The 57,294-nt window shown below is 45.9% G+C and overlaps 4 protein-coding genes, 2 long non-coding RNA genes and 2 pseudogenes across 7 annotated transcripts; 5 read left to right on the top strand and 3 right to left on the bottom strand.

Moving 5' to 3' along the window:
* Nucleotides 1-6,470: 6,470 nt before the first annotated feature.
* On the top strand, nt 6,471-13,516 carry LOC120698696. 2 transcript variants are annotated; one of them, XR_005684989.1, is made up of 4 exons: nt 6,471-6,484; nt 8,085-8,196; nt 12,165-12,314; nt 12,928-13,516. It is a non-coding gene; the product is annotated as an uncharacterized LOC120698696 (long non-coding RNA). The 2 variants fall into 2 exon arrangements; XR_005684988.1 differs by lacking the exon at nt 6,471-6,484 and adding an exon at nt 7,021-7,971.
* On the bottom strand, nt 8,415-8,817 carry LOC120698697. Its single transcript, XR_005684990.1, has 2 exons — nt 8,627-8,817; nt 8,415-8,548 (listed from the first exon to the last, which is right to left on the bottom strand). It is a non-coding gene; the product is annotated as an uncharacterized LOC120698697 (long non-coding RNA).
* Nucleotides 13,517-16,250: 2,734 nt separating the features above from the next.
* Nucleotides 16,251-17,099, top strand: LOC120700770. The gene has a single exon (XM_039984999.1). It carries the CDS (start codon nt 16,251-16,253, stop codon nt 17,097-17,099), a length of 849 nt encoding a protein of 282 aa, XP_039840933.1.
* A 9,479-nt stretch (nt 17,100-26,578) lies between these two features.
* On the top strand, nt 26,579-27,073 carry LOC120700771. Its single transcript, XM_039985000.1, has one exon. It carries the CDS (start codon nt 26,579-26,581, stop codon nt 27,071-27,073), a length of 495 nt encoding a protein of 164 aa, XP_039840934.1.
* Nucleotides 27,074-35,621: 8,548 nt separating this feature from the next.
* Nucleotides 35,622-41,382, top strand: LOC120698698 (protein NRT1/ PTR FAMILY 3.1-like). The gene is made up of 3 exons (XM_039982411.1): nt 35,622-35,892; nt 39,341-40,127; nt 40,221-41,382. Exons 1-3 carry the CDS (start codon nt 35,790-35,792, stop codon nt 41,125-41,127), a joined length of 1,797 nt encoding a protein of 598 aa, XP_039838345.1. The 5' UTR covers nt 35,622-35,789; the 3' UTR covers nt 41,128-41,382.
* Nucleotides 41,383-45,200: 3,818 nt separating this feature from the next.
* LOC120698699 lies at nt 45,201-47,036 on the top strand (annotated as a pseudogene).
* A 6,418-nt stretch (nt 47,037-53,454) lies between these two features.
* LOC120700772 lies at nt 53,455-53,931 on the bottom strand. Its single transcript, XM_039985001.1, has one exon. The coding sequence runs from the start codon at nt 53,929-53,931 to the stop codon at nt 53,455-53,457; it is 477 nt and encodes a 158-aa protein (XP_039840935.1).
* LOC120701358 lies at nt 53,806-56,279 on the bottom strand (annotated as a pseudogene).
* Between the last annotated feature and the right edge of the window lie 1,015 nt (nt 56,280-57,294).

Consider the following 57,294-nt stretch of genomic DNA (forward strand, 5'->3'; position numbering starts at 1 on the left):
CGAACCGAGGGTTCGGTTCTAACCGAATGCCCAGGGCGACTCCTGACCACCTTTGGGTCAACGGTTCCGCAATCAGTGCATGTTAGAGCAGGTACAGCAACGGGCGAAACGCCCGCCACATCAGCTGCACGTCTGAGGTGGAAGAGAGAGAACCATGTGCTTGGCGCTCCTGCCGTCGCCGAGCTGATCACGGAACCCAAGATATTTTTGCATGCGCTGAACCTTGCCCCCCTCTATCTCTCTCTTATTTGAGCGTTCTCTCTCTTCACTTGAATACATTAAAAAATACTTGTTGAAATATGGGCAGAGATTAGTTATTGTACACATCGGGCTATAAGCTGGTCTCGAGGTGAGTTGGCTTGGCCTATAGCCAAGGATTATTGCCCTTGCTCTTATATCTCAGACAGGGTCACAACCATGCGTCCATATCATTGCCGTTATATTTGTACCACTCCTCGTCCTATCTCAGTGGCTAGATATTTTCCACATCGTGATCCCCTTTCTTCCCCAACCCATCTTGTACTTTTCTCCCTTTTTTTTCCCCTGTACTTCTGATGTCATGAGTATGATTATATATTTGGTAGGCAAGGGTTTTGCTCTATTGAAGTAGTTTTTTTTTAAGAAAGAGGTAGGGTTAGTAACCTTTTTTTAGAGGAAGATAACTTAGTATGTTATTGGGCATTTGGGCTTCTTTAAAATACTTCACTCCACTCATTTAACTGAGACCTATGACCAAAGTAACCGGACTAATAAATTCACTTATTTACAATTGGAGACCGAAATATCTTAATATTACTAATTGGAGGCTCTTTTTGAAGCTTCCAGATGAAGTCACATAGAATCCTAAGTGGACAGTCTAAAAAATAGAGAAATTCTACAAATTCTCACAAAAACAGAAACATCCTGCCATCAATTCGACAACTCTAATCATAATAACCATTGGATCTGTTATTTTTTTCTAATAAATTACCCACCTTTGCCATTATGAAAACAGACTAAAATAACCCCCTAAACATGTATATAAATAACCCATCACTGCCATTATAAAAAATAATCTAAAGTAACCCCCTAATCTACATGTAAATTACCCACTTATGCCATTATAAAATAATATCAAATAACCCCCTAAATTTTTATTATATTATCCAATGATAACATAATAAAAAGTTAAAATAAACCGAAAATCTGAATCAAAATTATATTATTATAATAAAATCTTAATGCACATCAAAATAAAATTCAAAATTACTATTTCTATCATTACTAATATATTATTTATGTTATTATTTATATAAAAATATTAATCATAATGTGTGTGTCACTGTATATTCATGTATAAGTGAAGAGATAAGAATACCAATTTTTATTTGATCAAATAGCTCAAACAAAGTATTTAATTAAATACATATCAAACATATATGGGTGTGTGATGCAAAGTGAGCAAAAATTGTTAGTAACTAAATCTATCACATTTATTACAATTACATAATGATAAATATATTTTTTACAGTTCTGAATTAGAATATTTAATTAGTTAAAGAGACCGTGAGATAGATAATTATTATATATTTCTAACTAGCCCGTGCTCCCGCACGGGTTGATAGACTAGTTTGGTTTAATTAGCTAAGATTCGGTCTCGGCTAGCTCAGTTAAGTTTTTCAGTTTATTTCTAAGTAATTATGAGCACCCGTGTAGCCTACCATGGTGGATGACAAGTCTAGCTGTGCTACTTGTGAGGACTATGGATATATCTCCAAACAAGTTTGTTTGTAAACACATGGCCGGATTCGTTTGGAACACAAAGGATATATAACAAGATCGCGTTCCAATCAAGGTTAAATTGACCTAAAATGCTGGAAAAACCTACATTAACCTCAAATAACCTGAAACTAAAAAGGGGGGAAAATCTCCCAGGATGGGCCGGTTTGCGAAGAGTGTTTTGGGACCCAAATTTCTAAGTACAAGATTGAATTAGATCCTAAAATTTCCAGAATAAACCCTTTGATCCAAACTGCCGTAGTAGTGGCGTAGTAGTACTGTATAATCTCCTACTACCTAAAAAGCACGAAGTTCTGTCGACTCTCGCGTGCGTCCGCTCCTCCGCGAGCCTGCCCGCCGCTCACGCGAAAAAACCGTCGCGCACGGCAGTTCCCAGCTCGGGCAAAAAAGGGCGAGGCGCATCGGCAGGTTCCCCGTCTCGCGATCCTCCTCCCCGTCGCCCTTTGCCTCGCGCCGCCCTTCGCGTGCATCCACCTCCGCCGCCGCTCCCGCATCGCCCTCCGCCTCCCAGATCGACGGGGCCAAGCCGCTAGCTGCCGCGACGCCCTTCGCCCCCCAGATCGCGTGGCCCCCCTCCTCGGATGCCGACTCGCGCGGCGTCATCGCCATCCCTGCCGACTCGCACTCCTCCTCGCGGCGTCCCGCGTCGCCCTCCCCGAGACACCCTGCGACTCCCGACGCCGTCCTGCTTCCATCGTCCTGCTCTTCCTCGCGCTCGTCGTCGCACCGCCGACATCCTCGAGCCGGAAGTCCCCCGCCTCAACGTCCCGGACAACATCCTTCTCCAACCAGGGGGGAGCACCTCGCCGTTCCCAATTCGCTCTCCGACGCTGCCCCGCGTCGCCCTCCTCCTTGCGGAGTTGTCGCCATCCCTGGGGTCCTGCGCAGTCTCGTGGGCGAAGGACCCGCTTGTGGCAGAACTGCCAAAATTAATCCGAGTAAAGTGTGTTAAACCTACCGATAATATAAGAAACAGCTCATACGCACTTCAAACGGAATAATCTGACAGTCTGTCAGGTAAAATCCCGATAACACCACTGTATTTCGGATCGAAACATACCTCACACAAAGGTGAGCCCAGAGATTACAATAACCATAAATTTTATACCTCACACAAAGTTTGAGAATTTAAATAGGGTACATCAGAATTTGAAAGTAGATAAGTTCTTCAGAGTTTATAAACAACAGAAAAAGAAAGCGATAACTAGCGTCGATATATGACATCATGATGAAGCCCATACATGACATCAATCTCACAAAGCATTCCAAGAATTATTTGAAAACAAAGTCAAAAGCAAGACTGAGTATACTAATATTCAGCAAGGCTGACCCGACTAAGGGTATATAACATCCTTTTAACTAGACATGGAAGGCTTATGAAGGCTCTGGAGTTTATTTTGCTGAAAAGCAACAAAGAGTAGGTCCTTAATTTCAAGTTTTTAGCTTTCAGGTTCTAGTTTCATTGACCATTCTAGGTTTGCACTTATCTAAACAAACATGTAGAGAATTAATTGCATTCAACCATGTTGAGTATCATCTTGTTTCACTTCTTACTCTATGTGGCAAAGAGATTAAGCAGTCTCAATATTCGTGAGAGGCGGAACAGTTCGAACCGAATTTCAATTCTTGCAAGGTAAAACCTAACACACACGCTTGGAGCACTGCTGAGTCACTCCTAAACAACCGTTTGCTTCTCATTCCGGTTCATGGACAGGGCCACTCTCCCCGACTACAGCGAGCCCGACCCTCTCTGTAGCCGTGGTTGTTGCAACATATAAAATATAACTTCCTATCTCTACAAGAGAGTGGGGGTGTATGTGCATATGCCGGACGGATCAGTTACTAGGCTTGCCGCTTACCCATAACTCACGGCATGTGGTTAGTACTTTCAAACGCTTAATCAACACTAACACACTGCGGCCTTATCAAATTTTATCAACACAGACGGATTACCACCATGAAACTTGTAACCCGATCCGCCCATGGTCCTTATAGTGATTGCAGAAAGTAAACAATCAACTCCTATGAAGCTCGCGAGTGATAGGCAATCACTTGACTTTTACCGGTCCTATTAGCATAGCAGCTATTTCGGACTCAAATTTAGTGTTCAATCAATAGGTACCTAAGATTATGCATCTAAGGTTTGCAATCAACTCTAATAACTTAAATGCGCAAGTAAATAGATTGCATAATTTAAAATAATGGGATTATGTACCGGGGCTTGCCTTTAGTAGAGTCTATAAAGTTAGTAAGCTTCAGCTCTTCCGAATCGAAGTTCGAAACTTCAGTTAATTCCACGATGTTTGTTGGACTTCATACAGTTCACTCTTGAACTCCGGGTTCACGTTGAGGTCTTCGTTATCTTTCGTAATGTTGACTTGGGCTTCGGAAAAATTCCCGTCTAGTTCTTGGATGAATTTGTACGTTTCGTCGACTAACCATATTATTTCTATATGCAATGCAGTAGTCGAAATTAGTGAAGTGTTTGAGTATAGCTTTCCTTCACTAAAAGTTGTAATCCAATAAAGTAAACATTTAAGGCCAAGTTTAAAAGTGTTACTTTACTGGGCAATTATTTATAGAGTAAAAGTAAACACAAGGAACTTCATAAAATAACATGGTTGGCTACTTCAAGCAACATAGAAAGGTTTCATTCAAAACGAGAGTTTGAATTCAAAAGAAGTCAAACAAACAACGTAGATCTTAATGCAAACATGGCATGATCCTGCATTCAATCATTTTAACTTAAACTTGGCAAACATTGGTAGAGTAATATTTCACAAAAATTAATCAACTAAAGCAACATGATTATAGCCACATGGTAACCAAGATAGGGTTTATGTTTATCTAAAACATGGTTTAAGAACAATTAACAAACCTAAATTAGGAACATGGGGTGGGTTGAATTCAAATTTAAAATTTGAATTCAAAAGAATTCAACAACTAGAGCTCTAAAACAAATAAGGCATGAATAGGAACTAGCATTTATGCATTAACCCTAGAACTCAAGAATAAATTAAAAACTCAAGCTAGACAGTGTAAAAATTATTCCAAAAATTATCATAAGCTACTTATAATTAGTAGAACTCATGGTAAAAATATGATCCTAATAAATTAATAAAAACATGCTTTAACAAAATAAACAAGTGCATTAGCTACAATAAATAAACACATGAAATAATAAGCAAAAGTCAAACATTTGGGCTACAAATTTCACACAATACTATACATGGCAAAAGGATGCTAGGTTCCAAAAATCAAGTTTAACAAAGCTATGGTTAAAAAGGTATAAATAAATTACTCATTTGCAAATAATTAAACTAGAGCACACAATATAAAGTTTCATGCAAACTTTAGGAACCAAAGTTATAGATCTAATATAAAGGAACCCAACAAAATTAATTTGGCATTTTTCTGATTTTTCTACATTTTTTTAGGAATTTTTAAAGTTCGCAAGTTTAAAAGAAAAAGGCTCTGGACTTTTTGCAAAAAGGACCTTAGAAAGAAATTAAACACTGCAATTGGTTCCTCAGCCCAAGGAAGAAGACAGGGAGGAAGGGGCGGCCGATTTCCGGCGAGGGGGATCACCGACGGCGAATGCCAAGGGGCCAGGGAGCTTGAGAAGCTCGAGGCGCACCTGTGGGTGCCCGGGATTGGGATCGGGGCAGCCGGGAGGTGGGTTGTCGGCGAGGAGGTGCAGACATCGGCGGTACTGCTCGTGTTCCAACGAACTCCGGCGAGGTACGGCGGAGGGGGTCGGGCCGAGGAGAATCAGGGCAGCAAGGGGAAGTTGCTGGTCGGGTTGGTTTGGGTTGAGGTGTGGCGGAGGGGCGGCTCCACGTGCGGGCAGGGGCGGCGGTAATGGAGCTCGCCGTGACCGCTCGGTGTGCATGCAGTGAGCTCGAGCTCGGCTATTTATAGGCACAAGGAGAGGGAAGATAAGCAAGAGAGGGAGGGGATGAGCTCGCCGGAGACTGTGGGTAGGATCCGGCGATGGAAGTGTTGTCCAGCGGCGGACCGGCGGTTATGGCGTGCAGAAGAGCTTCGGGACGGCGTGGCGCGCGCGGGAGCCAGCAAAGGCGGTTCGGTGGCGGCGGGGACTTGAGCTCGACGCGTGGAGGCGGCCAAGACGATGCCCCGAGGCGGCGCAGTGACCAGTGGGCGGGAACCCACGGCGGCGACAGCGGCGCATCTGTTTCAGCAGGGGAGGAAGAAGGAAGGGTGAGGCAGGGGGTGGTTTGGTAATTTTCCAAAATTTCGGAGGCTTAACTGAAAAGTAAAATTTCCCGTTGATCTAGGGCTCAAATGAAAAAATGTTCAACATGAAAGTTGTATAGTTTTTCAAGATCTACAACTTTCATGTTGTGCAAAATTTCACTAGATCAAAGGATTTGAAATTATTTTGAAATCCGCCAAATCTTTTAAAATACAAAAGAACACACTTAAGTTTTGAAATTGCAAGGGTAGCCCTAAGCATAAATACATCTTTTTATGAGGGTGAAAGTGAAAAATAAAATGTGCGTTTTAACCCCTCATAAATTTTGAAATTTTGCCTTTTGCAAAACTATTTTGTAAAAAAGACTTTCCATTTTTCCAAAATAACAAAAATACCATTGCTCTGGAAATCATGGTTTAAAATTTAAAACAACACAAAAATTTTATTTTTAATCCCTAAAACCTGGATTGTCACACCGCTGCCCGATCGGTGAGTGCCCCCACTCGTCGCTCTCGAGTTCGAGTGGGATATGGGCTCGACTTCCGGGGTACAGAATCGAGGGTTTGGATGCTGCACTGCTTCGTGGTTTCGAACTATTGCTTGTTTCATATCATTTCTACCTAGATTTAATACATTGAGATGAAATTTGGGGGAGAACGTCGGCCCTCTGGAAGTTCCAGACGGACTAGCCCCTTTAATCCTCCATCTATCTCTAGATCTTAGTCTCATTTCTGGAGAAAACTGTCTAATCCCCTTCTTGTTCATTAGAATTACCATTTATTCATGATAACTTAATTTAGGCATCCAAGGGAACGCTATGCCCTGGGCATAAGCAAGTGATACTATGCCTGCACATAGGCAAGGGCTGGACTCCCTTTCTAGCCTCTGAATTTTGTTGCTGGAGTGTTGCCATGATGGACTAGGTCGATGCCTGGGTTCTTCCTTTCTTGACTAGAGGAAAGGGAAGATAGAGGAAATGGTGCCCGTGATTGCACTGTTACCTTTGTCAGTTAGCTCTGAACACATGAATCATCGATGGCATTGTTTGTATGGATAAACAGGTGTAGGACCAAACCACTTCCGCACCGTGTGTATTACCAAAACAGTATGATATGATTGCTTTATGGCCTGAATTTAGCTTTTGTGGTTGCATTTGTCATGGTGGTTTGATCGAAGCAATGTAAACTGAGCCCAGAAAGCTTTGAGCACCAACACTATGTTTTTTTAAAAAAATTCTGGATCTTGATTACTTGGAAAAGATGATACTATAAGTTATAAATTTTTGCGGGGGAATTTTTTCCTGTTTTGATGTTGTAAAAACAAGTAATAAACTTTGGTGGGGGGATTTTCCTGTTATGGTGTGGTGTCTTTGACAGCTTTACAATTGAAGAATATTGGCATTGAATTCAGGAACCATATGTGGTAAACAGATTTGAAGTCTTATTGAATTTTCTTTTGAGGGACTGTAATGCATACTTTGTATTGCATTAACTACAGTTATCAGTTGGCTAATAACAGACTTGCAATTAAGGAACAATAACTTATTGGTGATAATGTCCGATTCATTTGTGTGGTAAGATGTTAATAGGATCATTCAATACTAGGTATTTCCCTTCTGTTGCACTTTGATCATTTACAGCCTTTTCTTGCATAGTTGAATAGGTGTAATTATGATGGATAGCGTTAAATGTTTCCGGCGTTTGTTTCCAAGATGTTGCTGCATGGCTTGCCGCTCAGGTCATTATGTTGCAGTCCGTGTTGGAGAGTTCGATCGATCGATTGACATTTTGAATGTTTTTTTTCATGCGGTGAAATCGAGCTCACTCCACCCCCTTCTTCAGTTTCTAATCCTGTCTCATCTGCGCCGATTCCTTCCTGTCATGCTACAAAGCACATGGCGTTTGCAAACCTTTGGTGTTGGGTGATCACCATTATTGAGGGTAATGCAGTGGCTGAGGCTAGGCAGCGGTAGTCGGGTACATCAAGTAGTATGATGGTTTGCTAGGAGTACAAATAAACATTAAATATCTTGTAATTTCTGCCCAAAAAAATTCTGTTTCTGAATCAGATATGCTCTTCTTCTACTCAGACGAAGTTATACTAAGAACCTTGTGTTTCCACCAAAGTCTGATAAAAGGATTCCATGGAAACAAACTGTTCTCGTACTCCATTGGGCGATTTGACGAACCACAATGATGGAGGTAACTAATGAATAAACATACAACACGATAATATGAGGGATTACTTGCCTCTAATAGAGGGACTGACTATATATGTTGCTATTACCCTGCAGCAGTGGCGGAGCTAGCCAAAAATTTTAGGTGGGGCGGACTAGCACGAGAAACATGACTCATACTATCCAAGATCGCACTTTATCTCACACTTTCATAGGAAAATCACACGTATACGTTACGAAAGGTTAATAAATGGTACATTTTAAGATCAAAGATGGTACCTTCCAAATAAAATGTCGTAGAATATTGAACACCACAATATAATTCCTTAATTCAATATACACCAACATGGCAAGATCTAGGAACTAAGATAACCAACCTGCCAATTTGAAAAAGAGCAAGTATGTGATATGACATATAAGCAATAATATATGTAAAAAGTAGTGAGAACACATACCACTAGCAGTCTAGCATCTTAAGAAACCACTAATCATGTCTAGGTCTTCTCGGTGGTCTAGGCAAGTCAATTCTCCGATTTTTTGTGGCTTGAAATGTATTCTTGATTTCTTTTGCATCAATGCTTCTAAAGATTTCCTTCTCAATGTAGCACAATAACAAATCATTAAGCCATTCATCAGCCATCCTATTGCGTAGATGGCTCTTTCAACAGATGCTGTTGCCACTGGTAGAAGCAATGCTAGCTCAATAAGCCGATAGACCAATGGAAAAGCAATATGTCTTTCATGTTCAACCATCTTCATAGCCAAACTTGAAAAATCTTGACAGTCCTTGAAAAGGTCTACTCTTCGCATATGCAATATGAATGTCTCAAGTTGATCCCTTATATTAGAACGGTCAATAGTAGAAAAATCTTGATCATATATTTCTATTAATCTAGCAATCTTCTCAACATCGAACTTAGAAAAAGAGTCTTTTGGATCAAGACAAGAGAAGCAAACAAGTATCTCCGATGATACCTCATTGAAGCGATGATCCATCTCTGTAATAATAGCATCTAGAGTAGCCAAAAAAGTATCAACACCGTAATGATGCTCTTGAGTGATTAAGTTTCCATCTAGCCTTGATCGACCCCATCTAGGTATTGACTCATCCATATTTGGCACATGAATCTTCTTTGCAATGCAAAATGATTTGACTTCATCAAGTAATGGTTGCCAACCTTCATTTCTCAAAGTGATCAAACGGGTCTTCACATCAACAAGTAATGACATGGCCTGCACAATATTTTGATCTTTTTTTGCAATAGCTGGGATAACTCATTAGTAATGCGAAGCACTTTCAACATCAACTTCATATTCAAAACGAAGGAGAAGCTCTCCATCTTGCGGACCAAACCACCAGCTCGACTAGTGTTATGTTCATCCTCATGAATCATGGACAATACCTTGACCACAGAATTCCACATTGACTCGATACGAGCTAATGTGGTTAAATGAGAACCCCATCTTGTTTCTCCAGCTCTAACTAAATTTGTACTTTGATGCTTTCCCTTGCCAGAAAAAATCTCACCACTATCTAACCTTTCTAAAATATCTTCACGATACTTTGCAAGTAGCTTATCCTTCCTTTTACAGGATGAACTAGCACTAGTCACAATCAAACTGACATAGTTGAAGAAATCATCAAAGGACGAACAGCTAGATGTCACATAAACGATGACTAATTGCAATTGATGTGCAAAACAGTGAACATAAAAAGCATGAGGGTTCTCATCACGAATCTGTTTTTGCAGCCCATTAAATTCACCTCTCAGATTTGAGGCTCCATCATATCCTTGTCCTCGTAATTTACCAACAAATAACCCATACTTTGCAAGCATTTGTAGCAAAGATTTCTTTAGAGAATTTGATGTTGTGTCCTCCACAAGCTTGAGACCCAAAAACCTTTCCACAACCATTCTTTTTTTATTTACAAACCTACATAAGACATGATACAATTAAATGAGGAATACAATAAATGAGAAATAACGGCACATGAAAGAATCGAGATATGAGAACTAACCTCACAATGACAGCCATTTGTTCTACAATTGATATATCTCGAGATTCATCAATAAGAATAGAGAACAGATTACCCCCAATCTCCTCCTTTATCACTTTGCTGATCTCTAGTGCACAACTTTGTTTAAGGTCCTTTTGAATTTCGGGAGAAGTCATGCGGGCATTTTTTGGACACAATTCATCAAATGCAACCCTCACCTCATTATTCTTTTTCTTGTACCAATCAAGCATCTCTAAGAAATTTCCTTTGTTTAAGGAAGAAGAATATTCATCGTGTCCACAGAAGGCATGACCTTGGGCAATGAGAAATCTAGCAATATCTAATGCAGCGTTCACACGAATCTCATATCGCTGCTCAGAAGTTATAGAATTAACCTCAAACTTCCGTGAGTTACTTTTCCTTTGATTACTGAAGTCAACAGCACATTGCCTTGCTTTATTGTGGCAACCATTAACAGCACGGCAATGATCTGGGAATCCTCTACTTGCTGCTTGCTTCCAATTTGTATACCCTATCTTAGTAAAAACATCATGACCAAAATTTCCATGATCAGCCTCTTTCCTAAAAAGAAAGCAATAAAAGCAATAGGCTGCTTTTTTTGTCACACTATATTCTAACCAATCATAATCAGCAAACCATGCTGCTCGAAAGGCCCTATATTTTTCACGAACAAATGTATGATCTTTGGGATGGGTCGGACCCTTCAACAAATAAGCCCTCTTGACTTCATCAATAATATTTGGATGAAATTGCTCAAATGGTATTCGAAGTGCCAGATCACTAATAACATGAACATTTGGGTCAAATTCACGTATGCCCTTTACCAACCGGCTGCTGCTCAACTTCAGGTTGTTGTTCTACCGCTGCCCCACCATCAATTTCAGCAACCACAGACTGTATTTGAGGTGATTCTTCATCTTGAACCACTTCTTGAGATTCCACAACAGCTGCATTTTGACTTTCGCGGGTACTAGGGCGGGAGGTGGAGCTCGAGCCGACACTCATACTTGAAAAAAAAGGTCTTCAAATCTACATAATCCACGATACAAGCAAAATCTTAATGTCAATTGAACAAATGTAGTAGAATCATTGCATATCTGCAGGTAGTTTCTTGTTTTTACCTCTTGTTACCATTTTCTTCTTGCCAACTATAAGTGTTTCAGTAGAATTTGGGGGATAACCAGCACCTCCACCTCGCCCTCGCCCGATCCCAACCGGTTGCTGCTCAACCTCAGCTACTGAACCCTGTCCCCATCCGCGTCCCCATCCACGGCCGCGCCCAGTACCGGTGCATCCCTGCTCCTGCTCTCCATTCCCCTCCTGGGCTTGGTCCTCTCCCTCCATCTGAAATTCTCAATTGGATCGACTATGAGGTGCGCCCGCAGGCTGGTGCCTGGCGCCTGGCCGGTTGGGGCAGGTCGGCAGAGGGCCGCCGGCGGGGCGCGGCAGGCGGGTGCGGTGCGGCCTTGCCACCTACGGGGTGCCGGTGGGCGGGGGCAGGCAGGGTGAGGCACTGCGGCGGCGCGGCGGTCTGTGCCGGCGGGCGGAGGCCGGCCGGCGGAGTCCGGCAGGGAGCTGCGGTGCGCGGTGGTGGGTGCCGGCGGGCGGGTGCCGGCAGGGGGCGGCGGCAAGCGGCGATGGCGCCTGGGCGCCGGGCGGGGTCTGCTCTGGCCTGGCGGCTGGGCGAGCGAGCGGCGCCCAGGCCTCTGCCCTGTGACCTAGCACAGCCGTGAATGGGCTGATCGGTACAATACAAGCCCAAGCAAGCCCAATAACGGTTCGTGTTCTTCTTCCTCCCGTCTCGACGCCTCGCCGCAAAAACAGAGCAGCAGCACTGCCGGTCCGCCGCCGGGGATTGGGGGCCGGGCCACGGACTCACCGGAGGTGGAGGGGGTGGGGGTCAGAGTTCCCGGCAGCTAGCTGGGGCATATTCCCCACCCTGCGTGATGGGTGCCTCCGCCTCTGCCCTGCAGGGGCTGAGAGCGAGAACAATTCACAGTCAACAACCAATGACAATAAGGAACGTAAGAGGGAAAGGGAGAGAGCAAGGTATGCAACAATGTCTCATTCTGAGAAAAATGCGAGAAATTTGAGGCAGCGTGAAGCGCATCAAAAAACAAAAGGTGCTGGTGAACTGCATATTTGTTGCCTACCTTGGGTGGATCAACATTCCATATGTTGCTATCATTTAGTTGCATCTTTTAATACTCCTATCTGCTTCGTGCTACGGCTCATGTATTTCTACTTTTGTTTACTAGATATGCTATAGAATGCGGCTAACTTTAGATTTTGATGTTGGGTGTTTCAGGATGTCAAAATCCTATGGAACTGCTTTGATGTTCTATTGTTGTGGTCGTCTCAGTAATAAAATGGCTTCTTTGGCTTCTGATGTATTAAGTTTTGGTTGCATGCTAAATCGTGGAAATCTTAGGATGCCGATCAAAAGCCCCTTGCATCGTTATCACTGGAGTTTTTAGAATGTTTAGGGCTATAGGCCTTTGTGTTAGTTTCGATGTTACTCATTCATTTCAGTGTAATCTTTGTTTTCCCACATCCTTGCATTGTCGGCTTCATTTATTGCTTGACCATCTTGGTATTTTATAGCTCTTGACCAATGACCAGACTCCAGATCAATTAGTTGTACCTTTTAATACTGCAAACTCCATCATCATACAACTCACAATGGATCATTGAATATGCGGCAAACTCTGATTTTTTATTATGCGTGGTTTACAGAACATCATAATCTCATGGAAATAGTTGATTCTCGTGCTCCATTTGGCAACTTGACAAACCAGAGTAATGGAGGTAATTATTAATAGAAGAGATTACTTGAGTTAAAAAGATAGACACACTGACTATATATGTTATGCTATTTACACTGCAGGGGCTGGGAGCGCACCTAATCCAAAGCCAGCAACCAATGATAATAAGCATCGAAAGCGGGAAAGGGATAGAGCAAGGTATGCAGCAATGTCTCGAGCAGAGAAGAATGCGAGAAATCTGAGACAGCGTGAAGCACGACAAAAAAAGAAAGGTGCTAAATATTTTTTATTTGTGGTGTTACAAATGGATTATATGTAATCAAGAACTTCTGCATATGGTTCCCACGATTCTGAGCACCGAAAGAATATGTATTACTAGCCTAACATGTACCATGTGAAGGCCATCTTGATGCTTTTTCTGAAATGGTATATAGTCCTCCATATGGTAGGCTTAATTGCAGTACATTTGTACTGTACCTTTGTGATGGTTGGAACCAAATCTGTTATACTAAGATTAACTTTTGGGTTGCTTGTGAAGATCAATGAGCCAGAAAATATCATGTGAGTTGTGTATTCGTATGAAACATATTCTTGCTACCCGTAGCAACGCACGAGCATAACATCAGAAAAATAATGTGATGCCAATTACAGTGAAATTTTTAGTTAGACTTTTATTAACTTTTGTTCTTATTCTTGTACAAACTATTTGTAGAGGAGGCTGGTGCATTGAACAATGAAAATGTGGACACTGGTAAAAGTAATGATCGCCTCCGTAACAAAGAAAATGCTGACGATCATGAGCGATCCTTCCAATCACCAGAGCTAGGTGACAAGCTTGCTCATGAACTATCTCCTGAAGTCTCTGAAAAGACGGTAGACAACCTTGATTCTCTATCACATATTAGCACAAAAAAGTCAAGGAACACGTACAAAAGGGAGTGGTACAAAAAACTGACGCCAGAGCAAAGAAAAGCCAGAAATGAGCACGAGAAGATGGCATGGTCGGAGGGGAAGAGAGCGTGCAAAAGAAGACGAAGTACGAATAGACAGCAGCCTCACTCCATTGCCATGGAGAATCCACATTATATCCCTGAAATTTTGGATCCAGCTAAGGATGGTGCAAAAATAGGTGCTGAAGTAAGTGCAGCCGATGTGACTATACCCCAGTTCGAATGGACACCATCCGATTGGACGCCAATCTACATACCACCATCACGTGAAGAACAGTCACCTGATCCTGAGGCCCCAGAAATGCTTGCTGACCACTTAAACCATAGGCATCATGTTACACACGGAGAAAGACATTCATTGTTAACACGTCGGAATCGACATTTTGCGTCAAACATGGCAAGAAAATCTTGTCGGACAGTACATGAAGATCAAGGCATTTATGAAGATAATGAGGAAGAAGTTAGTTTACTGCAACCCCCGACTCAATCGACTGATACTATGGAAGGTAGTTACAATTACTACATTTTCATGCTGATACATGTATTATAACTTAAAACCTATCTTAACAAAAAACCGTGTTACATGTTTTATAGATAGTCTTGACCAAAGCAAACCAAAATATACGGGGGATCGAGCATGTACAAATAGTATAGATGATGGTAATTTCTTTATTTTCTTAGATTAATATTATTATTTCTTTCGCACATGACATCATCCATTTCATTAACCTGTGTGCCTAACTCACAGCCGAGGATGATTGCGCCGAGGATGATTGTGATGAGGACGTGATATTCGAGGAGGACAACGAGGAGTTTAAAGGATACCTCTTTGCAGGCCAAGGTACATATATTTTCGTATGAAGACAAATTCCAAGATGCTTTAATAGCATCGCTAAATATGTCTAACACATTACTGCTTAAATACTCCACTTTAGATGACGACACTGAAGAGGAAGTCCCACTCAATGATGCGGATGATGACTCTGGTTCAATCCCAGATGTATTAGATCCGTACGACGCAGTGTATGCCAATATGCCTAAGGATACCCATATGTTGGAGCCTGTTGAGAACTGCCCGAAATGCAATGCGAAGAAGTTTGAGTTCGAGCCCCCCGGATTCTGTTGCCGCAGCGGGAAGATTGAGCTATCCACACCTGATACACCACCTGAGCTCATGAGGCTGTGGTCAAGTTCAGATGCTGATGCTAGGCACTTTCGTGCGAACAACAGATATTTCAATGGGCGTTTCTCATTCACTTCACTATATTGTCAGCTTGATCGTATCACCAACAATATGAGGACTGCTGGGGTATACACATTTTGTGCGCATGGCCAAATTTACCATAACGTTAGGTCGTTTGGTAAAGAAGATGGTAAGGAACCTAGACACCTGGAACTTTACTTCTATGATGACGACCCGAGCCTTAAGTATCGTTTCCAGAAGTGCCGGCAGAAGTGCGTAGAAATGGACAAGGAGGTGATTCGAAAGTTGGTCGACATCATGAGTGGCAATCCGTACTCTGAACATCTCAGGAGTTTCGGGCAGAATGAAAATCTTGATGACTATCACGTGGAATTGAACCTTGATCTGCAGTTAGACCAGAGAACATATAACACACCGCTCACATCCGAAGTGGCTGCTATATGGGTAGAAGGGAGCGAGCGTCGAGGTCAATTCGAGCATAGTGTTCTCCTGCAAGGGAAGGATAGGTCTATACATGGCATCCGGTCATATCATGGGTGCTATGACGCACTCTCGTATCCTCTGTTTTTTTTAAGAGGTGAACTGGGGTGGCACAGCATGATTTCAAAGGCAGGTGTTACTATGGAAGAAGTGAATGACGCTCGTGAGATACGCAGACAACGTGGGCAGGGTAATGGTGATGATGATCTAGGTAATTTATTTTGACATAACTCATGCAGTGTATCGCGTAGGACGTGCAATCATGGTCACTAATATAATATTTTTGTATGTGCAGATTCTGCTAGAAATTTATGTGTGCCTGTACATGATTACTACTGCTACAAGTTTCAGATGCGGCCAGGAATATTTAACCCAATATTGCATGGCAAGCGTCTTTTTCAGTAGTTTGTTGTGGACACATACGTCAAGATCGAGAGCTCTCGTTTAGATTACATCCGTAATAACCAGGATCAGATAAGGGCTGATCTATACCAAGGTCTTGTTGACAGTCTTCATGCCGGCGAGGGTCGAGCAGATGCAGTTGGCAAGCGTACTGTGCTGGGTACGTCATTCATCGAAGGGCCTCAGGATATGAGGCGGCGGTATATGGATGCTATGGCATTGGTGCAAAAATATGGTAGACCTAATATATTTCTCACGATGACCTGCAATCCTAATTGGGATGAGATCAGGAGTTCACTTTACCCGGGCCAGACACCACATGATCGTCCAGATCTCGTCGCCCGGGTCTTCAGGGCAAAACTTGAGGAGTTGAAGAAAAGTTTGCTCGAAGATCACATCCTTGGAGAGGTCCAAGCCTATGTATATGTCGTTGAGTTCCAGAAGAGGGGACTGCCGCATGCCCATTGGTTGCTTATAATGCGCAACAAGTTCAAACTCACGTGTCCCGAGCAGTATGACCTTCTTATATCAGCTGACCTACCGAATAAGAAGAAGTACCCGGAGCTGTACAAGATGGTCACCAAGCATATGATGCATGGGCCGTGCGGTTTGCTAAATATGAATTGCCCGTGCACGAAGGGTCGTGATTCATGCAAGATCTACTACCCGCGCCCTTTCTGTGAGGTCACCTCGCAGGGCAAGAATTCCTATCCCGTTTATAGGCGACGTGATGACGGGTGTAAGGAAAAAATCCGGGGCCATGAGCTGGACAATCAATGGGTCGTCCCTTACAACCCTTACCTACTGCGGTTGTTCAACTGCCACATCAATGTTGAGGCATGTGGGAGCATTAAGTCTGTGAAATATTTGTTCAAATACATATACAAGGGGCATGACCGAGCGTCTGTGGCTGTGAGAGAATCTGACAAGGAGGACGAAAAGGGAAACATCGACGAGATCAAGCAATACAGAGACGCCAGGTGGGTTACACCTCTAGAGGCGCTGTGGAGGATATATGGATTTGACTTGAGTAAGGTCCATCCGCCCATGAAGCAGCTGCAGCTTCATCTTCCTGACATGCGCATGGTCTCATTCCATCAACTCTAGAAGATCAAAGATGTGGTTAACCGTCTAGGGGTCGAACAGTCAATGCTGACAGCATACTTCGAGGCTAATAGGTTACATGAGAAACCTCGTGGAATCCTCTACCATGAGTTCCCAGAGCATTTTACTGGACAATCTAATGGAAAATTCTGGAAGTGGAGAAAATATAAAAACCGTGGCCAAGTTGGTAGAATTGTCTCGGCTCATCCGGCTGAAGGTGAACGCTACTATCTTCGTGTTCTCTTAAACCACGTCACCGGTGCTACCTCATATCAGCATTTGAGGATGGTGGATGGTGTGTTGCAGCCGACATTTCGAGTGGCCGCAGAAAAAAGGGGTTTGATCGAAGAAGACACCACACTTGATGATTGCCTTACAGAAGCCACAATGTACCAGATGCCGTCCTCACTGCGAAGGCTATTTGCAACGATTTTGGTATTCTGCGAGCCAAGTGATGTGTTCGGGCTATGGCAGAAACATCTAGATGCAATGTCAGAGGACTACCGACGCAACTGTCCTTCCCCCACGGCCGTGGAACAAATGGTGCTGATTGACCTTAGAAATATGTTGCAATCGATGGGGATGGACATAAAGTCATTGCCACTACCCGATATCGACGACACCTATGACACAGAAGCGGTATCCCACGTGAGATCTTTGAGGAGGCAAGCATAGCTCCCAGTGTGGATGATGTGGCGTTGTCCGAGTCCTTGAACAGTAAGCAGAGGGCTGCATATGATGAGATCATGGCAGCGATTGACACGGATGAAGGCGGTTTGTTCTTTGTGGATGGACCTATGTTGACGGCTGTTAAGTCCTAAAATCAGCCGTCAACTCCTGCAGCTTTTCATGTTCAATAATCACCAAACTTAGTTATAGGGCTTATGACTAATCAAATTCCACGAGTTTTGGTGAATTATCATTTGCAGGCACCCACAACTTTAAAACGAGGAAAACACAAGTGAACAGAGAAGAAATGCACAGAATATTTTGCACCTGTGTTTCACTTACAAGAAGGGCCCACAAACTAGATGAAATGGGCACGACAAGGATGTAACGAACATGGCACCATTGATGCCATTTCGAGTGATTTTGGTGATCGAATGACAACACAACACTTGGACTAATATGATTGTTAAAGATGACCATTCAGGCTTTTAGGTTCAAGTGATGACAAAGAGAAGATAGGCGTAGCTAGGCCCAAAGGGCCGCCCCCTACGGGCTCTTCGATTCAGGAGCACCGGAAGAACCGACGCCAGGGCATCGGAGCATCCGGTGGTAGTCGGAAGAACCGACGCCATAATACCTTGGTGCAGAAAGGAATCGAAGCCAAGTCAGCCTATAGGCACCGGTTGAACCGACGGTCCAAAATAGTGCATCGGTGCATTGGGCGTCCTATGTACCAGAGACGATGTCAAGCGCCCAGGAGTTTCTTCAGCACCGGTTCAACCGACGGTGCATCGGAGCATACCGTCGGTGCATTGGCCGTCCTTTGTACCAGAGACGATGTCAAGTGCCCAGGAGAAGTTTCTTCAGCACCGGTTCAACCGACGGTGCATCGGTGCATACCACCGGTGTAATGACGTCAGCGTCCAGGAGAAGATTCTTTCAGCACCGGTTGAACCGGTGAGGCATCGGTGCATTGCATCGGTTCAACCGGTGGTCTCTGCGTCAGCTGTCAGGACTTCAACGGCTACTTCATGTTGTGAGTGACCGGATGAACCGACGCTACCCCACCAAGAGGCATCGGTTCTTCCGGTGATACGCAGATTTTCAGCTAACCGTTGGAGCAACGGCTACAAGACTTGGTGGCCTATATATATGCCTCACCCCGTCCATTTGAAGTGTGCTGGAGTTGCTGAACATCCCAAACACACCCAAGAACATCTCCAACCACCATAGAGCTTCATTGTACATCATATAGGCTTAAGCACACTTGTGAGAGTGCTTAGTGCTTGTTTAGGGATTAGTTCTTGCGAGAGCTCCCTTGAGAGAAGTCTTGCTGCGGCAAGCAACTTGTGATCTGTCGTGTGACCCTCCGTCTTGGTGTGGAGTGGCAACGACACTTTGTGCGGGGGAAGAGGAGGCCCCCTCCTTGGTGGAGAAGCTCCGTAGTGGATTTCGGCCGGGTGACCGAGAGAGACGGTGGCGGTGCACGAGACTCGGTGTCTTGTGGGCACTTGCCTTTGCTTGCCGGCATCGCCATTGGTGGCGTAGTGCAAGACGGTGATCGGAAGAGCCTCGGTGTCCCGTGGATGTAGGCGTTTATGCCGAACCACGTTACATGACCGTGTCTACTCGGGAGTTTGCATCTCTCTTGCACTTACCTCTTTACTTACCGCATTACGTTTCCGCACTTACTCTACCTTGCATTCATTTACTTTCCTAGTTAGTTTGATTAGGATTAGCTAGGTTGCAAGTCTTTTTAGGGGTAAGTAGAGAGTAGCATAGATAAACCTTAGTCATAACTAGCATGCGTAGGACGTGTTAGGTTTATCTTATGCAAGTAGTTTGAGCCCTAGGTTAAAAAGCGATTAGCGACCCTATTCACCCCCTCCCCCTCTAGGGTCGGACACCCCGGTGATCCTTACAAAGGAAGATGCACCCAAGGATCAAGACCAGGGCCCACCTATCAGCTGTCCAGAGGATGGCAGGCCCAGGGGAGTGCCATTTGGGCTCGGCCGACCCCCTGGGTCGCCCGACCCCCTAGTGGGCCAAATCAGGCCCATCTTTCTGCTGCAAATTCCCACAGCTCCCCTACATCTATTTCGGACGTGCATAGTACCACCTCGCAAGTCTAATCGCGGATCCAACTTTGGAGAGGCTACATAAGGAGGAGGAGAGCACCCCATTCAAGACAACACCATCATGTAGATCGTGTGCTCCATTGCAAAGACGAGGCGCTGCCTAGGCTAGTGCTTAGAGTAGCAGGAGCGTGAGGAGTAGTTCGGAGGGGCACCGGCTTGTCAGTGCTCTTCTCCAACTTGTACCTCTACGGATGCTGACTTCCTCTATTATGAGTAAGTTAGTATTTATGATTCTTGTATTGCATAGTACTTTCGTATGGGTGAGATCAGTTCTCTTATTCGCGGGTTCGTCGCTCCGTATTTATACGGAGTGCTGTAGTTTGCTACAGGATATCAGACGTAGTTAGACTGCAGTAGTAATCAGTAGCATAGACGTGGTGTCTAGGTGTTGGCGCTCCTTAAGTACCCATTTTATCCCTTGTTTATCCATGATAATGGCATGAATTTAATATCAAAATCACTAACCGTCCTAACCCCGGCCTAATTATTGGTCATTTTCACATTTGCACATATATTTTGGAGGAACTTCGTTTTTGCATGTTTTTGGCCTATTTTGGAGCATGAAATGACGAGGCCCGTGATCGAGCGCTAACACGGAGAAAGATGAAGGCCAAAGCCCAAAGGAAGGACCAAAGCCCATGTTGATTCGATGCCCATTCATGCACATCCATCCTCCAAGAGAGCCCAAAGGACCAAGCCCACGAAGATGAGATCAAGATACTTCGGGATTAAGCAAAGCAAATGAAGATTTAAGGAAGGATTCCCTATCCTATCCTTTCCTCAAAGATGTCTCCAAGATAACGACGTCCAAAGGGGTGCAATCATGAAGAACATAAACTCTAGAAAATGCGAGGAGTCTACACGCAAAAGATAAGACCGAGGCGGGCCCGAAAGAGGGTAGGCCAGCCGGCCTAGGCCCATGAGCCGGCCGGCCTAGCCCGTTTCTGAGGCGGTTCGGCCTCCCCTTCGACCGGTGGCTTCCTCGGCTCATAAATAGCTCGCACCTTATTCAACTCGGGGCATCCATCCACCCAGAACTCGACGAAAACCTGGGGCCAAGACCAGAGGGAGACGACGGCCGCCGCAAGTCTTCGAAGTTGTCTAGGAGATGGCTTAGGCTGCCCCTAGCTGCCATGGCCTCCTTGCGTGGTTGTGCCATGGCGGAGTTCATGAGCTAGTTGGATTCATTGATGGTGTGCACACGGCGGTGATGATCCAAACACATCTATTATGTGAGTAATGATAATCATGTCTTCCGAATCTATTAGCGATCATGTCTCTCCTTTTTTATTTTGTTCTTGCCTTGGGTGCGCTTATTCCTAGATCTATTCTCGAGATAGATTGCATGGGGTGTTCTTGTAGCTATGGTGGCTAGGAGTTCATACCGGATCTACCCAAGGGGGTTCGACACGTCTAGCGTGCTTCGGGGTGCTTTTGTCCAAAGGGAGCGTCGTGACAGGGCATGGCCTGAGTAGAGGGGTTCCCGAGGGGTTGGATTGGAGGTTTTTATTTAAGGATGCTATTGATTGAGATGCATGATTTATTTGCTCGTTAGCTTGAACTACAACTAGATGACGATAGGCCTAGTCATGTCTTTGGTTTTGCTATGGTTACGCCTATGTTCATGGATGAGATCAACCTTTACACAACACTCATATCTATTAAAGGTTTACTCTATATGTGCAATTCATGCTTCATGTTAGGATAGATCCGTTAGATTAGATGGAAAACCTTAGGTAGTTCTTTGTCGATCCACGGATTGATAAACCTTGGGGGAGTACTCTAAGGGAAAAGCTACCACGATCCGTGCGCTTGCGGTACATAAATTGGGGCGCTAAGGAGCGTCAACACTAGGCTAAGGGTTACCTTCGTTTGCCTTATATCCCACGGTCTGTGAGGTAGGCTGCAGGTGGTGACAGCCCTGTTGGTCCTTAGTAGCCCTCCACGTTCGGATATAGCGTAGAGCCGTTGGCCGTAGTCTCCTAACCATTTCAGGGGTAAGCCGGTGCCCGAAGTGAGTCTTACCCGAGAGATCGACCTTTAACTCATCTATAGTGCTACCGCAGGAATCCTCTCCAGCCTTGCCACTTAATCTTGGTGTGTCCTTGGGCCGACTGAGTTAGGAGTTAGTGCACACACGTTCCCTGTGGATACGATACCCTTGAATACTCATGGGTGAAAGCTACGACGGTATCCGTGCGCTTGCGGATTAATTCGCATCATTAAAATACCCAACAAGCTTTCTGGCGCCGTTGCCGGGGAACGGTTGTTGTTCTAACTCTGAACCTAGTTGGTCCTCGTATATTTTCAAAACAAAAAAATATGTTTTCTCTTTCTTTAGCTCTACCTCACCCCTGCTACCCATTCTACTCTCGTATCTTTTTGCTTTTCTTATCTCTACCTCTACCCCTGCTACCCTTGGAAGGTTATCCTCATACACACCTTCCGTCCTTGTAGGGTGAGTCTTTAAAGACATCCTCTCTGAAGTTAGTTCCTCATCCGGCTACTTGATTCACCCTCGTGCCTTACCAATCAAATCGAGTGAGACAAACTCCCACCCTTATCCTCGATTTTCGATCGATGCCAATCAAATCAAGTGAATCAAAATTCTCATCTTGTTCCTTGATTATGATTGATGCCCGATAGAAGTTATGTTCACACTTCATGAACTTCTATTGGAAGCTTAGGAAGGATTGCTTTGCCTCCATGTTTATCTTTGATGAAATGCGAAGCTTCCTACCTAAGGAGGGGATGAGTTGAAAGAAACTCATTTCCCTCATGACCGAACTTAGAGTCGTTCATTTGGCCCACAGAGTTACACATCCTCTTTCTTTACGCGGCCATGAACATTCTTGAGTTTTTCTTTCCGTAGATCAGGCCACTCTCTTCATGAGCATGAAATTTCATCACAAAGATCATGCTCCTCCTTGACATCTCCAAGTTCTTTTGTGCCAAGTCGCTGCGAGTCTTATGATCATCTGAGGGTTAATGCCCTTTAGGATGGTTGTATTTGGTTTTTCTTATCATAATATCTATGCAGGGCTCGTTGTTGTATTTGTGCACTAACCTTGCAACTCGAACAACTATAAATCCATAAATGGTGGTGAAGCTGGGAACTACATCACCATGGTAGCTGCAGGATGAACCCACATGGTCGAGCTTGCGACCATAAACAAAACACTGCCGGGAGGTAGCCCGGATTATCTTTACAAAAAAAATAATAAAAAATAAAAAAATAAAATAATATCTTGTGCTTCAAGCACTTCTCACTTTTTATTTGAATAAAGTTTAGACTTCCCGGTGTTCAAAATTGGTAGAGTCCTTTTTATTTCCACCTTTGTTTTTCTTTTGAATAAAAATAGGTACAAGAATAATTGTGGGAGAGATCTCTCAAAATCATCAAATGCAAACTCGTTCGAGATCTCTCTCCCAACATGTTGCACAACATCGATAGTCCAGCACGCTGAGGACCAGGGCAGTTCCCTCTTCTTCCTCAACAAACGATGGTTTGTGCAACACTACCCTCAAACTCCCTATTTCTTGAGTTTAAACAAATTGCATGTTGATCACTAAAATTAAACTCAATGAACATATGCCAATTCGCCTTGTGCACTCCATGCGCTTCCATGAATAAACTTGCATACTCTTTATTCCTTGCATTCTTTCAAGTTCTTGTGAACATATATTCTCACAGGAACCCCATGCTATCTAAGTAATTGACTAATGTGATATGATTGGATGAATGGAACCATGCTCTTCCTTGCAAAGTACTTGGGATTTCTTTTCAAAAAAAAATCATCAACAGCTTGTCTCCTCAAATTAATGAAATCCTACCAAAGCCAAAGTTAGATGTTCATGCTCAAACCTTCTTATGCGGTTTGACTTTGCTTTGAGTTTTGTCAAATTCTTTGACCCTTATTAGAGACTTGTCATATTCTCATGATCAAGATCACGTAGACGTCCACTCACAGATAGCAAGCATTTCCATCCACTCACAAAATAAAACTCCATGACATACCATGACTCTTTCTCTCTAAAGTGACCATCAAGGATGTGGACTATGCAAAAAGAAATAAAAGATGCATACCCAAAGAAGGTATGCCACATGCCCACAAGGCATGTCAAAAACAAAAAAAAGAGAAAGATAGTCCACATCCATGGAAAATAAAGAAGAGAGATGGATCATGCAAAGGAGTTCATTCACCCTAAAAAAAATCCCACACACTTGCACATCTTGATCAGAGTGTATGACTTGTTTCTACTTGGATCATGTTTTCGACTTAGCAATATAAGCAAAGAAAACATGCCTCTTTACTCCTACCCTAAGCTCCACATAAGCCTAATTAGATGATAGGAGAAAAGAAGGCAACAACTTTGCCTTGGTGAGGATCCGATACAAAAAGAGTGATTTGAGAGGTTAATTTGAGGAGCAAGACTATTCTTTTGTTTCAAAATATAAAACCCAAGTTTCTAAGCAAGAAGAGCTAGGAACCTGAAGTCTGCATCGTTCCATTCTTCAATTACCTAAGAAAGCATGGTAGCCACTTCAAAATTCACAGGACTAGAGAAAGCTTGGAATAACTTGTATGCAGGTTGCATCCAACGAGTGGCATCCAACTTAGTCCTTTCTCCTTCACTCGAGGACAAGAAAAGGCTAAGTGTGGGGGTGTTGTTGACGGCTGTTAAGTCCTAAAATCAGCCGTCAACTCCTGCAGCTTTTCATGTTCAATAATCACCAAACTTAGTTATAGGGCTTATGACTAATCAAATTCCACGAGTTTTGGTGAATTATCATTTGCAGGCACCCACAACTGTAAAACGAGGAAAACACAAGTGAACAGAGAAGAAATGCACAGAATATTTTGCACCTGTGTTTCACTTACAAGAAGGCCCACAAACTAGATGAAATGGGCACGACAAGGAAGATGCACCCAAGGATCAAGACCAGGGCCCACCTATCAGCTGTCCAGAGGATGGCAGGCCCAGGGGAGTGCCATTTGGGCTCGGCCAACCCCCTGGGTCGCCCGACCCCCTAGTGGGCCAAATCAGGCCCATCTTTCTGCTGCAAATTACCACGGCTCCCCTACATCTATTCCGAACGTGCATAGTACCACCTCGCAAGTCTAACCGCGGATCCACCTTTGGAGAGGCTACATAAGGAGGAGGAGAGCACCCCATTCAAGACACCACCATCATGTAGATCTTGTGCTCCATTGCAAATGCGAGGCGCTGCCTAGGCTAGTGCTTAGAGTAGCAGGAGCGTGAGGAGTAGTTCGGAGGGGCACCGGCTTGTCGGCGCTCTTCTCCAACTTGTACCTCAACGGATGCTGACTTCCTCTATTATGAGTAAGTTAGTATTTATGATTCTTGTATTGCATAGTACTTTCGTATGGGTGAGATCAGTTCTCTTACTCGCGGGTTCGTCGCTTCGTATTTATACGAAGTGCTGTAGTTTGCTACGGCACCGTATAACTTCATCCAGCGATGTTATACGGTGCTGAATGTTGGCCTACAAAAAGGCGACATGTCCAGCAACTGAGTGTAGCAGAGATGCGGATGTTGCGGTGGTTTTGCGGGCACACAAGGAGGGATAGAGTCCGGAACGAAGTTATTCGGGATAGGGTGGGGGTGGCACCAATTGAGAAGAAACTTACCCAGCATCGGCTGAGATGGTTTGGACATGTCCAACGGAGGCCTCCTGAGGCGCCGGTGCGTAATGGGGTTCTTGAGCGGGTCGATAATGTAAAGAGGGGTAGAGGTAGACCTAAACTGACGTGGGATAAGTCGGTTAAGAGAGACCTTAAGGATTGGAATATTTCTAAATAGATAGCTTTGGATAGGAGCGCTTGGAGACTAGCTATCAATGTGCCTGAACCTTGAACTTATTTCTTTCGGGTTTCATCTCTAGCCTACCCCAACTTGCTTGGGAAAAAAAAGGTTATGTTGTTGTTGTTGCTGCTGCTGCTGATGCTGTAGTTTGCTACGGGATATCAGACGTAGCTAGACTGCAGTAGTAATCAGTAGCATAGACATGGTGTCTAGGCTAAGGGTTACCTCTGTTTGCCTTATATCCCACGGTCTGTGAGGTAGGCTGCAGGTGGTGACAGCCCTGTTGGTCCTTATTAGCCCTCCACGTTCGGATATAGCGTAGAGCCGTTGGCTGGAGTCTCCTGACCATTTTAGGGGTAAGCCGGTGCCCGAAGCGAGTCTTACCCGAGAGATCGACCTTTAACTCATCTTTAGTGCTACCGCAGGAATCCTCTCCAGCCTTGCCACTTAATTTTGGTGTGTCCTTGAGCCGACTGAGTTAGGAGTTAGTGCACACACGTTCCCTGTAGATACGATACCCTTAAATACTCACGGGTGAAAGCTACGACAGTATCCATGCGCTTGCGGATTAATTCGCATCGTTAAAATACCCAACAAACTGGCGGCACTGGGAAGACTTTTCTTTACAGGGCCCTGCTCGCTAGAGTGCGTAGTGAGAACAAGCTTGCTGTGGTGACATCTACATCTGGTGTTGCCGCCTCCATCATGCCCGGTTGAAGAACCGCCCACTCACGCTTCCAAATACCACTTACTATTGAGGATTGTGGATTATGTAGCTTCACGAAACAAAGTGGTACTGCAAAGCTGCTGCGGGGAACATCTCTTATAATTTGGGATGAGGCTACAATGACAAAGAGGCAAGCGGTGGAGGCTCTTGACAAAAGCTTGAGAGATATAATGGATCGGCCGAAGCTGCCGTTTGGTGGGAAGATTGTTGTTTTCGGTGGAGATTTCAGGCAGGTCCTCCCTGTTGTCCGGAAGGGGTCGAGGGCTCAAATAGTCAATGCTTCGCTGCGGAGGTCGTACCTTTGGGATTGGATGTGGCATCTAAAGTTGGTGCGCAACATGCAGGCACAGAGCGACCCATGGTTTGCAGATTATCTCTTGCGCATCGGTGGTGGAACAGAGGAGGTAAACGGTGATGGAGATGTCCATCTCCCGGATGATATATGCGTGCCTTATACTGGAGATGGTAAGGATCTTGATAGATTGATGGAATGCATATTCCCAGAGCTGAATGAGAACATGGCAAGCAAAGACTACATCACTTCGAGGGCGATTTTGTCAACACGAAATGAGCGGGTGGATATGATTAATATGAAGATGATCAGTAGTTTTTAAGGGGACGAGATGGTTTATCATAGCTTTGACTCTGCAATTGATGATCCACATAACTATTACCCCTCGGAGTTTCTTAACACCTTGACCCCAAATGGTTTACCTCCACACATGCTAAAGCTTAAGATCGGCTGCCCAATCATATTGCTTAGAAATATCGACCCTGCGAATGGACTCTACAACGGAACGAGACTGGTGGTACGGGGATTCGCAAAAAACTCAATCAACGCTGAAACTGTATTGGGCCAGCATGCTGGAAAGCGGGTTTTCCTTCCTCGGATACCCTTATGCCCATCAGATGATGAGATGTTCCTGTTCCAGTTCAAGAGAAAGCAATTCTCTATTAGGCTCAGCTTTGCCATGATGGTTGACAAAGCACAAGGGCAAACTATTCCCAACGTGGGGGTGTACTTGCCCGAACCCGTGTTCTCACATGGTCAGTTGTACGTTGCGCTATCTAGAGCAACCGCCAGATCAAACAGTAAGATCCTCGCACTCCCACCTAATACTGACGAAGGCGACAAGGAAGATGAAAACAAGGATAAGAAGAAATCCCAGAAGAAGGACAAGAGAAAACCAAGTGTGAAGGAGAGAGAAAAAAATGTTGGATAACGAAAAGAAAAAGAGACCGATGAGAAATGGTACATACACAAAGAATATTGTGTATAAGTAGGTCCTAACGCTATAGATGAGCATCCGCCTTCATCATGGTTCTATAATTTGCAGCTCTAGATTGCAATGTCCTTGCATGCTACTATCAAATCTGTAAATTCTTCAATTGGTACCAAACAGTGTAAGTATCAAAAGTTGTAAAGATTGTTGTTGTGTTGTAAATTGATCTGGGATAATATGTCCGAACAAAATGCTGCATATCACTGCAAGTCTGCAGCTTTCTTACCGCTGATTACACGGGCCAACTTCATCATCGATCTGTTGACATCGGACTTGAATTCTTATAAAAGTTTACTTCCTACGGATGTAAAAAATTATCTTAGCCGCATCGTAGGAAGAGATATAAAATAGAATGTAGTGTACACTTGTTTGAATATTCAGTTGACCTTGGTGACAATGGTGAATATTTGTTGGCATATTTGCATCTTTTTATAATTGAATCTTTAACTCAGACTGTTGGTATCCAGTTGAATGTTTGATTTGCATTATAATTTGTTCTTGTATACTCTTTTTTTGCGTTAAGAAAATTAACTCCCGTAGCAACGCACAGGCATTCAATTAGTACTGTATAAAGTGCTAAGCTTTGCCACATTCTACAGTAGAAAATAACCCTGCAGAAATATCTCTGCTTCTCATCATTGGTATCTAATTTCAACTTTTTTTTAAAAAAAGTCTAATTTCAACTTCAAAAAAGGGAATACCGGCAATGTTTCTCCATCGCCAGAAGTGCCGAGGACCAGGTAGGCATGTAGGATGTAGCATTCCCAGCAAGTAGCACTAGTGTCCGTCTATTTTCCTCCGCCAGAAAAGGGAGAGATGCCAAGTATCTTCAGTCAGTGCAGCGGTGCCGCCACTGCTCACCGAGATGCCGCTGACCCGCCGTGCCGTCGCCGTCGGCGCCCACCCCACGCCGCCGGTGGACGGCGCCGCCCGCTGTTCGTAGCATGACAAGGAGTACAAGGTAACTCGTTGCTATCCGTGATCGTGGCGTGGACGCACGCGCATCCAGCTCGGTGCATCAACAATGATTTCGTGGACAGCTATATTTGCGCACGAACACTTATCTTTTTCTCTTTTTTTTTGGACGCAAGGAGCATTATCCTACTGATGAGATTCTGATCCACAAAAGGAAAAAAAGAAAAAAGAATTTACGGACGACGATTTAGAATTCAGTTAAGTAGCACGCTTGCGCTGGATAATATTCACTGAAAAAAAAATGCATACCTTTTCGCCACACAAGTGCTAAACATTTGGTGCGGCACTGAGGTTTAATATTAATTTAGTCCAATAATTTACATTTGCTTTATTAATCAGCAAGTCCAATAATTTACATTTGCATTATAATCAGAAAAGAAATTTCGCAATTATTTCGCAAAAGAATATGTGGCAGTCTCTGTCCCACGTAACAACTTGAGCGCCATGCCGAAGTCATAATTCATGACTAATACTATTATATCAATCGAATATAAAAAAAATCCAAATCGGGAACTACCCTCATTTTTACGTGAGGCCTGAGTCCACCTCATTTCGTTAGACTGTCTCCAACAAGAGTAAATTGCACTCGGGGTCCTCAAAGTTGTCCGGCAGTTCCACCTAGGTTCCTAAACTCTCAAATCGTCCATCTAGATCCCTAAACTGTGTTGAGTAGTTCATCTGAGGTCCCAAACGTGCCACGCGAGCTTCCAATGCCGACGTGGTTCTTTAATTTTTTGATCAATGTCCTCCCATCCTATCGGTGTCCGGACCTTGCGGTCTAGCACCAACTAGTAATAATGCTGCTTACCCTAGTCTCTAAATGATTGATGCAAGGGAAAACACAGTGACTCCGGGGTTATCTTGTACCGAGGTGCTTGTAGTAGAGGGTACAAGCCTGTGCGGGAGAGGGAGAGAGGCTCCCAAGTCCCTGGGTGTGGTAGAGGTGATTGAGGCGAGTGCCAATATAGGAAGAGTGTGTGTGCCTTTGTGCGACTGCGTTCTGGCCTCCTCCTTTTATAGACTAAGGAGAGGAGGGTTACCATCCCCGCAGTTTGGAGCTTATAAGTCATACTCCCTACCTTTCATGAGTTTCTAGAGATTACCCACTTCTCATAGACTATGACCAATAGTCAGACTCATATAGGTGTATTCCTTACAGATTTTCCTTAGGACAACATCTTTGTTTTAAGAAAGCAACTCACTTATTTTAAAGAAACCACATGGAACACATTAAGGTATAAACCAACCTACCATACAGATAAGAAGAAAAATGCATCTTATACACGGAATGAGCATTTTATAAAGGTTCTCTCCTCTCAGTCAGACTTTAGTTTGTTTTATCATCCTACTTCACGGGATCTCTGATCATATAGAACAGGTTACCACTATAGAATGACTCATGCGCGTCTCATGCCCAATTCCAAGGATGCATTGTCTATCACATTTTGTGAAAGACCCTTTGTGAATTGATCTGCCAGGTTCTTCGCCGTTTGAACATAGTCCAAGGCAATAACTCTGGAGTTTTTCAATTTTCTGACAAATTTCAATCGACTTTTTACATACCTGGAAGACTTCATATTGTCCTTAGAACTGTTGACCTTGACAATCATAGTTTGATTATCACAGTTCCTTAAGATAGCCGGTATTGGTTTTTCAACTATCGGCAGATCTATTAGGAGCTCACGAAGCCATTCAGCCTCAACAGTGGCGATATCTAATGCTGTGAGTTATGTTTCCATTGTTGATCTCGTTAAGATGGTCTGCTTGCAAGACTTCTAAGTAACAGCACCACCTCCAAGTGTGAACACATATCCACCTGTGGCTTTTATTTCATCTGCAACAGAAATCCAGTTTGAATCACTATACCCTTCTAGTACCCTAGAATACCCAGTGTAGTGAATTCCATAGTCCATTATTCCTTTTAGATAGCGCATAACTCTTTCAAGAGCCTTCCAATGATCATCTCCCGGGTTTGAAACAAACCGGCTCAATTTGCTCACAGCAAACGAGATGTCAGGCCTTGTTGCACTAGCTAAATACACCAATGAACCAATAATCGGAGAATACCTCAGCTGATCTTTCATTATTCGTTTGTTCTTCCTCAGAACCACACTGGCATCGTATGGTGTTGAGACAGGTTTATAGTCACTGTAACCAAAGCGACTTAAAACTTTCTCCACATAGTGAGACTGTGTAAGAGTCGCCCCACCATTACTTTCTTTTACAAGTTTTATATTAAGGATAACATCAGCTTCTCCCAGATCCTTCATCTCAAAACTTTGAGATAAAAAATCTTTGACTTCCTTAATCACAATAAGGCTTGTCCCAAAGATTAGTATGTCATCCACATACAAGCACATAATCACTCCTTCAGCACCACCAAAATGATAGTACACACATCTATCAGCTTCGTTTACAACAAAGCCCACAGATGTTAAAGTTCTGTCGAACTTCTCATGCCACTGCTTAGGCGCTCGCTTGAGACCATATAAAGATTTCAGCAACTTACACACCATTCCTTTTTGACCTTTTGATACAAAACCATCTGACTGATCCATATTGATCTCCTCCTCCAACTCTCCATTAAGGAAAGCTATCTTAACATCCATCTCGAGAAGACCATGAGAGGCTGTCAAAGAAAGTAACACTCGAATTGTAGTCAATCGGGCAACAGATGAATAAGTATCAAAGAAATCTTCTCCTTCTTTCTGGGTATAACCCTTGGCCACAAGTCTAGCCTTGTACTTTTCAATAGTACCATCTAGCCTGAGCTTCTTTTTGAACACCCACTTACATCCTACAGGTTTGCACCCATAAGGACGTTCAACAAATTTCCAGGTTCCATTAGACACAATAGAATCCATCTCAGTCCTCACTGCTTCCTTCTAATAGTCAGCAACAGGAGATGAATATGCCTCTCCAATGGTTCTGGGAGTATCATCCATGAGGTATACAATAAAGTCATCATCAAAAGACTTTGCAGTCATTTGTCTCTTACTCTTTCTAAGAGTTTCATTGTTATCCTCCTCAGGATTATCCACAAGTGTAGGTTCACTGTGTTCTATCGGTTCAGTAAAGTTATCATTTTCGATAAACTCTGGCCTAGATGAACTTGTTTCATCTCTCATAGGAAAAATGTTTTCAAAAAATGTAGCATCTCTGGACTCCATAATAGTACCAATATGCATGTCAAGTACTCCAGATTTCACTATTAAAAATCTATAACCAATGCTGTGAATAGCATAATCTAGAAAGACACAATCCACAGTTTTAGGTCCAAACTTATGTTTCTTGGTTATTGGCACACTGACCTTGGCCAAATAACCCCATTTACGTAAGTATGAAAGTGTTGGCATTTTCTTCTCCCATTCCTCGAATTGTGTTATTTCTTTATTCTTTGTAGGAACACGATTTAGGACATGACATGCAGTCAATATAGCCTCACCCCACCATTCCTTGGAAAGTCCCGCAATATCTAACATGGCGTTAACCAAATCAGTTAGAGTGGGGTTCTTTCTTTCGGTAACCCATTTGACTGAGGTGAATAGGGAGGCATCCTCTCATGAATAATACCATGTTCTTCGCAGAATGAAGTGAAATTATTTGAGAAGTACTCGCCACCACGATCCGACCTAACTCTTTTTATTTTTCTCTCAAGTTGATTTTCTACTTCAGCTTTATAAATTTTAAAATAGTGCAAAGCTTCATCTTTTGATTTCAACAAATAGATGTAACAATATCTAGTGCAATCATCGATTAAAGTCATGAAATATTTTTTACCACCTTTTGTCAATACGCCATTCATTTCGCACAGATTGGAATGAATTAATTCAAGAGGTGCCAAGTCTCTCACCTCGGTAGCCTTGTGTGTCTTGCGAGTTTGTTTTGATTCAACACATACGTGGCACTTAGAATTTTTGACAAAGGTAAATTTTGGAATTAAACTCAAATTAGCTAGTCGCATCATACAACCAAAATTAACATGATAAAGCCTCGAATGCCAAATATTTGATTCATCAACGTTAATAACATTGTTCACAACTTTATTACAATCATCTGACAAAGACAAGCGGAACAAGCCTCCGCTATCATAACCTTTTTAAATAAAAGTACCAAATTTAGACAAGACACATTTATTGGACTCAAAAACTAACTTAAAACCATCTCTACACAGTAGAGAGCCGCTGACTAGATTCTTCTTGATAGTGGGGACATGCTGCACGGTATTCCCCAAAGTAAACTTCAGATTCACCTTACCAACACCAAGAACACGCGCATGTGATCAGTTCCCCATCAACAAGGAGGCAGTCCCTCCGACCTGGTAAGAAGAAAATAAAGAAGCATCAGCATACACATGAATATTAGCCCCAATATCCACCCACCACCCGGGTGAACAAAATACTGAAAGAATTGTAGGTAATAAATTACCGTGCCCCAATATTCCTCCAGCCTCGCTAATGACCATGTTGGCAGAATTTTTGCCTTTGCGATTCGGACACTTTGCAGCAAAGTGGTCCGGACTGTCACACACAAAGCAAGTTCCCTTCTTCTTCTTGAACGTGGATGTTTGCTTAGTCTTTGTTTGGTTCTGCAGTGGCTTCTTCTTGTTCTTTGTGGGAATCGTTCTTCTGAACATAGTTGGCACTTGAAGTTCCAACTATTCCTTTTCCATGTGCATCTTTTGCTCTCACCTTCTCTTCAACATCAAGAGTCCCAATGAGTCCGTCAATGGTGAACTATTGCCTCTTGTGTTTTAATGAAGTAGCAAAATCCTTCCAAGAAGATGGCAGCTTAGAGATAATACCTCCGGCCACAAACTTATCTGGAAGTACACATGGAGTCTCTTTGCTGCAATTTTTGAGATCTTTTGCCAGCGTATGCATTTCATGAGCTTGTTCTTCCACAGAATGGTCTTCAACCATCCTGTAGTCCAGAAATTGCTCCATGATGTACAACTCGCTGCTGGCATCAGAAACTCCATATTGAGCCTCAAGAGCATCCCACATTTGTTTGCCAGTCGTAAGACAGATATATGTGTCCACAAGATTTTCAGCAAGCATGCTTATGAGACAACCTCGGAAGAGGTTATCAGAAGCTTCGAAAGCACTCTCCTCCTTTGGAGTGTACTGACTAGGTTTCCCCTCTGTCACATACATCACGCGCATTGCCGTAAACCACAATATAGCCCATTCACGCCAACACTTGTAATTGGAACCAGTAAAAGATGGTGGTTTGATCGATGATGGAAAGCTAGCTACCGAAAGCCTATTAACAAAATCAGGTTTTTGGATTGTTAGAAATATAGGCACTTTCAGACATAATTTAATTCCAAAATTAATTATGTAATTAAGCAATATTCCCATGACTACAGTGAGTGAAACAAAGCATGTGCTAGTGTTCAGAATTAACACAAAAATAAACAGAATGAAACACATGAGTTTCAGACTGTACTCCAAGGCGGGACCAGTGCCGGAGGCACCGGGTGCGCCGTTCCTATGACTGTATATTGTGTCGGTCAGGGCTGTTCGATGTAGCCGACCTTAGTCGTTGCAGTGCAGATGGCCATCGGGAAGTAGTCGAGACGATCTTGATGTTCACTTGGGGAACACAGGTACGACCACCGGGATGTAGAGGACGTAGACGTTCGGCCACCAGGAAGTAGAGGACGTAGACGTTCGGGGAGCGAGCAGTCGCGTCAAGATGCTCCCCAAAAATCTGATTGCCCCGCTGTCCCGAGCAGGATCTCAGCGTTGCAGAGGTTCCGGAGGCCTACTCTCGCCAGAACTGTGTGCGCAGTTCCAGCGATGGGAATGCAGAAAGCAACTGAGGGAGAAGGGAGAGGTCTCCTAAGCAGGAGTACGTGAGAGCTTTAGAGTGTGGTGTTGGAGACACAACACTCTCAACCCCTCAGGTACTCTCGCAGCTTGAGAGTGTTTCTATTGCAGCCAGCTGCGAATCGAGGTGCTTTTGTCGATCGGGGGCCAGTTGACTCCGACTGATTTTCAAAATCAGTGGTAAAACATTGTTAAGAACTGACCTACCTACAATGGTGGTGATCCTAGCTTGCAGTGTTGTTGATCCTGGTGGCGTTCTTTGCGGGGGCGTCTATTCATAGCACGTGCGACTAGTAGTCATACCATCGCACAAATCCGTCAGAATTGAAATGTTCCAGAGATGCAAATTGTTTCAGAACAAAATAAAATATTCTGAAACAAAATAAAAATATCCCAAAAATAGAAATTATTCCGAAACTAAATAAAATGTTTCGAAACAAGATAGAATTTTTTCGAAACAAATAAAAATATTTTAAAAAATATCATCGAAATATAATTAAGTATGATCTTGTTTTGAAGATCTTATTGTAAAAAACACAAAAGTGCAATCAAAACGTAATTTGAATAACCCGTTTGTAAGATAGAATATTTTTAGTTTAAAATACACAGGAATCAAGACACAGTGAGCTGCTGCACCCGCCTCTGCGACGCGTTGCTGGCAGCTCGTGCGCGCGATGAATATCCTTCCCGTTCTTTGCTGGCTTCGCTTCGCTATGTAGCCCGATGTGTCAGTCAATAAAGAGATTCTTGTGGTTTCGTCATCAACCTTAAAAAAAAGTTACAAATTCAAAGGAGAGTCCGGTTCCGACATAGTTTCCTTGGCTGCAGCTGATACGGTCCGTAAAATCTTAGAGCGTCAAACGGCGATTGCCACACACCAGCAATCAGCATCCTGCGTGCTCCTGCCACCTGATGTGACTGTACTGGATGGGTTCCAGCGGGGGTGTGGAGTGGACGCATCCCGTTCCCGTGCCGCTTTTCCGCGTACACGTATCCAATCCAATTCCAACCCAATCTTAACCTCTCATCTTAGCCCCCCCGATTCCTCTTTAAAAGCGTGCGTGCAACGCACCCCCGTTTCCATTTCCCACACGCATCGCAAAGTGTTGGGCGCCGGCGGCCCAAGTGTGCGGCGGCAGTGCCTGCCTAACCGGCCGGCTCATAGCTAGCTCCCCACTGGGCGGGCGCTCTGAGGCTGCTAGCTTGTTCTGCTCTGAAGGAGCGGGAGGGGGAGAGCAATGGCGGCTGAGGACGGGAGAGGGGAGAAGGAGGGCGCGGACGCGGCCGCCGCGAGGAAGGCGAAGCGCCAGGGCGGGTTCCGGACCATGCCCTTCATCCTGGGTGAGTGATTCTTGTTCGCTCCTTCAGTTGCTGCTACTCCATATGATTTGGTCTGTTCTTGCTTAGTAGTTGATTCCTGTTTCTACCTTACTGGATTGTCCTTCAGATTCTTCCTCTGTTTCTTGAGCTGAGCTGGGTGGCTCTACAATAGTCTGTATTTTACACCGTCAAATTCATAACCAGTTGTTCAGGAAAAAAAATTAGTAACTGCTCATATCAGGAAATAGCACGGCAGCTGCACCCATAAATACAGACAATTATTACTAGAATCTCTCGTTGCAGACAACTTTTTTCTTTTGAATTTCTAATTGTCCCTGCATGCGCGCCACCTTTCGGTGCTGCAACGCCAACGGGAGCTGCAAGTCTGAACTCTGAACACGTTGCTGGCACCGATTGAGCACGCCCGTCCACGCGTGTAGGGGCGCTCTCTCTTTCGCAGCAGTCTTTGTTGTTTCCCCTCCGGGTCAAACCAGTCTATTGTGCTCGACAGGTGTAGGCAGCTATACAAAATGACGTCTTTGGATTTGCATCAGACAATTCAACCAAGAACAGTACCAAGGTTCTGCTTGAAATTCTAAACTGCCAAAGTGTAGCTGTCAGTGGTAGCAACCAAGCACATAGTGCTATCTGTTTGTACTCGGGTTTTGTCTGGCTTTTATGGGGATAAAAATCTGTCTACAATGGAAGCTCAAAGTTTATTAGGAATTCACCATTGAGCCTACGGTAGGAGGAGGGATCAGGGATGAAGGTTCCTCTGGCTCCGCTCCACTGACCACTGCACCTTTCTGGTTCCTCCGATCTCCGTCTCGGATGAAAAACGTGCGAGCACGCTCTCTTCCTCGACAGCAAGATAAGCCCCTGTCCCTCTTTGCCGGCCGCCTCCAAGGGCGTCCCGGCCATCTGATTTGATTGAGCCCACCACTGCCCTCAGCTGCTTCAAACCAGACAGTGCCCTGTTTGGTTCCCTAGCACAAGTTGTTATGTTAGGAACTTTGACCATTAATTACTGGTATCTATTATCTTATTATTTGGCCAACAAACGGAGCCTCCATGTTCGCTCTCAAGACCTAGAAATTCCCACGTTAATCGGAGAAAATAAGAAAAATTAAAATTACCCACCACTGCCATTATGATAGAAATCGACCCAAAATACCTCTATGTCTGACTAAATATAGCACACCACGTCATTATAAAGAAATTAATCCAACCTATGTTATTATGATAAAAATCGACTCAAAATACCCCTATGTCTAACTAAATATAGTCCACCACGCTATTATGAAGAAATTAATCCAATATTTAACATAGTAATGAGACTAAACAACTAGCATTGGATAAGCTAAGAGATTCTTAAAAATTACTATTATAATTTTTAATTTCTACAGGCATAAACATTGATAAAAAAATTCCGGACAAGCTTCAAAAATATTTGCACACCATAGCACCACGCTGGAAAAAATAGAAAAGTTGTAGCCTCACATTATACTGAGATATCTTATTATTAGGTCAACAAACGGAGCCTCCACGTTTGATCTCAAGGCCAAAAAATTCTTACGATAATCGAGGAAAATAAGAGAAATTGAAATTACTCACCACTGTCATTACGATAAAATTGGCCCAAAATACCACTATGTTTTACTAAGTATAGCCCACCATGTCATTATAAAGAAACTAATCCAATATGTAACATAGTAATGAGACTCCAAACAACTAGCGTCGGTAAGCTAGGATATTCTTAAAAATTTCTATCATAATTTTTAATTTCTGCAGGCATAACACATTGATAAAAAAAATTCCGGACAAGCTTCGGAAAAATATTTGCACACCACAGCACCACGCTGAAAAAAGTAGAAAAGTTGTAACCTCACAGTTTACTGAGAAATACTATCATTTTAGTTGAATAATTGTAATATTATTTTTAGCATACAATCGAAACATGTACGGACAAAGTTAATATGTGTTCTATTTACTAACATTTCAGTCAAAAGTCATGTTTAAACTAATAAATGGTGCTAAAAAAACCAGAAATAACCTTATGTCAACTATTATTTATCTTACTGTCTTAGTCAAACCAGTTGCAGCATATTTGAATTGATTAAATGAGTACCCAAGCTAATAGAGGAACAAAATAGGTGCACTAAATTCATATTCTATTGGAAACGATAAGGAGGATGATAAAAAATAAGAAAAAGGAAAAAAGAAAATGAGAAAAAGAAAGGCCATAAGCTTGCGCGGATACGGAGTGGACGACGTGGAAGAGTGGAGTGTGGAGTGTGGAGGAACTATTATTGGATTAGGGGCAACAACGAAGAAATGAATGGTCGAGGTGAATAGGATTCACATGCTCTATCGATTCTAGGAATTAAGCTGGGAATGAGAAAGTAAACCTATCCTTTTTTGTCTCTCCCCTTGAGCAACCAAGATAACAGCAAACAAGAAGCAGCAACACCAGCAAGTGAGTACCAGGAAGACGTCAAGAAGCTGCCGCAAATCATTGACTTAGAATCCAAATTAAATAAATAAATAAATTACGCTACAACATTAATTGTAACACATAAATCTAAAAAAATGCTTAAAAAATTTCTTATGTCAAAAATAATACTACCTCCAAATGAATATTATCTATTTTTCATTGACGCGATCCTCAAAACACAACTTTGAGTACTATTAAAAAAATTTACACTTTAATGAAACTAAATATTTTTTAATCAACGTATTCAACAACAAACTTAGAACTATCTGAAAATGGTATCCAATTCAAACCTAGAAGGAGTATGAAAATAAAATCAAATTATTGATCCTCAAAATAGCTTTAATAGATCTTGATTTTCGTAAAAAAAAAGCTTTATGAAAGCCGATTAAAAAAATATAACCTTAAATATACTTACACCTAGCCACACAAATAATAAATATAAATAATTAAATAATTTAAAATATAATATTAGAGATGGTCACATCTAGCTGCTCAAATGCGCGGATGGCCTTCCTAGTTATATGAAGGCAGTTTGCAAAACTAACTCCACGACCATGTATTACTTCACGAGAGGAATCTAATGAGGCCTTTGATCGCACGATTAGAGGATGGTTACTGTAGCACGAAGAGTTACACCCATTTTTATAGAGGTTTTGCAAATAGATTTCATTTAGTACTCCATGTAAGATTTTTTTTCTCGGGGAAAGTGCATTCTAGGATCTAGAACATCCAAATAGGGCAAGTCTCTGTGCCTCACTATCCCAGCACTGCCCAGTGCCCACTGGTGACTGATGGTGCTGCCCTCGTGTCCCGGTGTGACTAAACCCCAGTGTTAATTGCTCTCACCACTTGTTTGGATAAATCCATTCGCTCTCAATACACATGAATTAGGGCGGAAAATAAACTAATTTCTTTGCCAAACACTTGAATTTAAACTGACCGTTTCCCGCCATGGCTGTGCCCGACGTACGGCAGCCAACGACTTCTGCGACCGGCTCGCCTCGGTGGGGTTCACCTCGAACCTCATCACATACCTCACCCTGCAGCTGCACCTGCCGCTCGTCCACGCCTCCAACATCATCACCAACTACAATGGCACCGCCAACCTCACCCCGCTCGTCGGCGGCCTCATCGCCGACTCCTTCGCCGGCCGCTTCTGGACCATCGCCGTCGGCTCCGCCGTCTACCAGATCGGCATGGTCTGTCTCACCCTCTCCGCCGCGCTCCCCTCGCTGCACCCGCCGCCCTGCGCCAAGCACGCCGCCGACTGCCGGCGCGCGTCCTCCTACCAGATCGCCGTGCTCTACCTGTCGCTGCTCTGCACGTCGATCGGCACGGGGGGCACGCGCCCCTGCACCGTGGCGTTCGGCGCCGACCAGCTCGAGCTGAGCGCGGCGCACGGGCGCCGGGGCGCCAGGCCCAAGTGGAGCTTCTTCAACCTCTACTTCTTCGCCGTCGAGCTCGCCAAGCTCACGGCCGTCACCGCCGTGGTGTACATCCAGGAGAATGTCGGGTGGGGGTGGGGGCTCGGCGTGCCCACCATCGCCATGCTCGCCGCGGTGATCGCCTTCATATCCGGGTACTCGCTCTACGTCAGGATGCCGCCCGGGGGCAGCCCCATGGTCCGGCTGGCGCAGGTCGCCGTCGCGGCGTTCAAGAAGAGGAAAGCCGCCGTGTCGGACCCGAGCCTCCTGTACCAGGACAAGAAGCTCGACGCCGGCATCTCCACCGCCGGCCGCCTTCTTCACACCGACCAGCTCAAGTAATTATTAAGTCAAAATTGCGACCAAAAGTGATTTGGCAACTCGATCGATCGAACTGCACGCACGAACTGACTTGTGCTGTTCCTCACCAGGTTTTTTGACAAGGCGGCTATCGTGACGGACGGCGACGTGCTGCCGTCCGGCCAGCCGAGGCCGTGGCGGCTGTCAACGGTGCACCGCGTCGAGGAGCTCAAGTCGATCATCCGGATACTGCCGATCTGCGCCGCCGGCATCATCCTCGTGACGTCGTCGTCGCACAACCACAGCTTCGCCATCCAGCAGGCGCGCACCATGGACCGCGCCATCACGCCGCGCTTCAAGATCCCGCCGGCCTCCATGTTCATCTTCACCAACCTCGCCATGCTGCTGACGCTGGCCTTGTACGACCGCGTTCTCGTCCGCGTGCTCCGCCGCTTCACCGGCCGCCCGAGTGGCATCACCCACCTCCAGCGCACGGGCGTCGGCCTGGCCATCGCCATGCTGTCCAACGCGGTGGCTGCCGTCGTCGAGCGGAGGCGCAGGTCCGTGGCCGCGGCGAGCGGCCTGCTCGACGCCCCCAAGGGCACGCTGCCGATGAGCGTCTTCTGGCTGGTGCCGCAGTTCGCCATCCACGGCGTCGCCAACGCCTTCATGGACGTCGGCCGCATGGAGTTCCTGTACGACCAGGCGCCGGAGAGCATGCGGAGCATGGCGGCGGCGCTCTACTGGCTGACCTTCTCGATCGGGAGCTACCTCGGCACGCTGCTGGTGACCATCGTGCACGCCAAGACGCAGCGCAGCGGGCAATGGCTCCCGGACAACCTCAACCGAGGGAAGCTTGACAATTACTATTGGCTCGTCGTGGCTCTGGAGGTGGTCAACCTCGTCTACTTCTTCATCTGCGTCAAGTACTACACCTTTAAGCCATTGGAGACGGTCGGTGGAGAGGAGGAGGTCGAGCTCTACCATGGCAATGGCACCGACGCCGCCGCAAAGAAGCAGGGTGGAAGCTTCAAGTAGCTTAGTCTGTGCTTCGATCCCCAACTAAATGGCTAGTTTGAGTTGGGATGGAATAATGGTATTTAGATAACCTTTTCTTTTATGCTTGCCACATAATCTTACCCCGATTCTAAGAACATTACCAGTAGCACATTTTGTGTAAGGTAATTGTTCGAGAAATGTAGGAGTAATGTTTATTCCCTAGATTTCTATGCTTGATTTTGATGTGTAACATTTATAGTAGTACATCCCTAATACAAGAGCATAGAGAGAAAAGAGCGCTTTAGGCCCTGTTTGGTTTGAGGGACTTTTGTTGGAGTCCCTAGGACTTATGAGACTTTTAAACCAAACAGGTGGGACTTTTAGGGACTTTTTTTAGGGTAGAGACTTTTTTTGAAGAACCCTCATGAGGAGCTTTTAGAGACTTTTGGGCTACAATTCCACCTACTGCCCCCTACCCTATCCGCATGCATGTAGGGAGAAGGGGTAAAAATGTCTTTTGAACACACCATTTAATGAGGTTTAGTCCCTTTAATCATTGAAAACAAACAGGATGAGACTTTTATTTAGACTCAGGGTCTTTTGGAGGGGCTAGGGACTTATGAAAACCAAACATGATCTTAGAATGTCATTGAAATCTAAGAAAAACCAGCAAAATATATAAAAAAAGAAAAATTAGTGGATGAAACAAGAATCTTGTTTAATGCTCGGTCCAACAAAATTCATGTAAAAGTAGATATGAAATCACATGGGCCCTTGAGCAGATAGCAATATCCATAAAATAAATAAAAAAATACGAGGGACTTTAGGTACTTAATCAGAAAAAATTGAAGAAAAGAATTAAACAAATCCAGAAAAGGAGTGGTTTATACTTATTTGCATGATGCTATGCTATTACCTTAAACTCAAATTTCTGCTGTCGTAGTTGCCTAAAGTAGTACAGTTATGTTTTTAGTTACATACATTAACATTACGTCGTAACTGTGTATCTGTGTATTCACACTTCCAATCATAGAGCTAAAATTCAGTTAAGGACAGGTTCAGAGCACAAATTACGTAGGATCTATATATTCGGTCTGATTGTTAAAATATGTTATCATGATTGGACCCTCAACACATATGCCTTCAACCCAAAGGCCATGGTCTTATTTTATCCCTGCCAACCTCATGGTTTGACTTATGCTCCGAATGAAATGCATTAATTGTAATCATGAATTATCAGCGCTTATCGGTACTCCCTCCGTCCTGTAATACAAGTCATTCTAGCAATTCTAGAACAGATTAGAAGATAAAATAAAAGAAACAGATTAGGAGACGGAATAAAAGACGCATCTGCCCTTCGAGAACTCTAGGTTATCAACTGTAATTAAAGTTGTTCCTAAAATTAAGTGGTGGAGGAAGGAATAGAAAAGGTAAGCATGCATGTGAGGTCCAAGAAAAATTAAATGATTTTCTTTAATACTTATCCAGAAATCCTAAAATGCAGTACAAATTGGAACCCTTCGATGCCTTATATTCCAGAACAGAGTAAGCGTGCCAGGAGATCAAAAGTCACAAAGAAACTCTAGAAAAATCTTCTCTGGTTGCTGCTCAAGATGAAACAAAGCTCAACAAACGTCTACCCATGCTGGTTGCCCATTCCATGGCAGGCTTAGTTTACAAAACTTTGAGTCGAGATAATGCCCGTCCTAATGGTCGTTAAACGGCAACTGGTAACATGACATTCTGCCATTTTATCTCGATGCAGTGGATGGAGGATCTTCAATGGCGTCATACACTCAATAATATCTCAACCAACAGTTGGGATTTTATAATGCCCTGGAGGGCTCTTTTGGGTAATATATTCAACCCCGATCGGCCGTCCTGAGATGAAGCCTGCAGGCTGCAACTGCAAGCTCCCCATTCCGTGATGCTTGTCCTTGGACATATATCCAAATCCAGCCTACCACGTCCACTGACTGTGAGGCCAGCTAGCTTCTCCTCTAGAGGGGTGGTAAAGGGCCTAACATTTTGAACTAGAAAATCTAAGGATCGGGCTCTAAAAGGGCCGGGCTCTAAACATATGTATTTTTGAACTAAAAATTTTAAGGGCTTTATTGGGCTGTGAAGAGGCCATTAGGGCCATGGCCCATTACCACCCCTACGAGGAGAGCAATAGCGGAGGCGGAGGACCGGAGAGGCGAGGAGATGGATGCGGGGGAGAAGAAGGCGAAGCAGAAGGGTGGTTTCAGGGCCATGCCCTTCATCCTAGGTGACCTATTCACCCTTCCTGATGATGCTATTATTAGTTTTTTTTCCTTTCCTTTTTTGCGAGAATATTATTATTTTTGTTTACAATTCTGTCGTGGTTGGTTTATGAAGCTGTGCAAGGGCTTCTACAGATTTTTGAGCTTCACAAATATGCTTATGTGCTGGAAAAGCGACGGCCTCGTGAAGAACTGATTCATGGGATCGATTAGCTAGTTCTCGGCAATAGGTTCCTGGTGGTCTTGCTCCACTAGATCCCCCACCCTCACCCACCTCCTGTTCTGTTTCTTGAGCTGGGTGCCTGCAGATGTGGTTCCCCAAATCCTTTTCCTTCACGGGTCAGTGAAGGCTACCCATGAGACAAGTCTAGCTGTGAAATAATTTCTTAACATGCTGATCAGATATTAGGTGCATCAACTACGGATCAGTCTCTAGGCTAATAATAATGATATCACTATTCACCATCATCCAACCTTTCCATGCAAATTAACAAAGGAAAAAATCCTTTAGGAAAAAAAATGTCTCAAAACCTTTCTAGGAGATTAAGGAGGTGAAGTTATATAACCATGTAAAATTTCGACCTCAAACTTTATGTTACATATGAAATTTGCAGAAAGTTGAGAATGATCTGGAAATTTTGCAAGCTAGATTATATAAGCTTGATTCCATAATCTAGAGGGTAAACAAATAAACCTTCAGTCATGTGCAGGGGGGATTCGGTTAAGCCATTATGGTCCTATTTGTGCCCCTGATCAGATTACAGAATCCAGTGTATATATGCTAGATTTTATATTGAAATAATCATACCTTGAACAACTTATGAGATTATATAAGCTAGATTATATTATCTAGAGGGCAAATAAACAGGCACTGTATTTGTATTCAATCGCCATGCAAATAAACAGGCACATAAACGAAGGCACACACATTTTTAAAGCTAATCCAATAAGGGAAAAGAAGGTATTCAGCTGTGCTATTTAGTTTGAGAAGGCAAAATAGGAAAACTGTGGGCAACATAACCATAGTCACAGGATTCGGGGTCGATGCCTCGTCCCTCGACCCGGGAACGTCGTTCCGATTCGAGGGTCGGGGTCGAAGAGGGTCAGTGTCCCATTCAAAGTTGGATCGTGTCCCGGTTTGAAAGGGGTCGCAGCCCCATTGCTAGCAGATTTAATTGGGATAAGGAGGTTAAGAACAGTGGATTGGTGTGGTTTTTGTTAGACAATGAGCTGAGTACGTGTAGCATGGTCTAAATGTACTCTTTTATATGTTTCTTATATGCTTGTGCAGATTAGTTTCTTCATTAGTAGCATATATATAGTTTTTGTCTTTATCGACCCGAAGATATCGACCCCGATGAATCAGGGTCGCGTTCCACATAATAATTTATCGTTCCATAGATGTATACCCCCTTCGTATCATAATTTTATAAAGTGACGACCCTCGACCCCGTTCCTCGACCCGGTCGACCCAGGAACTTTGTGACTATGAACATAACCATAACCACTAAAACAAAATGAAGATCTCGATCCTTCAACCAATTCAAATCATGTATAGTTACTTTACAAAAAAAAATCAAATCAAGTAGAATACAAATATGGGTAACATTTCCCACCATGTTTCTACTCTACACGACGACAGCGAACGACTTCTGCGACCGGATCGCCAACGTCGGGTTCAGCTCGAACCTGATCTCGTACCTCACCCTCCAGCTGCACCTGCCGCTCGTCGAGGCCTCCAACATCATCACCAATTTCAACGGCACCGCCAACCTCACCCTGCTCGTCGGCGGCCTCATCGCCGACTCCTTCGCCAGCCGCTTCTGGACCATCGCCTTCGGCTCCGCCGTCTACCAGCTCGGCATGGTCCTCCTCACCCTCTCCGCCGTGCTCCCCTCGCTCCGCCCGACCGCCCGCCGCCCTGCGCCAAGAACGGCGTCGGCTGCCGGCGCGCGTCGTCCTCCCAGATCGCCGTGCTCTACCTGTCGCTGCTCTGCACGTCCATCGGCACCGGGGGCACGCGCCCCTGCATCATGGCGTTCGGCGCCGACCAGCTCGAGCTGGACGCGCACGGCAGGCCGGCCCGGGGCGCCAAGCCCAGGTGGAGCTTCTTCAACATCTACTTCTTCGGCATCGAGCTGGCCAAGCTCACGGCCGCCACGGCCGTCGTGTACGTCCAGGAGAATGTCGGGTGGGGATGGGGCCTCGGCATCCCGACGCTCACCATGCTCGCCGCGGTGGTCGCCTTCGTGTCCGGGTACTCGCTCTACGTCAGGATGCCGCCCGGGGGAAGCCCCATGGTCCGGCTGGCGCAGGTCGCCGCCGCGGCGTTCAAGAAGCGGAAAGCCGCCATGCCGGACCCGAGCCTCCTGTACCAGGACAAGGACCTCGACGTCGGCATCTCCACCGCCGGCCGCCTTCTTCACACCGATCAACTAAAGTAAGCTAAATTTAAACTCTTAGAACTATTGGCCAATTAAAGGCAGGTGAATTATTGTACTAGGTTGTTTTGTCTGCATGATCGACCTGACGATTAAGCACTTGCATTGTGCCCGCCAGGTTCCTTGACAAGGCAGCCATAGTGACGGGCGGCGACATTCTGCCGTCCGGCGAACCAAAGCTGTGGCGGCTGTCGACCGTGCACCGCGTCGAGGAGCTCAAGTCGATCATACGCATGCTACCGATCTGGGCGGCCAGCATCCTCCTGGTGACCTCGGGGTCGCACAACAGCAGCTTCGCGATCCAGCAGGCGCGCACCATGGACCGCGACGTGGCGCCGCGCTTCAGGATCCCGCCGGCGTCCATGCTCGTCTTCGCCAACCTCGCCATGCTGCTCACCCTCGCCGTCTACGACCGCGTCCTCGTCCACGCGCTCCGCCGCCGCACCGGCCATCCCACCGGCATTACCCACCTCCAGCGCACGGGCGTCGGCATGGCCCTCGCCGTGCTGGCCAACGCGGTGGCCGCGGCCGTCGAGCGGAGGCGCCGGTCCGTGGCCGCCGCGAGCGGGCTGCTGGACGCGCCCGAGGCCACCGTGCCGATGAGCGTCCTCTGGCTGGTGCCGCAGTACGCCATCCACGGCGTGGCCGACGCGTTCATGGACGTCGGCCGCATGGAGTTCCTGTACGACCAGGCGCCGGAGAGCCTGCGGAGCACGGCGGCGGCGCTCTACTGGCTGACCAACTCGATGGGGAGCTACCTCGGCACGCTACTGGTGACCATCGTGCACAGCAGGACACGGCGGAGCGGGCAGTGGCTCCAGGACAACCTCAACCGGGGGAAGCTGGACAACTACTACTGGCTCGTCGTGGCATTGCAGGTGCTCAACCTCGTTTACTACTTCCTCTGCGTCAGGTACTACACCTTCAAGACATTGGAGACGGTCGGGGATGACAAGGAGGTGGAGCTCGACCATGTCAATGTCGACGGCAATGGCGCCGCCGCCGCCAAGAAGGGTGCAAAGGAAAGCTTCAGGTAGCTTAGGGTGTACTTCGACATTTGTGAACTCTTTAGCAATAGCGAATAGTGTTTGCAGAATTTTTTTTTTCAATCAGTGCACATGTTTATTTATGTCCTCAAATTATTCTACATACTTCTGTATGTATGCCTGATTTGAGTATGCGTTGGTATGAAGACTCGTATCATACGTACGTTTTGTTTGGAAAGTAGTAATTTGGATACGAATTCTTAGGACGTTAAAAACAACTCCAGCAAAGTTCTTACTTAGATCTCTACTTTTAAAATAAGGACCTAGAGCTAAAAAAAATCAACTCCAGCAGACATCCTATTAGAGTCGACATCCTGTTAGAGCCGAGGTACCTACTTTTCCCCATCCGGCCCCTTCTCCCACGGGCGCATAGCGAGGCCCCTACTCCCCCGCGCACGGCGATCTGCTCGCCGGCTCCGACCCCGAGCGGGACCCAGCTCGGCACCGGCTTGTGCGCCCTGTACGCCGGCGGCAGGTGGTGCACGCCCGGCCGAGCTCCACCAGCTCGAGCTGCGGCGCCTGCGACGCCACCCCCGAGCTGCGGCACGCTCGCGCCGTCCACCGCGGGGAGGAGAGAATCCGAGAAGGCGCACAAGAGCACCCTCGTCGCCGGCGTCCATGGGCGGCGAGGCGGTGCGCGCCAGTTTTGTGGCGGTCTTCTTGGCCGTCGCGGTCTCGGGAGCGGCAGCGGGGGCGCTGCCGAGGTTCGCCGAGGGCGCCGAAGTACCGGAATGGGGAGGGGTGCCCCGCGGCGGCGGCGGCGACCACGGGCTGGTCCACATCGCCATGACGCTGGACACGCACTACCTGCTTGGGTCCATGCCAGTGGTGTACTCGCTGCTCAAGCACGCCTCCTTCGCCGCCCCATTGCAATCTCTTCCGCCGGTCTAGATGGACTCAAATTCGAGGCGGAGACCGAGGAGGCCTCAGCACCGCAGCCGGCGCACGCGGTCCTCCCCGCGGCGGAGTCCATGGTGTGGCCCCAAGCTGCCGGCGCCCGCGCGCGGCCATGCGCGCCTGACCCTCTCCCTCGCGAAGCTCGAGCTGAACACAAGCTGCTGCCCCCAAGCTGCCGCCGGCCTCCGATGGTGAGATCCACCACCTGTTGTGCCTCCGGCGGCGAGATCCACGCCAAGAAGTCCCTGCAGAGCCTCGCGGAGTGGAGGTGACCTTCGATGGCCGTGGCCCACGAGCTCAGGCGCCGCTGGAGAGCAACTGGAGAGAGAGAGGGAGTGAAAGAGGGAGAGAGCACGCCACTGGAGAGTGGAGAGAGAGAGCGCGCGCGCCATGGGAGAGAGACCCAAGGTAGAGAACTAGAGATGCTTAGGGAGCTGCATGGAATAAAAAAAAACCTGACAAGTAGGTCCAATATGTCAAAAAAAAAGTAGGTACTGAGATTAGGGGGTATTGCTGGAGTTGACTATAGAAATAATAACTCCTAAAAATAAAAGGAGCTCCTACTTAAAAAAATAGACTTTGAATAGAGACTATTGCTGGAGTTACTCTAACATAGTATAGTTGGAATTTAAAAAGCTTACCGCATCCTCTTGTGTAGTGCAATCCAGCTTCCCAAAGAAGTGCATCTGCTATTCTGGGGCCAATTGTGAGGGGACAAGGCCAAGATATTGGTACTAAAATTCCTGGGCCGCATTGGAATAATGTTAATAAGAAATTACAATGATAAAGGAGCCTCAGTTTACTTAAGTTCAAAATTTTCCTTCAAATAATGACTTCTATTTTCTGTCAGTTTGTGGCTGTGTGCAGACCACGTACTGTTTCAAGTGACCATTCCCCCCTTTGCTAATTCCAAAGGGACTACTCTTGTTAATTCCAAAGGAATCCATCTTCCTTCCAAAGTTACCTTGTATAGTTGTTGTACTGCTAGTTTGCTTTGAGTATGGTGCATTGCTTTGCAAATCAGACGCATACAGTATGGTTGCTGAATTGGGCACAGACATAGTGCAAGCATAATGGGTGTATCACCATGTTTGGACCTAAGCTGGTCGGCCGGAATAATTTGGATTCTTTCTACTTTTCGGCTCTGGAGGACTGAAACGTGCCAACAGTAGCCTAACACCAATTGTGGTATATATATTTATCTTTACCTATTTCTAAAGAGGACCCCATGATGGTGGGTCCATGGATGAAAAAATATCGAATCGAAACCAGAAACCAGACCCTATGGTCATCAGAAGATCTGAAACCATATAGATGGATTGACGCATGATGACTAAAATAGGAAAATACTGAAATTCTCGATGACACGTACTAGATTATTACTCTTTCAATCGCACATACTAGGTTATTACTTTTCTAGTTATAAAAATCTATTATAAGATATATATATATATATAGTATATATATCACACTTTTTATAAAATCACTTTTAAAATTATACTATGCTAATCAATATATTTATATAACTTCCTTTGCAAACATAGTGAAGTGAGTTTGATCAAGCAACGCACGGGCATATTTGTTATATATAGTCTTATCAAAAGAAAGAAAGCAAAACATAACCGGAAGATTAATGAAAACAAACCGGAGACATGCACTCTAATAATCTTATTAGTAGCACAAAGGTATGAATCAATATTTATACGCGTGAATTAAAGTAACAGATCTAATTGCTTTCATGAGTGAAATATGTAATATGTAATATGTTCCAAACAATATTTATACGCGTGAAATATCCAAAGAATAATGTAGCTTCCATATAACCTAATTGTTTTCACGCACGTAGCTCCCCAATCCAGCATGGTGTGTATGGAAATGACTTTATTATGTCTGGTAAATCATATAAGATGCCCAACTCTTGAACCTTGGAGCTGTTCAAATGATAAGATACTGCTCTTGCTCGTGATAGACAAAAGAACACAATCTCTTTGTAAGGATGAAATCCGAGAAAAAAATGTTTCTTGGTCATACGTTTCAACCGAATCTTTGGTTTCAAGGATTGCACCATCTTCGAAGTTCCATTCAAAATGCTCTTCTGCCCGTGGTTCCTTCATGTCCACATTGTTGTTTATGACGATCCATGGTTTGCTGTATCTATTCTGAACAGAAAAGGGATAGTTTTGCACCACCGCTTGAAGGCTGATGTTACTCTTCAACGCCCACTCCGTCTGATCGCACGATTCATTAAGCAACCACACTCGACAATGAGGCCACCTATCATTCCAGAGTAACGTGCAGTATACGCCTTTCTCTGATTTCCCCAAGTTAAGAACATCATCTTCACCGACTACTTCGCTCTCCAATGGGGATTTGATCATTTGGAACTTACCTCAGTTGAGCATTCAGTTAGAGACGGCGATCGCGGGTTCGCCCCATTTAACAAGTTTATTCTACGAATATAAGAACATGTAATAAAACAGATATGCAATTAATAATAAGTAAATAATAATAAAAGGAGGACAATCTAGCTAGAGAGAAATAAATTAAAATAGAGGAGCTAGAAGAGAATGGATGCCTCATAACAGAATCATCTTGACAGTGCACATAGAGTGCTCCCCGCAAATAGACTGTGTGGCGTTCGAAATTTTGCCGATCGGGCAGCATCATGTCAGCAATCGTCGCCACAGCTACGCCCCCTTCAAGGACGAAAGACCTCTCTTCCCACCTCCAACTCCTCGACGAGAAGACGTGCCCGTGCGTCGAGTACGGCGACGGGGGCCATTCCGAGTCCTCCTGGAACATGCTGCTGGAACCGAGCCTCGCAGGAACTGTGGGGATCAGGGACATCGCGTAGTGTGGTGACACCTGTTGACGACCAAAATTGGCAGTAACCTGAACAGACCGGTCTGACCGGTGTGTCCAGGCGGTCTGACCGGTCTAGACTTCTCTGGACGGTCTGGCATGACCAACCGGTCTGACCGGTCTAGGAGGAGTCCGAGTACAATTAGAGTTCTTAATAGATTTAGATCTGTAAACAGGATTTCTTGCGGGATAAGTCTTCCCCACCCTATAAATACAAAGGGTCCCGTCCGATTGAAGTGACAACCCAATCGAATCTATCAAAAACACATCTTTTATCTTTTTACCTTTACCCTACTTTTCCAACCTCGACATGTTGTTCTTCTCTCGTCTTCATGGCGTTTGAGGACGCCCTAACTGGCCTGCCGAGCCTAGGGCAACCCTATACACGCTTGCCCCGACGGGATCCCTCCCGGGCGAGCGTTCGTATGATCGTCGCCGTTCTGCACGGCGACCGGTCTGACCGGTCCCTCTGACCGGTCTGACCGCTCTACGCAGGAGGTGCTGCAAGGAGCTCCTCCTCGTGTCGCGCGACCTAGTGCGATCGTGTGTTGGCCCGTAAAAGGCGTCAACATATTTTGGCGACTCCGCTGGGGAAGAAAATCAAGTTATCGTGGCCAATTTGTCAAACCTTAGCAATATGGCGGCACGTGAACAAGGAGTCAAAGTGATAAAGGAGCGGCAAATAACATTCCCCATTGACATATTGATGAAGATGCAATCTTCAGGTAATTTATCTGATTATGTATCTAGTATTGTTAAAGATTTTATTCAAGCTCCTATTGTTCAAAAGTCGGTTATTGAAAAGCCGACTAATAATCCTTGTAAAGATTTGCCTATTTGTGATGTTGTTGGTGAAGATACCGTTCGGCCGTCTCAAGCCGAAATTGTAGAACCAAATTCCTCTTACAAGAGCACAGAGACTAAATCTAGTACTTCAACGCTCGGGGGGCAACAAAATAAAGGCAAAGCTGCTGGTTGCATTGTAACCGGTCTGATCGGTCTTAAGACCGGTCTAACCGGCTCATCTAGAGTTTTGCAGAATAAATCAAAGCCTAAGATGGTTAAGTCCAAAAAACCCGAGATTGGTGTTTGGAAAACTGTTGAATCCAAATGCCGTCACAAGCATCAAAAGGAAAAGCCGAAGCCCTTTCTTGGAGATCTTCCGGCTAAATTCAGAAAACAAAATAATGATGCTAGTCGGCTAAAACATCCAAAATACTCAAGATCCACTCCAAGACAACAATTCCATGATCGGAATCAGCAAACGAATAATTTTTCTAATTCAGTGCCGTTTTCATCACATAGGTCGTCTACACATATACCATACGGGTCTTATTATAGCATGCCTTGTTTTTATCCGTCATGGTATTTTAATTCATATATGCCGTTTCTTCCTATATATTTGTGCCCAAATTATATTACCTATAGGGAGCCGGCAATTAGTAAGCCATCACCTACAAATAATGGCCATTTTGATCGAAAAAATCGACCTGTGCAGAAAAAGAAACACATGGTGATCAAGCAAGTTTATCGTGTCAAAAAAGATGGGCGATTGAATAAAAATTCAGATTTGACACAAGATAAAAAAGCCGACCATTGAAGAAACATCGGCTAGTTCCGTTGCTCAGATTGTTCCCAATGGAGCCCATACTTCAAACAATATAGTCGAACAATGTTCAAGTTCGGCTGGGGGGCAAGATAAGAGCATCTATATCGGTTCTGACAGGACCGGTCTGACCGGTTCGTCAGACCGGTCTGACCGGTCTGAACCTGGAAAGTCTGGTGGTGCAAAAAATAGGATCAAGCCGACCTTTGAGGAGCTTCTGGATAAATACAAGAAGATATTTGCGCAAAAACAAAGCAATCAATTGGAAGACAAACGAAAAAGGAGTTCTTCATCACCAAGATCAAGAAAGCATCAACGGTCATCGTATTGGTCTTCGTCATTCATCCCGTCGATGCATGTACCATGGTCTGCATATTCAGGTTTGCTTAATCCATGGTTTGGTCATAATCCTTGGCTGCCATATTATGATTATCAGTTTTATACTTTACTAAGGAGCTATGATTTGTATAATCGGCCGCATTGGCCGTCTCAAGATTTTTGTTATTGAACATGCTAAGGAATATAAAACCGAAATAGTTTGCTGATCGTAAGCTAGAAATTGTTACATGCTAGTTCTCTTGGTTCGGCTATTTTAGCATGTTTAAATATAATGTATGGCCGACGTATTGTTAATCGTCTCTCTTAGACAATTTTGGTCCAGAGAAGTGTTCTTTAGCACGCAAGCTTTGCCAAAGAACAGGGGGGTATATGTTGACGACCGAAATTGGCAGTAAACTGAACAGACCGGTGTGTCCAGGCGGTCTGACCGGTCTAGGCGTCTGTAGACGGTCTGGCATGACCAACCGGTCTGACCAGTAGGTCCGACCGGTCTGACCGGTCTAGGAGGAGTTCAAGTACAATTAGAGTTCTTAATAGATTTAGATCTGTAAACATGATTTCTTGCGGGGTAAGTCTTCCCCACACTATAAATATAAAGGGTCACGGCCGATTGAAGGGACAATCCAATCGAATCTATCAAAAACACATTTTTTATCTTTTTACCTTTATCCTACTTTTTCAACCTCGAAATGATGTTCTTCTCTCGTCTCCATGGCGTTTGAGGACGCCCTAGCTGGCCTGCCGAGCCTAGGGCAACTCTACACGTGCTTGCCCCGACGGGATCCCTCCCGGGCGAGCGTTCGTAGGATCGTCGCCGTTCTGCACGGCGACCGGTCTGACCGGTCCCTCTGATCGGTCTGACTGCTCCACACAGGAGGTGCTGCAAGGAGCTCATCCTCGTGTCGCGCGACCTAGCGCGATCGTGTGTCGGCCGTAAAAGGCGTCAACAACACCATAGGGTCGTACACCAGGCCGTAGTTGTCGTAGAAATCCTCCATCCCGGTGGACTGGTGCGGGGAGGAAGGCAAGCGCGCCCACTGCCGCGTGGCAGGGTTAACCAGGCGCCCGAAGTCGAGCAGGAGCAGGCTGTTGCAGTGGTCTATGATGTGCAGGTCCATGGCGTCGCGGGTGCCCAGGAAGTCGAGGCCGCCGGCGACCTGCTGGCGGCCTGGCGAGGGGCGGCGCGAGAAGAAACATGGGGGAGGGTGGAGGATCCGCCCGAGGCAGAAGAAGCCGTCGAGCCGGAGTGGGAGGAGGTCGGCGCGGAGCAGGCGTCGGGTGTCGATGATGGCGCACCAGGCTTTGCGTACGCAGCGCGACGCGGCGAGGCCGCACGGCGCGAGGCGGCGGAAGACGTCGGCGAGCAGGTCGTCGGGTAGCAGATCCATCTTGCACACACGGTCGCAGGAGATCGATCCAACAGAATTAGGCTCGTGTTTATCTCCCCCGTGACCGTGATGGCTTGCATGGCCATACGATCAAACAAAATTAGGCCAAGCCCTCTCGAAAGAAGATGAAAAACATTGGGTCAATATAAACACGGCAGCACTTGCGGTCCTGTGGGCCTGAGCGCGTCCGCTCTAACAAATACTCCCTCCTCCGTTCTGTGACGCCCCAACCTGGCCGTGGCAGGGCTCAGCTAGCCGTTGCTCCCCACGGCCGTCATGAGGCCCGTCGCCGGCGTCGACCTCGAACGATTTCTAGGTGTAGAAATGGAAGCACGCGATGTAATAAGCGAGATTGAGCACCAGGAGGAAGGTGACGAGCCAGTAGTAGTAGTCCAGCCTCCCCCGGTTGATGTTGTCCTGGAGCCACACCCCTCCGCTGGCGCTCTGCACCACCGCCACGAGCGCCGTGCCCAGGTAGTTCCCGAGGGAGCCGGCGACCCAGAAGAGCGCCGCCGCCGAGCTGCGCATGCTCTCCGGTGACTGGTCGTATAGGAACTCCATGTGGCCCACCGTCGAGAGCGCGTCGCTCACGCCGTGGAGCGCGTACTGCGGCACCAGCCAGAACACGCTGACGGGCACGACGGCGGCGGGCTTGTCCAGCAGGCCGTGCTCGGCGGCCGCGGCGCGCCGCCTGGCCTCCACGAGCGCGCCGGCCATGACGCCCAGGACGGAGACGGCGAGGCGGGCGCCCATGCGCTGGAACTAGGTGATGCCCGACCGCCGCCCCGTGCAGCGGCGCGCGAGGGGCACGAGGGCGCGGTCGTAGAGCGCGAGGCTGGCGAGCATGGAGAGCGTGGTGAAGATGATCATGGTGGCCGGCGGGATCTGGAAGCTCGCGGTGAGGTGGCGGTCCATGGTGCGCGCCTGCTGGATGGCGAAGGTGAAGTTGTGCGACGCCGCGGCGATGAGCTGATGCTGGCCGCCCACAGGGGCAGCATGCGGACGATGGATTTGAGCTCCTCCACGCGGTGCACCGTCGACACGCGCCACAGGTGCGGCTCGCCGGAGTCGGCGACGTCGCCCGTCGTTACCACGGCCGCTCGGTCCAATAACCTTCACGTGGGGCAGGCAAGTACCAGCAGGAATTAGTAATTCTGATCTCGGAGACGTCGAGCCCAGCCAAAAATAAACAACGAACCACATGGGCAAATTGACGCACATCTGTCGATGCACATGGACCAACAAGACTCAACTAAGAAATAAAGCACAGTGGTAGATCAACTTGCCTTAGCTGATCGGTGTGCAGCAGCCTCCCGTCGGCGGCGATGGGGGCGTCGAGCTCCTTGTTGTGGTAGAGCAAGCCGGCGTCCTCCGGCACGTCCACCTTCCTCTTCCTGAAGGCGGCGACGAGGACCTGCAGCAGCCGCTTGAAGGGGCTTCCCTCGGGCTTCACTTTCACGTAGAGCGGGTACCCGGCCACGAACGACAGCACGGAGAGGAACATGGCGATGGCCGGGATCCCGAACCCCCATCCCCACCCCACGTTCTCCTGGATGTACACCACGATGGTGAGCGCCAGCAGCACGGCGAGCCCCATGCTGAAGAAGTAGAGGTTGAAGTAGCTCCACTTCTGCTCGCCGCCGGGGCGCCGGCCGAACTGGTCGGCGCCGAACGCCACCACGCAGGGCCGGATGCCGCCGCCGCCGAGCGCGGTGAGGAGCAGCGACAGGTACAGCATGGCGAGCTGCCCGCCGCATGCGCGCTGGCACGACGGGGGCGCCGCCGCCGTGGCAGAGGCGGCGGCGGCGCACGGCGCGGGGCGGAGCGCCGGGGCTAGCGCGGCCGCGACGAGGCCCAGCATGCCGAGCTGGTACAGCGCGCCGCCGCCCGCGATGGTCCAGAAGCGGCCGGCGCAGGAGTCGGCGACGATGGCGCCCAGGACCGGCGTGAAGGCCTCCGTGCCGTTGAAGTTGGTGAGCAGGTTGGAGGCCTCCGCGAGCGGCAGGTGCAGCTGCTGCGTGAGGTACGTGATCAGGTTGGCGTTGAAGCCGGCCGTGGCGAAGCGGTCGCAGATCTCGTTCGCTGCAGGAAAACACTGATCGAACTGCGATTCTACCGAGGAAAACTGATCAGAGTGCCGTGACTGCACGCACCTAGTATGAAGGGCATTGTCTTGAAGCCGCCCTGCTTCGTCTTCCTCGGCGACCCATCCTCGTCGGCCGGCGCCGCAGCCGCCATGGCCTCCGTCCTTGCTCCTTGCTGCCGTACCAGATTAGCTAGCTACGGATACTGAGATACACTGTATACGAAACCGAAGTGGCAGTAGAGTTGCTATTGCCGGTCGAGTGCTGCCCTCCCTGCAGACTGGGTCAAGTGGGCAGTGTAATCTAGTCCGCGACGGCGCAGGATTCGGTGGCCGGCGAACTAACCCAGCGTGCGAACAGCGCGGCGGGCACAAGAGACAGAGACAATCAGACAAGCGAGCGACCGGTGCAGTTCAGATGCGCGCAGATCATCACATAAGATCTAATAATTATTTTTCTATTCCAGAATAATCTTTTTATTACTGGAACAATTGTTATTGTTCGTGCAATAAATAAAAATTATTTTGAAATTTTTGTTCCGAAACAAATTTGACCAAATTACACATGTGAGATTCTACCTATAAGTGCCTTTTTCACTCGAATTTGCAGGCACACGCCGAGTCCGATTCCTGTGCATCAGTTGCAGTAGCAACAACAGCTCAGTAGTCCTCAATTGAGGGCTGTGTTTGGTTAGGGATGGAAACTTTTTATAACTTTGACCACTAATTAGACATATTAAATTAAGTCTAATTACAAAAGCACCTCCACAATCATGGGTACTGTAGCAATTTTATACATAATGAGACCTTTGACCACATGATTTGACGATGATTAGAGCATGGTCACTGTAGCATTACTGTATCTAATCATGTATTAATTAGACTCATTAGATTCAGCTCGCAAAGTTGCATCCATCTCTAAAAAGGTTTTACAAATAGACTACATTTAGTATTCCATACATACAAAATTCTCCTTTCGCGAATTTTTTACTGTTACAACCAAACACCGCCAAGAGGTGAATCATTGTTCATCACTGTGCGGTACTATAGCAGTCCTATACACCAGGTAGTGTTCATATTTGTAGCACTTGATCTGGCCGGCTCATGTAGGAAACCAACGGTTCAAGTTGGGAATGATTGATAAGGGGAGGCTAATTTACGGTCGCCTCCACCACTGGAGAGAGAGGGAGGGAGAGATGGATGGAGAAAGAGACACAGGGTGAGAGATAGAGGGTCCCCGTCGCCGGACCTTCCCCGTAGTCGGACAGCCGCGCCGCTCC

This window comes from Panicum virgatum, chromosome 3K (assembly GCF_016808335.1).
Source record: "Panicum virgatum strain AP13 chromosome 3K, P.virgatum_v5, whole genome shotgun sequence".
NCBI lineage: Eukaryota > Viridiplantae > Streptophyta > Magnoliopsida > Poales > Poaceae > Panicum > Panicum virgatum.

Excerpts from the sequence above, each read along its gene's own strand:
- LOC120700770 (XM_039984999.1), top strand. The coding sequence starts at position 16,251 with ATGACCTGCAATCCTAATTGGGATGAGATCAGGAGTTCACTTTACCCG.
- LOC120700771 (XM_039985000.1), top strand. The coding sequence starts at position 26,579 with ATGACAAAGAGGCAAGCGGTGGAGGCTCTTGACAAAAGCTTGAGAGAT.
- LOC120698698 (XM_039982411.1), top strand. The coding sequence starts at position 35,790 with ATGGCGGCTGAGGACGGGAGAGGGGAGAAGGAGGGCGCGGACGCGGCC. Across the intron at positions 35,893-39,340 it reads GACCATGCCCTTCATCCTGG|CCAACGACTTCTGCGACCGG; the intron begins GTGAGTGATTCT and ends GACGTACGGCAG. Across the intron at positions 40,128-40,220 it reads CTTCACACCGACCAGCTCAA|GTTTTTTGACAAGGCGGCTA; the intron begins GTAATTATTAAG and ends GTTCCTCACCAG.
- LOC120700772 (XM_039985001.1), bottom strand. The coding sequence starts at position 53,931 with ATGGATCTGCTACCCGACGACCTGCTCGCCGACGTCTTCCGCCGCCTC.